Source organism: Papaver somniferum, unplaced genomic scaffold, assembly GCF_003573695.1.
Source record: "Papaver somniferum cultivar HN1 unplaced genomic scaffold, ASM357369v1 unplaced-scaffold_28, whole genome shotgun sequence".
Taxonomy (NCBI): Eukaryota; Viridiplantae; Streptophyta; class Magnoliopsida; order Ranunculales; family Papaveraceae; genus Papaver; species Papaver somniferum.
Window position 1 is genome coordinate 6,947 of NW_020638818.1, and position 61,507 is coordinate 68,453.

The 61,507-nt window shown below is 37.3% G+C and overlaps 1 protein-coding gene across 1 annotated transcript; it reads right to left on the bottom strand.

Moving 5' to 3' along the window:
- Positions 1-53,691: 53,691 nt before the first annotated feature.
- LOC113341265 (N66 matrix protein-like) lies at positions 53,692-55,183 on the bottom strand. Its single transcript, XM_026586208.1, has 2 exons — positions 55,054-55,183; positions 53,692-54,814 (listed from the first exon to the last, which is right to left on the bottom strand). Exons 1-2 carry the CDS (start codon positions 55,135-55,137, stop codon positions 53,948-53,950), a joined length of 951 nt encoding a protein of 316 aa, XP_026441993.1. The 5' UTR covers positions 55,138-55,183; the 3' UTR covers positions 53,692-53,947.
- Positions 55,184-61,507: the final 6,324 nt, after the last annotated feature.

Below are 61,507 nucleotides of genomic sequence, written 5' to 3' on the forward strand. Positions count from 1 at the left end.
GAATTCTTAAAATATCTGAAAGGCATGGCATACACCTGGTATAACAACATCACACCAGGGACCATCAATAATTGGAGAGAAATGGTTAACGCATTCTACAGAAAATACTTCTTCGTGTCAGAAAAAGTCACCCTCTCCGACCTTGGAATAATGTTTCAAAGGGTCAGTGAAAATCCCAATGATTATTTGAAAAGGTTCAGAGTCCAAGCCCTGGATTGTCATGACCCAAACGTCACGATACAATAATTGGTGGACTTGTGCATCAATGGCATGCTCCCGTTCTACATGGCCTTGCTGGAGAATCTTCGATTCCAGACTTTCTCAGAGGTTCACGAAGCTGCGAAGAGGTCAGCAACCACTGCACCCGCTCTTTTGAAAAGAACAAAGTCTACAAAGACTGAGGATTCAAAATACACTCTAGGAAGCAGGCGTTTGATCGACAAGCAGTACAACCTGCAACCTTCAACAAATGCTGTCACAGAAGGGAGTAAGCGAAAAGCAGAACCACGGCACAAGCATACTTCCTCCACCCCTTCAAAGGCACACAAGAAGGAGAATTCGAAAGTCCCTCCTCAGCATACGGAAGATCCAGAAGCACCCGATTTTCCCTGTTCAATGAAAGAAGTTAATGAACTACTCGATTCCTGGATCCAAGATGGTGCAATAAAATTTCCTTATGTCAAGAAGGAACCAACTGAAGAAGCCATGGAAAATCCTCGGTATTGCCGCTTCCATAGATACGTCAGCCATCCCACAAGTGATTGCAAAATTTTGAAGCGCATATTCAAAGAAAAGGTCGAATCAGGAGAGCTCAACCTGGGGACTGAGGGAGTACAAAAAAAACCCCTCCCAGTCCGAACTTTTACCACCTCTGAACCTCCTGTCAAGGAAGCGGTCCAATGTCTGATCGAACATGTCTGCGAGTTGTTGTATCTTTCGAAAGCTCAAAGGAAAGACATGTTTGCTGCACTGAACCACATCGTGTCCGGAAAACGTCTGCTGATCCAAGAGACCACCATCGAACCTTCAGCCACCAACACAGAAATGTATGACTGGGGACTGCTCACCATAGTGCACATTAAAGGAAATGAGTTCAAGAGGGCATTCGTCGATGTCGGTACCGTCGTCAACATCATCCCTTTGAAAACTCTCAGAGCTGCTGGTATTACTCGACGGGAAGCCACCCACGCTCCCACAACAATCAGGTACCACGAAAGAATCTCTAGAGACGCATACGGCTTCATCACTCTCAAAGTTACGGAAAGATTGATCTGCACAGAGGCCAAGTTTTTCATAATCCAGGAAGACCCTGGATATGACATGGTCCTTGGAAGAACTTGGATTCATGCTGGAAGGATAACGATGCCTTCAACACATCCTGTCATCGACAAGGATTCCGAGTCAGAAGACGAAGCAGAGAACGCACCACCGTTTGAGCATCTGGAAGAAGTAAAAACTCTAATGGGACATACGCATGAACTTGGAGATGATCCGCACACCTTTGTCAGAAGGTTTCGAGCTCAGGCAAGTCTTATTCCTCCTCATGCTCCAATATTAACAATATTCAGATATGCTACTATGGTCCAGAGACTTCTCCCCATGAACAATTTAGCAGTCATCAAAAGCTACGAGTGGGTAACTTCACCGCAGAAATATTACACCCAATGGTTGGGTTCAGAACTTCTTCAAATCGGTCACTCCATCGAGAGGTTTATTGTTGAAGACCTGGCTAAGCATGATCAACACTATGCTGGATACTCTCTTCCGCGCGAGTGTCCATATGTGCCACAATCGTGGAATTCCGTCAAACAAGAATTGCGAATCAACGAAAGATATTCAAGGCACGATCGACCAAGCCTAACAAATTTCAGGAAGGAGACCTGGTTCTCAAAGCAGTTCAGCGCGGTCTTCATTATACAAGAAACTCCAATTGGGAAGGACCATTCATGGTCGCTAAGCCCGTGGTCGGAGGATACTACAAATTGATCAACACAAATGACAGAATCCTGCAGTAATTCACGAAAATTGGCTCAAGGCGTTTATCTGAAATTATTGGACATTTGAGGTATTGGGTGTTCAAAGCATTCATGGCGTTTGGATTTAACATTTAGGATTTTCTTTCATTTTTATTTCAGTTCCTCCAAAACGTTTGCAATACTTGCAATTAGTATTTGAATTCAGCAATTTATCAAAATTCAGTTCATATTTCGTAAAACAAAATCTCTATCAAATCTAGAAGAAAATCCTTAACCATCAATCAATCCAAAACCATCTAAATATCAAAACCCAAGTATAAACCTCACATCTCTCAGAAGTTCAGAAGTTCAAGAGATAATCAAAGGAAATCAGCAAGAAAAGGCTTTCGCTCATCAGCATCCTTCAAGATTTGCAAAGCCGCCCTCTCCTTGTTCAACTCCTTGGTAAGCTTGGAAATCTTGTCCTCCTTCTCCTTCACAACATCATTTGGAAAGGGTATGTTCTTCTCACATGAATCCTTGATAACGTTTATTTGCTTGCGAAGCCATTTCACGTTGAGGCCGAGTCTCTCTGAATTCTCCAAGTTAAACTCCCAATCAAATAGTATATATGGAGTCACAGTATTCCTAGGTCTGGCACGCATATCACTCACGAAAATCAAGATAACGCCTACTTGCATGATTAAAGCATAAGCACGCCCAGGATTCCTGTCAACGATCATGTGGCCAAAATTCTTCCATATTGTCTCGTACAAGCGTGCATATCCAATGGGAACGTAGAATCCACCAATCAGTTCATGATATGGGAGTGAAGTGTCAAATGGAGGATCGAAAGCAACTCCTGAAGTTGGATATTCATACACTATTATACGGTTCTCAGTCACTGGAGCAGCTTCTACAACCAAAGCAATAATTCCTTCGGTATTCTCCGTTGCTGTATCGGTTTTTTCTATCACTGAGGCAACAACCATCTGGGTTTCCATAACATCAGTAGCGACTTTATCATGGCCTTGAATTGCAGGGATGGTTGTCTCTTCATCAATAATCCAGAATGGTCAGAGTTATTATCGTGGGCTCCAGTATCCTCAACTTCGGTATTTAGCACCTAATACGAACATTACATGAGGTTAGAGTCACGTATACAAAGGAGATTATGAAACACAGTATACCAGCAAGGAAAAATCATCAAGTTTCATCATAATACATTCAAGGCACGAGCAAATAACATAAAAGTCATGAAAACACGTTTTACGATGAGTCCGTCTGAAGAAACTGAACTCTTCTCTGTACTAAGAGACGAAATGGGAGCAATCTACAAGGAATTTTAGGATGGGTCATATAACATTCTCTTCATATGGATATCCTCTACTACATGTCAAAATTTCATGACAATCCGATGAACGATAAAGTAGATGTGGCCAAAATATCAAGTGATGCGCAATCTGAGAAAGTCCTGGAAGTCTCCTGAAAGTTTACTATTTCGCCTTTTTCAGGCCCTGAACGTTCTCAAAACTTAAAAATCTTCATTCATAAAGCTTGGAATTTTTCCGGGATTGAATTTTCACATGCAGATCATCAAAATCCGATTCCGGACGAAGATTCTACGGCATTTTTACTAAAACGCTGGGTTCCGAATTTTCCGACGACGAAATTTGACTACGTTTTCATATACGCACATGGATTCACATTCATTCATTCAAAAATTAGCACTTTTATGCTTCCATGAAGAAGGTACAGATTATATGCTTACTTTAGGGGTATCCAAAGCATTCAAGGAGTTGGGATTGTCCGTGTCAACGATGGGAGGATCATTACTTCCATTCAGCTCCAAATCCTTAGCACCGCTTGTGTCTCTATTCTCAAGAGATGGTCGAGTGGCAGAACTTTCCATCTCCATAATGACATCCTCCTGGAAATATTCTCAAACAATTATCATTTCATCAATAAAGCATCATAATCGAACATGTGAAGAGATACTTACAACTTCTCCTTCATCGCTCAAGTCAGGAATTGCTTGCTCAAAGGCGGAGAGTCGAAGACCATCAATACTTGATGGATCAAAATTCTGCAACGGAATAACAATATCGGTTTCAAGATCCTAATAATATGGGTGAGAAAGAGGAGGAAAATATTGGAAACTTACCAAAGCACCAATTGGGGACTTTACGGTATTAGGTAACATCTTATAACCTTTATGCCTACCTTCTCCGCCATGAATAACCGCCTCAGTCTCTGAGAAATCTACACCGATTCGAGGTCGTATATTACGACCGTCCTATGGTGAAATCCAGTAATATAATCAGAATACAGTTCTTATAATTTCGTGAAGATTATATGAAGAAACATACCTGAGAGCATCCTGGAGACGACTTTCGTTTATCACCAGAAAGATACTTCAATCTTGGTCGACTGGAAATCATCTCAGCCGTAGGAAGATCCTTGAATGGAGGTCTGGGAAATCTTACAAAGCCACGCAAATGCCCGAGATGCTGATCCCAGAATTCTACATAACCTGGGGTTACATAGGCGAATCTATTAGAACCAGGAAACCAGTAGCTACTCCCTTCCACGTGAGTATGATCCAAATGAGACCTGAGTTGCTCAACTGATGGCTTCCTTCTCCGTATGGTTAGAACACACTGATCCATACCCATTTGTCGAGTCGCTCTATCAATATTATACTCCTCCACTGAAAGCTCTCCAAATGTGGCTGATAGCAGATGACCAGGGGTGCAACTCAACATGAAAGATCTTTCGCCATCACTCAGATGCGCACTAGACGTCAAACTCGTGCTTTCTCTAGTATTGAAAGTCATCGGCTGAGAAACATAATCAGGGACTGACACCCACGGTCGAAAATTGAACTCAGATTCTTCATCTAACACATCAATGAAGCGTATTTTAGAACGAGGTTGCTTTGTGGACCAACGCATGATCCTAGCGTTATCTTTCTCAGGGAAACATCGTGTTGGCATAACACTCAATCTTCATGGAGCCGTTCGACACACTGGAGTCTATAATCAAGGAGTCCAGGTTGTAATATAAGGAGCCTAAGAATAAACTACCTATCGTAAGTTGCTCACCTTGAGCCATCTTAATAGCAAAGGAATCACAAAAGACTTCAACAAGTTTCCACTATCTTCAAAAACGTCTCCGGACAACCATAAACACAAGAAAGCAGCAATGGGTAACATATTGTCGATGGGTTTATCGGAAACCTCGTCTTTGGGCCACCAGTGTGTCAACCAGGAAGCATAGCATCTTTTACTACCATCCTTATTCGCTTTTTCCATTGCAGCTGTCAAGACATGAGAAACGGCGGTCTCCTCATCTGAAAGATCCCAAGGAAGATTTCCCATGACCGGGAGATGCATCAGAGACGCCACGTCTTCCAAGGTAATGGTAAACTCTCCCCACCTACATATGAAAGCGTGAGTGGGAATGCACCAGCGAGCAAACAGAGCCACAATACCACTTGCGTCATGATAAATGAACAACTCTCCAGAAGCTTGAATAGCTCTCGTCACCTGCGCCTGGTCGAACATAGTCCTCACATGAGGAAAACCCAACATATGCCTCGCCCAGCCGGCAAATTTCTCCAAAGGTCGTCGAGAAAGCTTAAACTCTATGATTGATGAGGTGAATATCCCTCGTTCAACACAAAATCGAATCACTATCTTAGGAGTCACCAATTTCTTCTGAGTAACAGTTCTGGGATTTATCAAAAGACGATACACTGGGGATTTCAAATGATGCTCAGCTCCCGGAATATTTTTTTCAAAGAATGCATCATCTATGTTCGGGACATTCTTAATCCCAGGGATTTCGTCTTCGTCTCACCCAACAGAAGTTTCGTCCATGCATGTCTCATCTATGGAGATACCATCATCAACGCACATCTCTTCCCTCAAGGCGTCGTCATCTTGGGAATTGGTCATCTTTGCTGAGTAGCTGAAAATTCTACTTCAGTATACCGTACAGATATAAATCAAGGAAATACAAGCAAAAATGGTAACTCTTAACTCTTACCTTTTATACTTCCACTAACAAATAGTGATAGTAATGCTAGAGTTAACACCTCAAAATCGTTCGTCTCTTCGAAAACTGCAAAAACTTTATTTTCATAATGTGAGCATTCACACAACTTACCTATGAAGTTTATAGCAATAAAATATTTCATTATAAATATATCATCTATCTTCGAAGGTTCCACAAAACACACGCTTTGATTTTTCGAAAAAAAGCAGCAATTAATGCAACTTGCATACATAAATTCTCAAGGATTTTTATCTAATGAAAAAAAATTCATGCAAATAAAATATACCATCATATTTTGCACAATATATGTCACGGCTGCATATAAGAAAAACTATTTTTCCTTCGTATCGTCGTTATTTGTCACGAAGGATTATTTCAAAAATATTGTGAAATCTCACATCTCATACATATGATAAAGTTTTGTATTTACATGAAAGCTCATAAGCAAAATTTTATCACTGGACACAAGTTCATCATATGAATTTTCCTTCGAGTCGTCGTAATTTGTCTTTAAAACGAAGGATTATTTCGATTTCGTGAAAATTTACTCCTTTTATGATAAAACCGTGGCACACATGAAAGCTCATACACTAAGTTTTATCACTGGACCTAGGTTCATATACTAAAAAAAAATCTCTCCTAAATCAGGGATTATAGTTAGTTTTAAAAACTAACGATCGAGCGAACATACGTTTTCAAAATCGAGGCTTTTTTCATAAAATTCACACTAATATACACACATGTATATAACTTCATCATGATCAAAGCATGAACAACCCATGATACTCATGGACATCAAGAAAAAAAAAAAAAAAACACACACACCTGGGCGAGTCGGCCGGCGACAACGACGACGGCGGCGGCGGTCGTACGGCGGCGAAGCTCTGGCAATTTTTTTTCCTCCACTCACTGCTGACGTGAAGGTTATGGAGAGGTGATGAAGGTGTTGGACGTGTGTGTGTTAAGGAGAAATAAAAAAGAAAAGAAAAGGATTAATTCCTTTTATACCAAATTTTATTTCCAAAACCTAATTTCACAAGGATTTCCTTATTGGGCCCGGCCCGCAAATCTAAACGACCAAGGTTCCGTCGTCCAAACCAGCAGTTCAATACCAATTTATTCTCACCAAACGACACTCCAATCATGACATTGAAGCCTTCATCAAGTCGTGGTCTGCTCATGCTCTCTAAATCCGTTAACGTCTCAACTTACGACTAAGTTCAATTACTGGTATTGTTATTTATAGACGGAAAATCACCATTTAATGCTGATTGAGTAACACCGCTTTCCTCAGTAATCAGGGGACTTAATTTAGATGGTGGATTTTCGACAAGGTCTAAAATCGTGAACTCATAATTATACGAAGCTCTGATCCAGCAATCATACGTGAGTATTGAGATACGGGTCTCTCATCGAATTCTCAACGGAGAGTACTTTCTCTCGGATTACATGTAGATATGTAGTCTCACGACTGGACAACGGCATATCTCATGAACACTGAACACTTTCAGTGATTATTTCTATATAGTATCACGAGATGGACGGCTCCTAGACAGCTTGCTCTGCTAGTATAGAGCGATAACGTCTTCAGGAACAAACAACGAGTTTACCCTGACTATATAAAGGATATGACTTACCGACAAGCTCATATCGGGATAATTAATGCTCCTAGACAGCTTGCTCTTCTAGTATAGACCCACAAAGTTAATTATTCCTAATTAAGATTAATTCTTCCGTGACATTCACTACTGAATTCCTAGAATAATCTATTATTTGCTCATATTCCATGGTCGAATCCACGACTGGTCCCATGGAATGGAAATAACAATTACTCCTATTCCATGGTCGAATCCACGACTGGTCCCATGGAATAGCAATAAACAATTGTTCTGATTCTATGATCGAATCCACAGCTTGATCTCATAGAATAACAATAACTATATTATCTCATTACTCCGATTTCATGATCGAATCCACAACTGATCTCATAAATGGTAATAGATAAAACTTAATTACTCTGATTCTATGGTCGAATATACGATCCCACGGAATGGTAATGCTCACTTTATTATTCTGAATTCGTAGTCGAATCCTCAGCTGATCCTATGAATTAATAATAAATATCTTATTACTCAAATTTGTGAATTATTCTCCACTGAATTCCACAATTAGTAATAAATAATCAACAACCGAGCGTCTGAGCTACCTCTAAGTAAGCCCCGATCCAAATGGTGAAAGTGTGTTCAACGACGATGCACTAACAGTCACCGCACGAACGAGTATTTCAAAATACGACGAAACGATTAACCTATTGCAAAATAGGAAGAAAATAATAAATAATCAAAATATTGACCAAGGCGCCAAGGGATTGGACTCGTTGACTGGCCGACCATGCCATGACCAATCCCACGCCAGTTTTATATTTTATCATATTTTATTATTTTCCTTCATCTGATGAAAATCCTTTCATTTGAAAAAATCTCCTTTGTCTCGAGGAAACTCCTCGACTTCATGGCGTTTTCATAAACCCATGAAAATAATATAAAATTAAGGAAAAATAGTGTGGGGGCGTGACGATTGGCCAACCGGCCATGCCTTGGTCCTAGTCGTCCCCACACCTTATGGTTCCTCATTATTTTATTATTATTATTATTATTTCCCTGATTTCATGAAAATTCCTTCAAATCATGGTATTTTCAAAATACATAAAAAACAATAATATAAAATTAGGAAAACACGTGGGACTGGGCCCCAGCCGGCCGGCCATGCCTCAGCCGGTCCCACATGCCTATGTATTTTATTATTATTATTTTTAGGATTACCTTCATCCCATGAAACTCCTTGATTTCATGGTATTTCTCTCAAATTAGGAAAATCCCTTCAAATCATGGAAAAATACATTAAAAATACATAAAAATTAGGGAAACTCGTGGGACCGGACCCTAGCCGGCCGGCCGCGCCTCCACGGTCCCACACGCCCTTGTTTTTATTATTTTAATATTTTTTGCTTCCCTGAACTCATGAAAACTCCTTCAATTCATGGAAACTCCTTAAATTCATAAAATTTCTCAAAATTCATGAATTTTTCATAAAATCATCAAAATATTATAAAATTAAGGAAAAGGCACCACGGGACCGTGGCCACGACCGTCCGACCATGCCTTGGCCTCGGCGGTCCCACGCCTCCTTATTACTTATTTTATAATTATTTTCCATCATCTCATGGTGTTTTCCTCAGTTTCGTCGAAACCCTAATTTTGGCATATTTTCTCGAATGGATGCTCAATTGCACGCCAGAAAATATCAAAATTCTCAGGACTGAGACGCGGACGCCTTGGGGACACGAGCACGCTATCTTGACCGACCAAGATTGGCTCTTTGGCTTACAGAAGCTGGTCCCATCAAGTTTCACAGTTTTGACCTAATTTGCACAATTGCACGTATTAGGTCCAAGACTCTTCCAAACACTTTGGATTTTCATGAAGTGATCATCAGGCGGTCACGTGACTACCCAGGTCCGGTTTCATGACCCCATGGTCGGTCCCTCACTCCGTCATAATTAATTAGATTTTCTCACCTAAGGCTCAGACGAGCATTTTCGAATAAAAGATTAAACCAGCATTTGATCATTCTTTCACCAACAAATCGTCAACTCTTCAGGAGTTCTTTGTATTTGCTTACGTGAGAATATGGATACTACATGGTTGATCCACGGTCCCATGTAGTCGTTCCCTCCTTCGTCCCATGGTTAAACTTTTGACGAACCATGAATTGATCATCAATTGATCAAATTAGGGTTTCTGAATCCAAGGATCATCATTCCAGATTCCAACCTTAATAATTTTACGACGACCTCATAGTCATTAATTTTATTAATTATGCTCGGTTCAACGACCAGTATTCTAATTAATATTTTTCGTACACTGCCAATAATCCATCAGATGAGCAACACATGCTCAGACGATCAAATATTCAACAATTCATCACATGAGAAACACTTGCTCAGATGATAAATATTTGCTCAAACCAAGGAATATTGGTTCAACAATCAATATTCAACGATCCATCAAATGACCAATACTCGCTCACTTCATCGTAAGAACTATACCTATGTCTCATGACATGTTCAATTCATGAGTTTCCGAACATCATGTTCAACTCAGCAACTACATGGACTCATCATCCCATCAAACCACGAAGTCATCAATTGACTAACATACCACGAGACGTCAATCGTGTCACTTTGGGGGGATATCACTTAGGGTTTTGGTCTGGCGGTCTACGGCACGTGTGTTCAAACACATGATGGAATGTGAGCAAGTCGTGCAATCATTTGAAGGAATTCACGAGGTAGTGGATGGAAAATCGACCAAGTCATCACACAATGAGTAACTGGTCTCAAACACGATTTCCATTTCCCCACTCTTTCATCCCATCAACTGTCACACTTTACGGAATCATGGTGTCTAAAATTCCAGCAATATAAATAAGTCTCTGAATCATGATTGAATCATCAGCATCAATAATATCATCAATCTCACGTCTCATCGACAACACGAGATCATCAACTCATCAATTGAGCAACTACTCTCAATTGAGCAATTTCAATCATTCAGTGCTTATCATATTCAGAATTCATACACCCAAAATCTTTGATTACCATTGACTCCACACATTTCCCAGCTTCCCTCCTACAGATCAACCCATCCTCTCTTGTGACCGAATTTACTCCGGAACGATCATTGTCTTGATTTAGGTCGGAGTACTACAGATTGATCTCTCGAATCTAAAGCACCCCTTTTGCAGCGGTGCATCTGTGTGAGGTTTAACATTTCGCTCGGTTCGAGGAGTCTCCTCCGTACGGTCGTCTCCTCAATTCCTTAAAAACCAGCAAATCGTTTTCCCCATCTACACATGGGATCAAGGAAGCAAATAATATTGAAAAATAATAAAACAAGGGCGTGTGGGACCGGCTGAGGCATGGACGGCTGGCTGGGGCCCGGTCCCGTGCGTTTTCCCTAATTTTATATATTTTTAAGTATTTTTTCCATGATTTGAAGGAATTTTCATAATTTGAGAGAAATACCATGAAATCAAGGAATTTCATGGGATCAAGGAAACCTTAAAATAATAATAATAAAATAAAGGGACGTGTGGGACCGGCTGAGGCATGGCCGGCCGGCTTGGGCCCAGTCCCACGGGTTTCCCTAATTTTATATTATATTTTTCATGGATTTATGAAAATACCATGAGATTAAGAAGTTTTCATGAGTTTAGGGAAATAATAAGGAACCATGAGGTGTGGGGCCGGCCGGGATCAAGGCACGGCCGTTGATCCCGGCCGGTTGGCCAATAATCACGGTCCCACAATGTTTTTCCCAATTTTATATTATTTCCTTGGTGTGAAGGCAACACCACGAAATCGAGGAGTTTCCTCAAAACGAATGATATTTGTTCAAATGAAAGGACTTTCATGGGATCAAGGAAAATAACAAAAATATGACAAAAATATAAAACTGGCATGGGATTGACCACGGCACGGCCGGCCAGTCGGTGGGCCCATGCTCCCAGCGCCTTGGTCAATATTTTAATTATTTATTATTTTTCTTCCTATTTTGTATAGGTTCATCGTTTCGTCGTATTCTGAAATACTCGTTCGTGCGGTGATTGTTAGTGCATCATCGTTGAGTACACTTGCACCTTTTGAGCCGGAGCTTACTCAGAGGTAGCTCAGACGCCCGTGCGTTAAATATTTATTACTAACACATGGAATTCTGCTGGGAAGAACCATAGATTGAAGTAACGAAATATTGCGAAAATATTTGAATATTTTCGGAAATTCAGTGGATGAATCCAAGAATTTAGGAATAATTAACTTATGGCTCTATACTAGCAGAGCAAGCTGTCTAAGAGCATTAATTATTCTGACATGAGCTTGCTGGAGCTTCATATCCTTTATATAGTCAGGGAAAACTGTTGTTTGTATCCTGAAGACGTTATCGCTCTATACTAGCAGAGTAAGCTGTCTAGGAGCCGTCAACCTCGTGATTCTATATAGAAATAATTACTGAAGTGTTCAGTATTCATGAGATATGCCGTTGTCCAGCCGAGAGACTACATATCTGCATGTACTCCGAGAGAAAGTATTCTCAGTTAGAGGATTCGATGAGAGACCCCTGTCTCAATACTCGCGTCTGATTGTTGGATCAGAAGTTCGTATAATTATGGGTTTACAATTTTAGCCTTTGACGAAAATCCAGCATCTAGAAATCTAATTGGAATACAAACAACCAAACTAATCACTGAAGTAATCAATTTAATTATTTTGGCTCAACATAAGAGAACTTATGGAACCCCGAGTAAGTTCATCATAGAATATGACAACATTAACCGTACATGTACTCGACATAAGAAAGAAAACTTATGGAGTACAAACTAAATAACCAAACTGGTTGATTAATTTAGTTCCTAATGCTCGACATATAACATCTTATGGAACAACCAACAAGCAAATAATAATAATTGACTTAGTTGTATCGTGCTCAACATAAGACACACAATGGAGCCTTCACGGTAAAACATAACAAGATGGATCAATAAAGATCAATATCGTGGATAACATACAAGGATTTATTCTATTTTCTATCATAACGATATAATAGACTTTATCCTTGTCAAGCAAAAGATATCATCCTATTTTCCATCAAATACATGACTGCATAGGCATAACTTTTGTAATTGTCAAAAGTCCATTCGTCCTTTTATCAATACGAATACTAATTCATGAATGACTTTACTTTTGACCGCAATATGGGACCTTCAAGTTCACGGACGTAAATAATACATATCCCATAAAAAAATTGCAATATCACAAAATCATCATCCTCCAAATCTTTTTAGAATTTAATAACCAATAAACCTAAAAAATAACATAAGAAGATGAAAACAAAAATACCTAAAAAATATTTCCAACTCAGTTTTCACCTTATCAAGACCTTTAAGAGTATCAACAAGCTGTAGTTTTGCTTCCCCAAAGTACTTAAGAAAGTCATGAACGAATTCAGCAGAGATCATATCATCCTTTTCAGCATCTTCATGAGAATATGCAAAGAAGCATGAGGCATTGGGATGATCTTCATCTACAAGAGTTCTCTTCTTCTTGGAATCAACTTCAACACCTTTGTCAAGAAATCCTTTTCCAAATCCACCATAGCAAGATGAGGAGGACGACATTCTCCAAAATCCAAAACTACCCGGAGTACATGTACGTGACTTGTAACCGTAAGAGGTTGAATATTTATCCTCGGGGACAACAATTTAGGGTTTCAAAAAAAACTGTTGACTCGGGCCAAAACGAAATCCGTTCGAGTACAAGGAATACCCAAGAGATAAAGTCCTTCAAACCATTTGAAAATAGGACCTAAAAACGAGTTTTAAGACAGTATGCAACATCTTCTTTTGACTTAACCAATACTTGATCTTAGCGGATCTGTCAAAACAAGTTCAGCTATGGACGATAAGAAAACAACTTAACTTAACAAATGCAAGTAACAAGAATATATGTTTTTAACACAACTTGCTCAGCAGGATTTTATATGAGTAAGCTCTCGATCCTTGTGATTAATTAGCACAAAAACGAGTCACGGGCTCATTACGAGGTTTATGTCTTTGGTTAAGTTTTTCTTTCCTCTTAGTCTTAGAGAGGGATCCTGTTTGACATGAGAAATTATCATAAAATTTACTGTCATAAAAATAAGAGACATAGTTGGAGTTCTTACCAGAAGTGTCTTGACATGAGGAAGAAGATAATCTGTTGACAAGCTCTTTGTACCTTAAAATTATCTCTGTAGGATCAGAATCTCGCAGCAATAATATTTCAGCGAAATTATCAACAACACAACACAACAGCGTCGCAGAACAATTTCAGAAATAATATAATAAACGACGTCAGCTAAAATCATGAGAAAGATGTGATGATCCTGCGAAAATTAGAGAGTTTGCGAGATTAACATTTGTAAGATTTCGAGAATGTCGCAAGCCATATCCGAAAATAAAGGACAGATTAGCTGTCATCCACTATGTATTTCCCTATAAATAGTCGTTCAACTGGGAAGAAAAGGGAGAGATCTTTTTTGAGAAAGAAACAAGTAAATAGGAGAGAGAAAGTCTAGAGCAGAGGTCATTCTTGATTCCTTTATCTTTTCTTGTAAGAATATTCAAAGATTCATCAATAAAATTAAGATTATACATCTAAAAATGAGTTGAGTATTAATGAAATCATATGAGGGGTGTAGTGTAGTATTTCCTGCAACTACATAATGGCGCTAGAAACAGGGAACACATCGAAGATTATTCTAGAAAAAATTGAAGATTAATATTGAGATTTGTGAAAATTTGGAGTGATTGATTAAAAATTTTACATAATTTCTTGCAATTTGTTAACATTGAAGAAATGGCTAGGAGAAGAAATACATCAGAACAACCAACTACTGTTAGAAGAAGCAAGAGAATTGCTGGAAGAGAAAGAAGTGAGATGGGAGAATCTGCTAGAATCAGAAATAATAGAGAAAATCAAATTCAACCACCAGTTCAACAAACACTAGTACAAGGAAGGAATATAGATTATGATAGGGTGAGTATACACACTTGGCAGTCAAATTCCGCAGAAGAAGTAGAAGAAGAGCAGCAAATTAGAAACCATAGATAGGTAGAGAGAAATCAAGAAGCAGATGAAAGAATAATTCATGGAGATGAGGAAATTGGAGCGTTAGAAACGTTGAGACGAAGAATACATGAAGAAAGAAGATCTGAGGCAGAAGAACGTGCAAATCTAACAAGGAAAAATCACGAATTGAGGATGGAAAATATGAGACTACAGAGTAGAAGATCGCGAAGTACTACAAAATCATATTCAAGATCGACTAGAAGAGAAATGAGGCGAAACTCATCCACAATTAATGATGGAAACAATATTCAAGAAGAAATATCAAATCCTAATGAAGAATATCGCGAAAATAGAGAAAGAACTGATGATCGTTATGTTCCACAAAATGAAACTTTTGATGATGGGAAAAATGGTAGATTTCAAGAGAACGGACAACGTTAGGGACGAAATGACCAAGATGGCGAAGGAAATCGAGAGTAAGGAAGAAGAATTTTACATGAAAGAGAAACTCAAAGAAATCAACAGACGATTGAAGAAGAAATTGAAAGACATTATGCTGAACAAGCACGTTTAATTTGCGAACGTGAAAGATTGAGAGAGGAAATGGAATAATAAGAGCTTCAGGAGAAAATTCTCCAGAATAATCACGACAATCGAGAAAGAAGGCGTACGCAAAACCGGAATAACGGTAATATCAATGAAGAGTACGATAGAATAAAGAGGATGGATGAAAGACAGCGAATGGAATTAATAAGAAATGAACAAAATCATGAAGGGGAAAATGAGAGACATAATCATTTGCGAATTCAAGATAGAGATGAAGAAGAAACTCGCAGAAGAAGACGAGATGAGGATAATGCAGAAGAAATGCAAAATTTCGTGAGAGAAGAAAGACATGAACGCAGAAGAAGAGAGGCGAAATTAAAAAGACCAACGGATCAAAATTCAGGTGTAAATAAACAAATCTTGAAGAGTTAGAAGAAATGAGAGGAATGCTAAATAATAGAGGAGAAGTAGGCAGAAGACAATTGATGAAGCTATAGAAGAAGCTGCGAAAACTCCATTTACAAGGGAAGTACAATTAGGAGGAATACCACCGAAATGCAATTTACCCGCATTAACCAGCATTTTCGATGGAACAACTTGTGCAATTCAACAAATTAAAGCCTACGTGAGGTGCATGTTGCAATGGGAAAATCATGATGTTGTATTATGCAAGTATTTTGCATCCAGCTTAACAGGGGAGGCGTTAAAATGGTTCGAAGGTCTACCAAAGAATACAATAACATCCTTCAATCATTTGCAGATTACATTCCTAGGGGCATATATAAGTAATAATTCTTCGCGACCTGGTATAGAAGACGTGTTTGGATTAAAACAGAGGATTGGCGAAAGTTTGAAATACCTGACTAAAAGATGGAGAACTATGTGTAGCGAAATGGCTGGCCATGTAGATGAGAGATATCTTATATTATCATTTACCAATGCTATGTTTGCAACAAACCTATTGTATGTCCAAATTTTCAGAGTCAAGAATACGATCACAATGACTGAATTGCGAGAACTTCAAGAAGAATACATTGCTCTAGAGGAAAGGCAAAATGAAATGGAATCATATCCATTTGCGAACACCAGCTCACAAACAGCGAATGCAAGCTTATTACCCAAGCTAATAAACACAGTAGCGAATACTTTGCAAGTACAACAAGAGAAGGTGACGGGTAACAATCAGCAGAAACTGGTGGCTATGGGAAGCCGAGACCAAGAGGAGTATGAAAGAGAAAGAAATTTTTACAATCGTGGTGGAAATAATAAGATTCAAAGACTCGATCAACCACAAGAAACTTATGGAGGTCAAAGACAAAACTATAATAGAGGAAAAGGAGGTCACAAGATAGTATGGGAAGAAATCAAGATGCCACCTCTAAATGCAAGTGTGGAGAAAATATGGGAAGCTATAATTTTGATGGAGAATATACCAACACCATGGAACATGGGAACGGAACCACCTCCAAACCACAGAATCCATGAGTTGTGTTCTTATCATCATTTTCATGGACATACAACAAATGATTGCATAAATGTAAAAAGAATTATTATAATAATGATAGATCAAGGAAAACTAAACCACTTTTTGGTAGGACACCCACAATCTCAACCATTTCCACCACCACCAGAGCATCACAAAGTAAACACGATGAAAAAGAATGAAACATTCTTCATATAAGTTGGTGCAAAAGCAAAAAATCTGTTATGTCACTCAATCGTACATTCATACAAGACAATTGAAGATTTTCATGACAATGTTTTAAGTAGAGTGTTCGCAAGAGATAGTGATGGAAGAGAAGTTATAAATATTGCGAAAATCTCGCCACTAAGGAATGGCAGAAACAGATCATTTCTTTTACCGCAGAAGAAATCCCGAAGGTGAAGAGGTACATGATAATCCATTGGTAGTAAAATTAGAAATTAATCCAAAACGAAAGAAGATGAGGATGATGAAGCTGAAGATTCATGGGCAATTAATAGAATTCTAATCGATACTGGAAGCTCTGTGAACATCTTATTTTATCATACTTACAAAACTATGGGAGGAAGAGATGATGATCTTATACCATCAACATATAAGATATATGGTTTTAATGGTACTGCTAACAAGCCTAAAGGGGAGGTTACTATGCGAATTCCATTGAAGGGAATATCTTCTGAAATCTTATTCTGTGTCGTTGATGTAGAATCACCCTACAATGCATTAATTGGTCGACCTTGGCTACATGGGATTCTAGGTGTAGCTTCAACTTTCCACCATGCATCAAATTCCCTCACCCCAGCGGTGTAGGAATCATAAAGGGAGATTGGGTTGAAGGAAAGAGTGTTACGAAACTGAGATAGAATCTTGCGAAGGAAGAGCAAACAAGAAGGAAAATTGGCGACACAAAATCAAAGAGACACAAAGAAGTGAGAGGTTGATGGTGGATGCAATCGAAAGAAAAGAAGAAGAATGTTGCGAAACTAATGCTAGCTCAGAATAAAAATGATGAACATACCACTACCAAGGAAGCAGTAGCAGAAAATAAAAAAGCAGAGGATGGCAAAGGTAATAAACAAGAAATGTATGAATGATTAAGTTGTTGCGACACTCTCGCAATAAGTAAAATTCTCAAAAACATTTTATTGAATGACAAAATTGAGATTGCGAAATGCAAATACAATATGATGATATGTGAGACTCTCGCAGAGATAATGAATTTTACAGAAGACAATCAGAAAAATGACAAAAGAGAAAGGGGCGAACCTTTATGGCGTACACCCTAGTTCGCGAATACAATTTCGCAAGAGGCAAATGTAAGACCTAAAGTACGTCATATAAGGGGGTACCTGTTGCATGGCTCAGGGAAAGGCTACACCGCCACCGGAACCTGAGTCATGGATATTTGGGGTCAATAAAGCCCATCCGGGAGAGGCACCTTGGATTCTCAGCTTAAGCATATGATTTAGGTTGGGCGACTAAGGTAATAAGAACTCTCCCAAGGAGTGCAGATCAGATCAAGGCGCCGAGGTACACGGTTGAGTCAAGAGTGCCAGGGACGTTTGAAGCGTACTTTGCCATTCTTGACAAGTCTTGGCTTATACTGCACTCGTCCTGAAGAAAACCCCACTTAGAGTGCAGTCATGTAACCATAAGCCCTATAGGTAAAAGGGATAAGAGGCTGCGAAAAAAAGTGGTTGTTGTTAAGACTGGATGAGAGGATCTAACCTTGTATGGTAGAAGTATGCCTCCTTGAAGGGGAAACCAGGGGGGAGACAAGGGCGGCACCCTCCATTAGGGAGCTGATAAGTGTCTTAAGACGCAAATGTCATGAGGCTTTTTATTCGCAAGAGTATTAAGGCTTGTCATATTTTTGCAACAATCCTGAAGAGGCAATAATACAAAAGAAAAAGATAAGACGAGATCAATGGGTTTTCGCATGAAAGTGCGAAGACGTCCTGCGATTTCGTCGCAAGACGGCAATGTCATGGGGCTTTATTTTCGCAAGAATATTTAGGCCTGTCATATTGTCGCAACATTCCTGAAGAGGCCATATACAAAAGAAAAATTTAAGGCAAGATCAATGGGTTTTTGCATGAAAGTGCAAGGACGTCCTGCGATTTTGTCGCAATGACAAGAGGTGGCATAATAAGACCTTTAATTAGGAAGGCAAAATAAGACAACACAATAAAATAAAATATTCATAACAGATTATTTTTTCGGAAGAAAGATAATGAGAGGCAAGTATGGGAATCAATAAACAAGATACATTATCTTTCTCACCAGCAAAATACTAAAAGGGAAAATTGATTCCAAAGTTGGTTGAAGAATGTTATTCTCAAAAAAGCAATAACGATAAGACAAGAAGCTCATGCTTCAATATTAATTCCAGCAGAAGAAGATAATAAACGTTCTTCGCCAATGTTCTCATTATCGCAAGCTTCTCATTCATTTTGATTTTGATCTTCGCCTTGATTAGCACCTTGATTTTCGCCAGCAATTGCTTCTTCAGAAGAGATTTCTTTTTCATTCTCATTTTGATTAACACCAGCAGATGCTTCCTTAGAAGGAATTTCTTCTTCATCTTCCAAGAGATTATCCTCTACACCACTTTCGTAATCATAATCACTATCAACAGGACGAGGAACTTCATCATCATCTACTTCCAAAGGTTCGATTGATGTAGGAGGAAGAGATTTAGACAATAAGATATGATTTACCAGGACTTCAGCCCGAAGATGAACTTGACGAAGAAGTGCTCTCTGATGATTCCTATCTTGAATATCCTTAAAGTAAGCAAGATAATCAAGTCTTCTTTCTACTCGGTCACGAGAACTAGTAAGGACAGAGACAAGTAATGCATTTTCTTTGCGAATTTTGGCATATTTAGCCTCCAAAGCAAAAATGGAGGAATGAAGATTCTTCTCAGACTCTGCGAAAGGCAAAATACAAAATTTCAATAATATGAAAAACTCAAAAAGATATGACAAAGAAAAGATAGTTAAGGCAGCCAAACTATTATGACTACCTTCCTTTTGCGAAATAAGATGTTGAATCAAATTCAGCCAACTATTTTCCCAACGGCCCATCGCATCATCAAATTTATCTCCAACTAAACCTTTAAGTCGAGACTGAAGATTTTTCTCTTTAGAATAAGAAAGGAATTTTTCTTCGCAAGAGAAGAATAAGATTCTTCTAATTTGGAATATTGTTCTTTAAGTTGATTCTCCTTTACACTTAAAGCTGTTCTAACTTGAATGAGTGTATCTCTTTCAGCAATGGATGACTCTGTCACTTCTTTAAGTTCATTTCTCAAAGAGCGAAGAGATTGTTCTTGGTCATCACATACTTTCTGAAGAATGATAAGTTGTTGCAAAGATATCGCTATCTTATTTAAACAAGATCTCTTCTCTTGATATAAGGTTTTATTCTCATATAATAAAGTTTCCATCCCTAAATTAGCTTTAGTTAAAGAATAAGAAAGGCGAGATATTTCATTACTTAATAAATCTTGCTTCTGAACTAATTGGGTATTTTCATTGGTAAGATTATTTATATGATCAAGAAAATATGAATAAAGGTTATTTAGTTGGTTAAATTGATCCATCAAAATCTCTTTATCAACACGGGCTTCTTCAACAACAGATTCAAATTGATATCTCTCCATTATTCGTTTCTGGTTTAAGGCTTAACATGCGAAGGAGGGATTTCAAAGATAATTAAATATGGGAAGGAAAAAACCATTAGAAAGGAAAATTTAAGACACAGATAAGAAAATCATACCTCTCAATTCATCATTCTTCTTGCGAAGGTTGTCACGATCCAGTAAAACATTCTGAAGCTTTTGATTTTCGAGGCGAAGAGTATTACACTCTTTTCCCAAAGCTGTCTGCGAAGCAGCTCTGTCAGAACCGAAATACTTACTCAGAATTTCGCAAATACTAGACTTGACAGGATCAATGGAAGACTTCTTGCCATCATCTAGGATTTCAGACAAAACTTTGAAAGCAATATCTATTCCTTCCACGGTTTCTTTCGAAAAGGGAAGAGATTCAGGTAGAAAACTGGCAATGATACAAGGTTGAGAAATATCATCAATAGGAAGAGAAGAAGTTTCATTTACAGAGGGATCAATAATGGGGTTTCAATCATTGAAAGGTCAGATGAAGAAATGAAGTCTGAGGCAGCTTTTTCGCGAAATGGAGATGATGGTTTATCTTGCGAAGATGTCGCAGGAGACTTAGAAGAGATAAGTAAGTGGAATGGAACAGAAGTTTCAACAGTTTTAAGGTGGCGAGATTTCTTGAGAGGTTTATTGACATCCTTATCACCCTGCGAATTACAATCCAGATAAGAAACAGAGGCAACAATATTGTTATTAGAAAAGAATAATATTTCTTACTACCTTCTGATTCGCAGACTTTATTTTATGCGCAACAATCTTATGCTGCGTTTTGGGAATATTAGGGTTATGAACTGTAAATTTAGTGTTGGAGGCGCTTTTGCTGAAATAACAACAGTATGGGAATCACATAAACAACATCAAATAAGGCCGTAAACAAGATCAATTTCAGCAAAACCCATAAAGAAGAAAAAAGAAAACTAACCTTGATGAATCCATGGAAAACACTAGCAGGAAGATTGTTTCGAAGAAAATTACGAATGATGAAGATCTGCAGAGGAAATAGTATGAAGATGAGGAAGAACTTAAAAATATTGAAGAAAAAATAAGAAAAGTTGCAATAACGGAATTTGCAGAAGAACGATGAAATTGCAGAGAAAATAAAAAGAAAGAAGAAGAGAGTGAGAAAGAGTATATATAGAGGGAATTTTCCTCGAGAAGATAAACACGATTAATACGGAAAAATATAAGCGGTTAAAAAATAGCGGTTACAAAAGACGTGTCAAGAAACAGATGGAAGAAATAATACGTGTGATAAATGCAGAATATGAAGAAATGAACAGCTGCGACATTTCTCACATAATTATCCACTTTGCAGAGAAGATATGAGAAGAGGCAAGATGTAGGATCAGAATCTCGCAGCAATAATATTTCAGCGAAATTATCAACAACACAACAGCGTCGCAGAACAATTTCAGAAATGATATAATAAACGACGTCAACTAAAATCATGAGAAAGATGTGATGATCCTGCGAAAATTAGAGAGTTTGAGAGATTAACATTTGTAAGATTGCGAGAATGTCGCAAGCCATATCCGAAAATAAAGGACAGATTAGCTGTCATCCACTATGTATTTCCCTATAAATAGTCGTTCAACTGGAAAGAAAAGGGAGAGATATTTTTTGAGAAAGAAACAAGTATATAGGAGAGAGAAAGTCTAGAGAAGAGGTCATTCTTGATTCCTTTATCTTTTCTTGTAAGAATATTCAAAGATTCATCAATAAAATTAATATTGTAAATCTAAAAATGAGTTGAGTATTAATGAAATCATATGAGGGGTGTAGTGTAGGATTTCCTGCAACTACAATCTCTTTAATATATTTTCTTATCTTATAAATCTTCCTATCTTCTGGAATGACTTTCTCAACAGGAACAATGTTGCTTTTAGAGACAAGGCATTGAATTTCCTTTGGACGATTTTTATTAAGACATCTATTCTGCCCTTGAACATTGGAAGAACTCACTGTGCTGACTTTCTTGGTTGCATACACAGGATAGGTATGAAAACCAATTGGTTCAATCATACGAATGTCAGTCACACCTTTGAGAATCAAATCTAGGGTGTGTTAAAGTTGAACTAAGGAGTCTTTATTCAACTTGGAGTTTCTCTTTTGTCTAACAGAACACATGGTCTCACAAACAAGACATACCTTTTGATCATAAGAATGATTGGAGGACGTAGTCTTAATGTCATCGTCATAGGAGTTGTCTCTTTTACGGAATGTCCCAAATTCATGATTGGAGGAAACATTAGGAACATCTGTATTGACTTCTGAGTATAAAGCATCAGAAGTTCTTAGTACATTAGACTGCTTTGAATGTCCTTGAATGAAGAGTTTATTTAAGCGACGTTCAATCTCCAAGGCATCCTTTTTGAGGATGGCCTCAAGAGTCAAGCATGAAGACCGATCTTCAGCATTTCCATGGATTTTGAAATCTTTAACAATACCAAGAAGAACATTGACATGGTGTTTCATTCTAACAACTTGAATTCTAACAAGATTTAGAATCAGTTTACTCTCTTCAACTGTATCCCATTCATTAGAGGAGAAGGTCTCTTTCGAAGGGTAATCATGACCACTCATGCCATAGTTTGTCTGTCTCGTCGAACCACAAGGTTTTTCTATATTCGAGATCGAACTATTCTCTTTAATAGTTTTAGACGAGAGAGAATCTTTATTAATGGTGACATGTTTATCAGAGATAGTACTCTTGTCCATAGAGTCAGATCGCTATAAACACAGACTTGTTAGGTCTTGAACGTGTTTTCCTGCTCTGATACCAATTGAAAAAGCGGGGGTCTAACAACACCACCCAATATTTCGCTTAGCAATTTGTATGGACTAACTCCGAAATACTTTGCTAGAGAATCAACTAGACAGTCAGACTCAATCTAGATAAAAGTATCTCAAGGAGTTAATATCTCTCTCTTGATTTGATTTTTACTCAAGCTAAAAACAATAGCGAGTCTTTATCAAATACAAGGAATACTTGGACGGTACCAAAGACCAATGTCCAAGGATCAATCAATATAAATCAACAACCAAAGTTTGGATTTCCAATTGATGATCACGAACGCACAACCTGTATTATTTCAATCATATATAAAATATAATGCGGAAAAGAAATAACACAGACACCAGAAGTTTTGTTAACGAGGAAACTGAAAATGCAGAAAAACCCCGGGACCTAGTCCAGATTGAATACACACTGTATTAAGCCGCTACATACACTAGCCTACTCCAAGCTAACTTCATACTGGACTATAGTTGAACCCCAATCAGTCTCCCACCGATCCAAGGTACAGTTGTACTCCTACGCCTCTGATCCCAGCAGGATACTACACACTTGATTCCCTTAGCTGATCTCACCCACAACGTAGATTGGCATCAATATAATTGTTTGCGATTAAAAGTATTGATTGAAAAATCTTAACAATTACTTCGGTAGTTGAACATAAGATATATCTAAGACCCTGGCGAAGGAGTTTATGTTAAGATAAACAGAAGAGCCTTTGTCCGACTCACATCACTTGGTTGAAAAGAGTTGCTACCAAACAGATTTGTTGTTCCTTTAGTGTTTGGAATACGAACCAAAGGAATTGTTCCAAGTACGTGACTTATTCATAAGTTGGAGGCGTGGGAATACAGACGGAACTAGGTGAACTATAGGTTTAGTTGCTTGGTCTCAACTATACGAAGTTGGTTTAATTTTGTGTAGCGGCTTAATCCTGAGAGTATTCAATTCTGAACAAGGTCCCGAGATTTTTCTGCATTTGTGGTTTCTTCGTTAACAAAATCTTGCTGCGTCATTTACTTTATATTTCCGCATTATAATTGTTTTATTATAATTAAAGTAAATTACACAAACGTTAATTCCTATTTACTTGATAAGCAATCCTATTGAGTTTGGTTATGTCCGAACCTTTTTATCAAGTAAACATACTTCGTTTTTGTATTGTCTCGATGTCGTATCGATAGACGATCACACGAAGTGTGAACCGATTAGTTGCATTGCCTCGACTTAGTCCATAGACAATTTCTTTCGGAGAAAGGACTTATTGGTAGGAAAAGTTTTAGCTTGAGGTATATTTGGGTACCCTCGCCTTTTCAAAAACAAATACTTGTGTCAGACATGTCAGACTCAGATGAAAGTGATGAGATTAAATTTTTCTTGAAGCTTGCTGAAATATATAATCTAAAAGATAATATTTGTTATCCATCTGTCGAGAGAATCATCAGAGAATCTCTGATAAAAACCAGGTTTCATGAAGAAGGTGTCTCTCAAGAAATTCTTGAAGTTCATGAACCTCATGACATGATGGTAATCACATCTAGTCTATATCAAGATTAAAATATTACTCCATTTTCTCTTGAAACTGAATCTGAAGGATTTGACAATGATCAAATCAGAAAAAATCTATTAGTTAAGGAAAGGATATGTAATTTCCGGAATCTCTTAGCTAATAAACGACATCCTGATTATAATAGTCTAATCACTTGCAAGAATCAAGAGAGATGTGTTTCAAGGAATAATCTGATCGCTAATATCTGGTCAAGCACAACATTTGATAAGGATTATCCTACTGACTATGACAACGTTCAGCGGAAATGCACTCAAACAAATGATTTCAAATCATGTTGTTTTGCTGTTGATCAACTGTCAAAATCAGAATCAAGGAAGAAATCTCATCAAAAGGTGATGTCATATTCCAAGAATCTTTTGGGACGATATAAGATTTCTGCTCAAATCGTGACTCAAAAGAATTCTTGTCACACTTATGATCTTTCTATTGCATCAGATCACTCAAGTTGTGACTTAATGAAAGAAGACTATTCACGGAATAGTTTCAAAACGGAAGATTTCCAAAACCATCATGATAGATCATGTTCCAAAAACAAAGATGAGCAATCAAGTGCTCACTTCAACAATTAAGTTTGTTGATCGGAATTTCCCAAGTGCTCGATTTAAATAAAATGGGAAAATCTTAAAAGAGCACTGGAATATGAGAAAAGTATGTTTCTGTACTCTATCTATCTATATCATTAACATCTAAAGTATTTTTTTAGTTTTGGAATACTTTTTCATTTTTAGAGGAATTCTTTCGACCTTAGGAAAGTTCATGACAAAAAAATATTGGGTAAAATATTTTCGGACCTTGTTAATCATATTGTTTTGGAAAACTTTCACTGTTATTTCCGAAAGTGTATATTTTCACGAATTTTATCAAATAAAAATACCTTGATTAGGTATCTCAAAAAACTTGGAAAGCAAGTTCAATTTGATATATAAAACATCTAAAGAACCGATTCTTTCCTACTCGTTTAGTCTGCGGTTAAAGATGGGTGAAGATACTATTGATATCAATTCACAATTACAGAAGCTTGAAATATGTCCTCCCACTAAGATTAAGTGCTACTACTCAAGGGAACATAAGAGGAATCACATATCACTTGATCTCATGTTCTATTTAATGAGAGATTTTGAGATTGCTCGAGAACAACTGGAAGCTTCTGAAAAGAATGAGAAGTGGCTTGAGTCAAATCTTTTGAAGATAATTGTGGAAGTAAATCTTTTGAAACGAAGAATCAATCTTCTGAAGGAAAAGAGAAGACTCAAGAACTCGAATGCTGAAGAAAGTTCAATAAATAATCAGAGCACTTCTTCGGATTAAGCTATATGCTGTAATACTTAATCCAAACAAAATAGACATCAGTTTTTGATTATTTCAATTATTGTGTAAGGTCTATTTCTGAATAAAACCATCTATTATTTATGAAAAAAATTATTATTTTATAATTTTTCTTGTGATAGTTTTTTCGATTACATAGCTTGTGCTTGAATGCTTTATATTATTGCTATGTGTTTATGGGATGTTTGATTTCGGTTTTCTTAACCTTAATATTCCATCTCATATGATGTGTGAACCCTTATGGTTTGTGTGGCCTTTTGATTTATCGGGATTAAGTTCTAGCCCATGTTGGTAGGATTTATCAAAGGATCATAAGGTGTTCCGACTGAAACTCATATGTGAAAAAGTCACAATATGTTGAAACAATTTTTGTTTAACATAAAAGCATATGTGTTTCGGGTTTTCAACTTTTGCTATTGGCACACATCAGTTAAAACCGATTCAACCTTTCTCTGGTAAAGGTTTTTTTTGTTGTTGTTATTTTGTTCTTGCGAGAGGATGACAACACAATGGGGGAGAGTTATAACTTGAACTTGCACTTAATGATATATCTTTCTGGGGAGAAGAGGATGCGTAATCTGAGGTAATGAATTTTTTAGTTAACCGTTTTTATGTTTAAGAAAAGCTTGAGTTTATTACATATATTTTGCTTTTGCTTAACAAAATTCGGTACAATTGATGTTTATTCCATTATGTGGGTATGGATGTATGTGTGTGTCTGTGATTCAATTGTTTCCGGCAAAGAAAAACTGGTTTGATATCTTTCTTTATTGTTTGGTATAAATTATTTTAGACTTAATGAAATTTCAGTGCAATTGCAGTGCTTTAATGTTTATGTTTGTTTCAATTGCTTTCGTTTAAGAGAAATAATTTTGCAAGTCAATTTATTTGGTTTGTATGTATTGTTTACGACTTAACAAAATACGGGATCATTTGTTTAGTCCAATTCGATTCAGGATAAGAGAAACTAAGTTAATTCTGATCTTAGTTAGACTTATCAAAGTAAAGGATTTGGTTATTCAAGTCTTATCGAATGCCTTGACAAGAAATATTAGTTAACTAACCTAATACTTTTCTTGTCTAAAGTGTAAGGTCTAAGTTATTATCTGACTAATTAGAGCCCGATGAGAAAAATAAAGTTAATTCTGATCTTTATTTTGGTCTTATCGAAATAAGCAATTGTATTTGTGCAATCGGTTTAGCAAGGGAACTAAGTTTCTTAGTCAATTTGTTAAACTATTAGGAAAAATTGCTTCGGGCAATTGTTTCCTTGATAACATATTAAAACCAAATTACTTGTAGTTTCAGTTTTGATATTGGTTATCTAAAATGGTATGTGAAACCTTTCTGCTTAACTCTTATAGGTTATACAATTCTTTTAGATTTATAAGATCCTTTCGGTTTTGGTATTTGCTCGGACCTTTTTAATTTTGTGACAAAAGGGGGAGAAATATATGGAGTAAACAAGTGATTTGTAATCACTTAGGAAAGGACAACTGTGCTTAAACGTTATATCTAACGAAAGAGTAAAGCATTGACTAAGGGGGAGAAACATATCATATGATGATTGTAGTTATTTGGACTACAAAAGGGAAATAACAAAGATGTGTGGATTGAAAATCTACCTATCTCACCTTTAGGGGAAGTATTAGCTTTGTTATTTAAATGTCAACAACGACATTTGTGGATTGAATATATGCAGGTTATTGTGCTGTTGAAACTTGGAATCAAGCGTATGTATAATGAATTTTTGTAATCCATATGTATTAAGAGTTTTGTCAGTAAAATTGACAAAGGGGGAGACTGTTAGAGCATAGCACGGTGAAACCCACCAAGCGTTGGTATGTCAAGTTTGGTTGTCATATTTTAGTGAATCAAAACTCAATTAAAGAGTCACTTGATTATATACTAGAGACAACTTCGTGTAGGTTAGGCTAGAAATATTAGGATTATGAGACATACAAGTATTACTCGAAGACTTGAAGAATGTGAAGAAGTAACAAGCTACATCAACGATATCATCCTTCCTCTTGAGGTTAGTTATATTGTGACTTGAAATGTTTCATTTCTAACGTATCTTTCAAGTCGTGCTATATTGAAAACATAAGTGCGAAGCTGTGAAAGATTATACTCTAGTAGACATAGTATTAAGGAATTAGAATACAAAGTATAACGCTTCTCTTTTGAACTTCGTATATAAGACATCGACATAATCGTATGGATGCTATTGTGATTATGTGTATGGGTAAAGGTGAAGATTTCATCCTAGGAAACAATGTTTACATTTGTTTAAAGGAAGTACATTCATGAACTTGTTTTATGAATCGAAAGGGAAGTCGCTAGGCTCATTGGTATTGTTATTCATTGCATATCTTTGGATTACCAATATGTGTGAGTTAGTAGACCCGGTCATAACTTGTTATGTATCTTGGTAAAACTAGTCATCATGCTTGACTTATGTATTGGTATGACTTTTATTAGTGTAACTGATCCTAAGTAATCACCTAAGATGGTATGATCGATATTTGTAATTGGTGTAACCGATCCTGGTAATTGGTATGACCAATTACAAAAGAGTTGTATAATAGATCCTTGTAATTGGCGCAACCGGTCCTGGTAATTGGTGTAACTGATCCTAGTGACTAGTGTAACCAATCACAAGTAATACCATGAGAATATGGTAACCGGTCCTGGTAATTGACGCAACCAATCCTGGTAACTGATGTAACCGGTCCCAGTAACCATATTAAGGTAGAACTGATCCTTGTGTTTGATAGAACCGTAAACCCACGATTAGTGTATTGATATTTGATCAATCACATAGTTGTTCTTGGAATACAGATGAACCAATTCTAAACTTGATTGGAAGTGTGGTATAATTTGTTCCAAGATTGTAAATATGAAAAAGGATTTACAAAGAAAAAAATGTCGACATACTTTGAACATTTTCAGTAACTCTTATCTTTTATTGTTCAAAGATATTCCTTAATAACTCAAGGAGATTCTGAACCGAAATAAATTAAGAATCTTTTAATTAAGGTTATTAGTTTTATATGCTTTTAATTACCAGCAATTAAATGCATATCTCTTGGAAAATAAAAATTGGTAATGTGCATTTACTAATTGGAGATTTTCTAGTGAGATTTCGGTAATATTGGACAGAGCATTTCCAGGAATTATGAAAACCTATTTTGGGCATTTATTGCATATCATAAGAATATTTCGGTTTTGGAAATTCCTTGGTGTCCAAACATCCTTGTTGTGTTGTTACTGGTGGAGCCGTCTATTCGGAGAAGAAAGTACCCTAATTAGGCGAAATCTCTTACGACCACTCGTTTAAAGACTTATGTGGGATCAAGAATCTCTACGAGTACCGCTCGTGGGAAACTAGATAATTGCAGTATTATTAGTTTTCGATTTGATTTGATTGAATAACGGTTGTTGAACTTCGATTGCACCTAGTTTGTTTATTCTTGAGAATCTTCTCTTCTGATATAAGATTCACTCAAACTAGATCGAAGTGTCGAGGGGATCTTTAGAACTGTTTGTAGATATAAAGACGTCTTGTGATAATACATTGTTAACAGACTCCATTCTGTGCGTGATTGATCGCAAGAGATTCAAGTTGTGGTGTATAGGTGTTTATTGAAGATTAAATAAGATTTGAAGACAAAGAAGATTTCTTATTGGGTTCATAATCTTTGGTGTGCACAAAACTTGATCGGCTGGGATCCAACTATAATCGGTTTATCCTTGATATATTTGATTGATTAGTTGCGTAGATCGGCATCACTATATAGTATCTTGGTAGATTCTATATTTGATTGCAAAATCTAAACTCTGCTACTTTGGTAGTTGTTGGATAGATAGATCTAAACCCGACAAAGGAGTTTATTGGATTAAACAGAAGAGCCTTTTTCTAACTCATATCACTGAGATTGAATAGAGTTGTTACCGAACAGATTTGTTATTCCTTTACTGTTTGTAATAAGAACCAAAGGAATTGTTCCAGTGCGTGCACTTATCGAATGTCGGAAGCGCAGGGATACTGAAGAAACTAGGTGAACTATAGGTTTAGTTGCTTGGTCTCAACTATACGAAGTTGGTTTGATTTTGTATAGCGTCTTAATTCTGAGAGTATTCAATTCTGGACTAGGTTTCCGAGGTTTTTCTGCATTTTCGGTTTCCTCGTTAATAAAATCTTGTTGTGTCATTTAATTTTGTTTTCCGCAATTATAATTGTTGTTATTATAATTTAAAGTAAACTACACAAACGTTAACTCTGTATTACTTGATAGTGATCCTATAGAGTTTGGTTAAGTCCGAACCTATTATCAAGTAATCACACTTTGATTGTTGTATTGTCTCGATCTCGTATCCGTAGATAATCACACAAAGTATGAATACCGACTCGTTGGATTGTCTCGACCCAGTCCATAGACAATCACTTTCGGTAAGAAAACTTATAGGTGGAAAATTTTAAGATTGTGGGATATTTGGGTACCCTCGTGTTTCCGGATTAACCACAAGAATACCTTAATGATTAATTTAATCGGAAATAACCAACATAAGAAAACTTACGGAGCCATACAGTGCTTTCACATAGAAGTGGATCAGGGAAAGATCAATATTGCGGAACATTCAAAAATTTCATTCTATCTTTTATCAATATTTGCATAAAGACATTATAGACTTAACTTTTGACATATATAGCTAAACTTCTTATGGATTTAACACATTTAGCAATTTAATTGAAAGATAAAATCATTTAAGGCTAAAATACCATTAAAGTTATTAAAACCATTAAAAGATAACAGTTTTAATAAGTTAGACATAAGAAGTTCAACAGAAATACCATAAGAAGAGTTATAACAAACAAAAAAAAAATTTAACCTAAGCTCTCATAAAATTCCCTAGCAATTGCATCAAAATTCTCAATCAGTTCTGGATAAAATTCCAAAGCATATTCCACTTGCTCCTGCAAACACTCAACTTGTTGTCGAAGATGGATGATCTCAGGATTAGGAGATGCTGGAGTTCTGCACATCTCTTCGATGCTTTTCATGGACAAAACTTTTGGTCCTCCAAGACTGGTTCTAACAGAAATAATGCCATAATGACTACAAATCCTTGAAATGAGAGAAGAAAAGCCAAGAGTCTTCTTTTAAGTATGTTTTACACTTATCATCTGATGAATAACAAGGCCACAGAAATCAATCTTCCTCCCTTCAACAATGTAGTAGACCAACTCAGCAAGAGGTCTGGTCCAAAACTGTTTGTCAATTGTGTTGGGCATCAAGTTTGCCACCATTAGTTTCCCAGCAACCTTGAGGAACAACTCAGCATCATGAACATCAATCTTACTATCCCCACAGGATACATCATTTGCAAGAAGAAAGTTTTAGAGCTCATTTGGAGAAGGTCTCAAATGCTCAGGTTGCGGTAATTGGAAATCACCAACCCGGAAGAAGTTCAAGAGTTCAACAATTTTTTGACGATTTACAAGAAAAACTTTATTTCGAACAATGGTCTTGAAAGTGAAGTTAACTGTGTTAGGTTCATGCAGGTTTGCATATAATTGAGTTGTCATTTCTATATGCGCTGCTCCCATGAGACGAAGAATTATACCCCATTCATGATTCTTAAAGAAACCAGGAAGATGTTCTACACTAAGTTCTGAGGAATCATAAATCCTTTCCATAATAGGCTTTTTTGTATTATATTCCACATAATAACTTTGAGCCTCATTATCAACGAACCTAGTTTGCATGCTTGGATCAAAAAAGGTATCTTCACTATTTTGAGCACCTGAACTCTCACCACGACTTGGTCTCTTCCTAGATGCCATTGAAAATTGAATAAAACTTAAAGAGAAGATGAAGAACTTACTGGGTACTCGAACTGCCGTTAATGGTGAAGCTCCAGAACTGAAGGGAAAAGCGAGACAGAGACAAACCCGTTGAGTAGTTTTTTGTTGTGAATCCAATAGTAACAAGAACACTCAAAACGATTGGGAAATAAGTTTTTGGAGATTACGAGTTTGCGAACTCTTGGGTTTTTCTTTTTCGTTCTCGAACTGTTGAGAAGAAAAGGTCAAAAGAACGAGAAGAGTTCTTTCTATTTTTATGTGTAAGTGGGATGCAATCTGAACTGGCTATGTACGTTCGGGAACACGGTTCTAACACATAATGGTTACAAGTTCAACGTACATGAACCGCATGAATGCAAACAAAGGCTTGTTTTTTTATATTACACTATGTTTTGATAAGCAAAAAAAAATTTTAGCACCAACAAAATATCTTGTGGATATTTGTAGCCTAAAACAAATTTATGCTTATGGAGAATCAAAATATATATGAGAAATTTGGAGCAACATAATCAACAAAAATTTCCCTTGAGCAAATTTTGTTGTATGGTTAAGAAGACACAGTACAAAGTAACCTTGCACACCATGACACCAATAAAGAGTTTTTTTCCCAACTACTTTTGCATTCAACAAAGTTGAGAAAACATCCAAGAATTTTTTTTTAGTATTTTCACAAAAGACTTCAAAGGAACACACATAGATTGGTGTCCCTAATGTCTTATTCTAAAACTTATTAAAAACAGTATCTGCAGATAATGTTTAGTACTGCATAGGGAAACTCTTTTAGTGTAAAGAGACATCCTAACTTTTTCACAAACGAAGGAAATACAATTATATTGACAAGGTGTATAATAATTTTGGAATGAGTCATGCTTTGAGATGATCTTGCCTGATAGATGAGTTTTAGACTCCTCTCGTAATTTAGTCAGTTTGTTACAACCGTTTGGATTACCGAGAAGAGGAATATTATTCATCATAACTTGATTTAGTTTATCAAGAGAATCTTGTTCTTTCTGGAGATATAACTCAACATCAAGAGAGAAACTATCAAGTTTCTTTTCATATCCTGAAAATATTTCAAGGGATTTTGAATGTGGAACAGGTTGAGAGAGAATATCTTCTACAGATTTTGTCAAATAAGTCATGAAAGAAAAATTTGAATCCCCAGGATCTGGTGGTACGTTTATAGAGATAACACTTTTGTCCATATAGTCAGATTTCTACAAACACAGAATTATGAGGTCTTAGCATGTTTTCCTGCTCTGATACCAATTGAAGAAGCGAGCGTATAACAACCACACCCAATATTTATTTTGGCAATCTGTATGGACTCAATCCAATATAATTCCAAAAGAATCAACTAGACAGTCAGACTCAATCAAGGAAAGATATCCAAGAGTTATATCTCTTTCCCAAATCAATCAGCAAATCAACTAGATAAAATCCGTGAACTGATTGGTATGAGAATAACTTGGATGGTACCAAAGACCAATGCCCAAGTGTTAATCAATTTATATCAACAACTAAAGGTTGGATTTACCAATTTATTGAACTATGCACAACCTGTGATATTTCAATTATATAAACAAATATAATGCGGAAAGGAAATAATACAAACACCATAAGTTTTGTTAACGAGGAAACCGCAAATGCGTAAAAACCCCGGGACCTAATCCATATTTGAACACCACACTGTATTAAGACGCTACAGACACTAGCCTACTACAAGTTAACTTCGGACTGGAATGTAGTTGAGCCCTAACCAAGTCTCACACTGGTTAAGGTACAGCCGCGTTCCTTACGCCTCTGAATCCCAGCAGGACTCTACGCACTTGATTCCTTTAGCTGATCTCACCCACAACATGCTACGACCCAAAGTCGAAGACTTATAAACAAATCTGTCTCCCACAGAAAAGTCTACTCTGATAGCTAAATCTGTCTCCCAGAGAAGTACCTATGAAGTTTTGTTCCTTCTTTTGATAAATCAAGCTGAACAAGAACCAATTGATAATCCGATCTTATATTCCCGAAGAACATCCTAGAAATATCAATCACTCACAATAAATTAACTATATGGTAGTAGAAGAAGTTATTGTGGAATCACAAAGAATAAGATGAAGATCTTTATGATTACTTTTTATATATTACCTATCAGAGATAAATATCGAGAAAATCTTAGTGAAGATAGTACTCAATACGATAGAACAAGTGACATCAGAACACGCAACTGCAGATAAAATAATTGGGTCTGGCTTCACGAACCCTAAATGAAGTCTTCAAGTCGTTAACCTATAATGGTTTTAGAAAAACCTAGGTTAAAGGAGAATCGACTCTAGTCGCAACTAGGACACAGGAAAGTATCGGGATTAGGTTTTCCATTTGCTAGAGGTATCCCTTATATAGTCTTTCAAATCAGTGTTTGCTTACAATCAAAGCTAAGATAGCTTAGAAACAAATCATTCAATATTCACCGTTAGATGAAAACCTGATTTAAGATTCAAGCTAAGTTTTCTTAAAACCAAAGCAATATCTCTCCACTGTTAGATGGTCTTAGCTTGTTACACACAAATCAAATATACCTTCATTTAGATATGGGTAACCGTACCTAAACATGTATATTGAGTTGGCTCAACAATAGTTAACCGAAGTTAGCCATATGAACACTTTTGTCTTAACCACATTCATCTAACACTTCTAGATCAAATATGATGATCAATAAATTATTAAAGATAATCAAATGAATCTAATTGTGTTACTCATATAGTTTTTCAATTGTTTATATCTCATAGAAGTATACAAGAAACAATTGAAACAAAATCGGATTGATTCATGAGAATCAATTCATGAACATTAAGCCACGGTTTCCAAAGATTGCATTCCTTAATTCATAAATGTATTTTTTTTCATGAGTATGAAAACATACTTAACCGATTTCAGAACTTTAACCACTAAGTTTGCAAACGGGTATGCAAACTATAGTTCCGGACTTTAGTCTTGTCCAGCAGTTTGCAAACCGGTATGCATACTGCCGTTCCTTAACTCAGGTAGAACCGTTCGCATACTGGTATGCAAACTTGGTTCCCGAACTTTAACAGTTAAAACCATTCGCATACTGGTATGCAAACAAGGTTTCCGGACCTGAATCATACCACAATAGTTTGCATACTTGTATGCATACTGTGTTGTATCCATACAAAGGTTAATTGTTCTAAACTCCCATTTCAATCGTTGAAACATCCTTAGAAGACGACAATGGATGTTTCACACATACCGTTAGCTTATAAGTAATTTTCAAGTGATTGAATGATCAGTATGAAACTTTCCGAGTCAACATCATATGATTGTCTCACACAAATCATGTAAGATGTTTCAAGGTAATTTTCACATGATCATCTTTTAACTTATTATTTAGTTTCCAACAAATAAATCGTTTCAAACTAAACTCGTCAAGAATAATGATGAACATAGCTAAAGAAAAAAGCTTACAACATATATTTCAAGAAATAGATAAGAGAGATAGCCTCGGCTCGAAATATCAAATGTATATAATATAAAAGTATATATAGCTATACGACTTAGTATTATTAGGAGATAGAATAAAATTGACTTTGAGTGATAGATAAGTTTTAGTCTCCACATACCTTTTGTTGATGAAGTTCCTCCAAACTCTCCTCAGTAGATCTTCGTCTTCAATCGATGAACGCCGTGAAGTCTAAAGCCCAAGTACACATTCTATCTTAATCTAAGACATAGCTATAAGTAGACTAGAAATCAAGACTTCTAGTTTTGATCACCTAAACTTGACAAACAAGCTTGAGATAACAACACTTGCGAGTTCGATAGAGCAGTGCTCTAACATTACTCTTCTCTGGTTAGCTCTTATGTGGAAATATTTTGAGTTTCTGTCCATGTCATTGTGAAAATGGTTTCTTGACATCTGCCTGTTAGAGATAGATTGGATGCCATTGAACTTTTCTATCTCTTGTTCAACTTTGATAACTTCAAATGTATTGCTTCCTTGAAAATCAGTAACTTGCAAATGTTTTAAGTTTTGTTGTAGTTCAGTAATTCTTAATTGGGAGTAAATAAGACTGCTTCTCTTCTCCTCCTGATAAGTCACCTCTTTTTTTTTGTAGAAATCCGGTTTATAGTATTCTCAAATCTTAAAAAATAATGAAAAAGTTATATAAAAATAAAAACGAAACAACAAAATCACTAAACATGTGTAGTTGGGGTCTAAAATTTTGGATAATTTAGGGATTTGGTTTCATTTTGAATTCAACTTCTTTGAATTTTCAGTTCGCAACCACCAATGACAATCAATATACGACTCTGAAACTTAAACTTATGAATGAAGCAAACTTACGATAGCTCAAAATATGTTTTGGTATCTAACATTTACAATTTTTTGGATTTGACATACTGACACTTGTAAGATCAATCCGAACGTGCTCTCTCAGATGTATACTTAGGGTCTAAATACCGGATAATTTAGGGATTTGGGTTCATCCTGAATTCAACTTCCTTTAATATTCAGTTTTCTACGTTTGCAACCTTTAATGACAATCAATATAACTCTATAACTTAAACTTATGGATAAAGCAGACTTATAGGGATTTGGTAATTTCTTTCTGAATTCAACTTCCATGATTTTTCAGTTTGCGATCACCGATGACAATCAATATAAGACTCTGAAACTTAAACTTACAAATGAAGCAAACTTACAATAGCTCGATATATGTTTTGGTATCTACCATTTACAATTTTCGACCTACTAAAACTTGTAGGTTTCAATCGAGACCTTCTCTCGCAAATGTATTAAGTAAGCGTGTACTGTTATATCACATTAGTATATATGAGCCTTGAAAAAGTAGTGAAAATATTTTCACGACCGTTTTGTAAAACTTGCTCCAAAACATAATCGATGTGTACATATACTTTGCAGTATAAATCTCAGATTTTGACTCGTATTAAAGTATAAACTACTGTAAAATAGTAAATGATTAGTTAGTATATTTCTTGAAGAGTTTTCAGTTTTGAGATGGGTGAAACACATTTATAGAAACCGGTGAACTAACAACATGTTTGATTGAAAAATTTAGAGTCCAATCCGATTCCTTGGATTTTTTTTCTTAATTACAAATTAAGGTGTCTAGTGGGCAGAATTAATCGAATGTTTACGATTTTTTTTAATAGAACATAAATTGCATTAGAAACTAAAGATCGTATGACATGATGTTCTCACCGTTATCAATTTCTTCCAGAACCTTACATTAAACAACGTTATATCTAGAATTAGGTTCTACAAAAAATAGTTTTTTCCATCTATTTCATTTCGCCAGTTTATCTTCCTTGTTGTTCAGGTCTTTATCCACAGACTCCTTCCGCCCCAAATTAGATGACCTAGTTGTAGTTTTCACAATTCTTAAGGCATGGAGTAAAATGGAGAATTTTTAAGTATTTTTTACAGTTATACTCTTATGGATAATTACTAGTAAAATTTAGAAATTATTTATCTCTCAAATTATCCAGCGAATATACGTAAGTTTTATACCATCGGAAAGCATTTTAAAACACTTACGTGACGAATATAAACATGGCTTTCAAATTATACATATTTATTATAATAATAATAATAATAATAAAGCTTGCAACATAACTCAGCTGGTTTTGGTCCAGTGCAGCAACGTTTGGCCACCTTACCTATCAAGTTCGGTGGTTTTGGGGTTTACACCATGACAGATACAGGCAAGTACTGTTACTTAGCCTCGTATGCACAAAGTCATCTCTTACAGCACAGCATTTTAAAGCTTGCTTCCTCTTCAAATCCAAGCCCTTGTTTTTGAGTATGCTTTGGTGACATTTACATAGGTCTGTGGTACTACAGTTTCCAACTTCGATATCAGAGATGTTGCCCCCATTTTATGAAGACCCTGGCAGCAAAATACTCTGACTTCGTTAAGGAAACCCTACCCTCAAGCTTTACCTTGAATGAAAGAGAAGCTCTCTTATGACAACACAACCGGGAGAAGCATGTTATCGACTTTCTTAAAGTTATTCCTATCGCCGGGTTAAATCAAGCGGTTGGGCCAAGACAATTTAGCGATGTGCTTCAATACCGCTTAGGCATACCCTTCTTTGAAGCTGGGAGCTCGTGTTCTATATGTGCACGACCTATGGACCAATACGGTGATCATGCAATACATTGTGCGAGTGAAGTGGGTATCAAGTTCAGGCATGATATAGTTAGGGATGGCTTTGCTGACATGTGCTACAAAGCTGAAGTGGCTGCAAGGAAAGAAGTTTCTTTGGGATTTCTCGCCAACAGTGCCAAATCTTTGAATCCCTTGGATGTCCTTGTCTACAACTGGATAGATGGTAAAGATGTTTTCTTTGACGCCACAGGGTCTCCCCGTTTACAAGTGCTAGAACTCCCTCCTTCACTCCAGGCCATGCCATTTCAGCCGCCGTGTCTCGTAAGGTGCATGAATATCAATAAATATGTGCAAGACACGGCTATGGCTTTCAGGTTTTAGCCTTCACTACCTTAGGTGAATTAAGTGACGATGTTGTCACTTTTCTTAAGTGTTTGAAGAACTGCCTTATTAGATATGACGCCAATCATAAAATTGGTAGTTCTCTTTTTCATAGATTAGGTATTATTATCCAAAAGGGAGTTGGCGCCCAGCTTGTGGCTAGAATTCCAATGCACCATGTGTTAGTGATTTCTTCAATCAATAATAATAATAATTTACTAAAAATAATAATAATAAAAATAATAATAAGGAGAGAGAGAGTCCGGCGAAGAAGACAATGATTTCTGGTGATTGAAAACCAGTTCGTCGATCTTTGATTTCTGGTTTTTCAACGGTCATTCTATTACTCCTCTTCCTCTTGTTATTGTTTGCCGCATATGGAGATGCAGTTTTGATACCCTAGAGGTTTTAGCTCAGGCCACGTGCGGCTACTTTTAGGGTTTTGGGGTTTTCCTGTTGTTTCATGAAACTGAGCTCGACCTTTTTCCCTGAGAAGAACGTTCATACGCATCTCAGTTTATTTTCCTGTTGTGTTCATGTCTCGGACTCGAGCTAGGACGTTTAACAGCCTGAAAACTGAGCTTACCAGTCCTTCTTCCTTACAGACATCATCCCAGATTTGATACCCTAGAGGTTTTAGCCCACCTCAGGTGCGGATACTCTTAGGGTTTTGGGGTTTTCCTGTGGTTTCATGAAACGGAGCTCGACCTTTCTCCCTGAGAACTTCGACCTTGCTCCCTGAGAACGTTCAACAGCACAGACGTCAGTCTCAGAGATGTTCATACGTAGCTCAGTTTAGTTTTCCTGTTGTGGTCATGTCTCGGACTCGAGCTAGGACGTCTAACAGTCTGAAAACTGAGCTTACCAGTCCTTCTTCCTCACAGACATCATCCCAGGTATGTGTTCCTCCGGATTTCTTATCGCAATCATCTTCACAGGGGTCAGTTTCTTCCCAGGGACAAGGTTCTCAGAGGGACAAGATTCCTTGTCCGTTTGAGAGTTACGATGGCTGTAAGGGTGGAAGGGGAGGTAAAGGCTATGCCCGGAGTGCCATATACCATCACCTTATGGATCATCACTTCCCAACTGAACATGCGAAATCAGTTTGCCAAAACCGGATAACATCGACTGAGAGCTGTTTCGCATCATGGGAAAACGTACTAAGGGATATGCAGAGCTGGTTATGCTTGGAATGTATGCACATTCACGCCTGGAAGATGTCTTGCAGGTCACAAACTCATCCTGCGAAGGTAGTCCAATGTCCTTTTAACAACGTAGGAGTAGATTTTTTGATCTACGGTGATGAGAAGCCAGTTGGTGCGGTTCAGAAATGTCCTGCTGATGCTGTTGTTGCAGTTCAGAGACCACATATATATCCTGCTGATGCTGTTGATGCAGTCCAGAAGCCACAACCTGATGCAGTCCAGAAGCCATTGCCCGTTGATGCTCTCCTTTCTGCTGTTAGCACAGATTATGCTGTGAAGCCAATGCAGGTATACGCTGTTGATGCAGCTGTTGTTGGTCCGGATTCAGCTGGGTCAACTGAACAGTCAGCTGAACCGGCGCTGGCTGACGCAGTTCTTTCTTCCACTGTCCAAGCTGATTTATGTGAATATGGAAGCCTCAATGTAGAATTATTAAACCAGGTGTTGTTGAGACAGATTGCCACCACGGTAAGTATTCTGGCACCCTGCAGGCTAACTTTTTCTCGCATCCTAAAATCATCTCTGGACTCCGTGATTGCGAATCCAGTGAGCATTGCGGCCTGGGTTCGTTTGTTGTTGCTGCCCACCTGTACTTTAAATTTATTTGTGCCTAACAGTTCCATAGAGGAACGATCCGGGTGTCGAAAAAAGATGCAAATCGCGTCTATAAAAAATGCCTTGACGATTTGGAGAGAGCCTGCGGGATGTACCACTTTGGTTCGACAACTACTAGGTCTGACCAAGACTCCCCCGAAACAGAAACAACCGAGTAAGAAGAGCAGTAAAAAGCTGATTGCTTGTAGGCAGAAAATGATTTATGGACATTACACAGCGGATATTCGCATTCTTTCGTCCAGTGGTGTGGCTCCTCCAACTCCGGACAAATTATTCGAACTTCAGCAAAAACATCCTCCTGCTGGACTGCCTCTGATACCACCGGAAGACATCTCGACACCAGCCTTACGTGTTATTCCCAAAGATGTCCTCCTTGCCCTCAAAAGCTTCCCTAAAGGTACCTCGTGTGGGCGAGATGGCCTCAGGGCTCAACATTTGTTGGATGCTATAAGTGGAGCCGGTGCTGCCGTTGCTGAGGAGTTATTGTCGTCTATTACCGGTGTTGTTAACCTATGGCTCTCTGGTAAGTTCCCTTCCATTATGGGTGAGTTCGTAGCTAGTGCGCCCCTAACTCCATTATTTAATCCTGGCGGCGGTCTGAGACCAATTGCAGTCGGTACCATCTGGCGTAGACTTTGCTCGAAATTGGGTGCCACGTCTGTCACAAAGGATATGACCGAATACCTAGCTTATCAGTATGGTGTTGGTATTCCTTGTGGTGGGGAAGGTATTTTGCACTCTGCGAATAGGTTATTGGAGATAATGGGTGCCGACCACACCCGGTGTATGTTGTTGATAGACTTCTCAAATGCTTTCAATCTTTTCGACCGTTCCACTATAATTAAGGAGGTGAGAACCCATTGTCCAAGCATCTCTTATTGGGTCGAGTTTTTCTATGCGAAACCAGCTAGGTTGTATTATCAAGATCATGTTCTCTCTTCTGCCATGGGTGTTCAACAGGGTGATCCCCTTGGTCCTCTTTTATTTGCTTTGGTTCTTCATCCTCTTGCCGAGAAGATTGCTACTAACTGTACTTTAGACTTCCATGATTTGTACTTAGATGACGGCACTATTGCGGGTGATACTATGGAAGTGTCTAAAGTTCTTAAAATTCTCCAGGAAGATGTACCTAGCTCTGGTTTACACTTGAACATCGCGAAGACGGAACTGTTTTGGCTATCTTATGATCCGAGACGAGATTTGGACAATGTCTTTCCTACCAATATTGGTAGACCAGCGGGTGGTGTTACACTTCTTGGTGGACCGGTCAGCTTGGATATGGAGTTTTGCAGCAACATTGTTCGGGGTCGGGTGGATAAAACCTTGCAGCTTATGAATAATATTCAAGAACTACAAGACCCCCAAAGTGAGTTGTTGTTGTTGCGTAGTTGCGTTGGTGTCTCAAGGTTATATTTCGCTCTTCGCACCACCTGCCCCGAGGCACTCCAAGTTGCAGGGTCTCGCTTTGATGACCACCTTATGCAGTATCTGCGCCGGCTTGTGGTTGGAGATGGGGTTGGTTTTGGTTTGATTCAAAAACGATTACCCACCCTTCCAATCAAAGATGGTGGTTTTGGCGTACTCACTATGCAGGATACTATGAAGTACTGTTACTTAGCATCTCAGGCTCAGACTCAACACTTGCAGAATTCAATTCTGAAGCTGCCAGCAACAACTGAACTGTCTCAAGGTTTTCAACACGCGATACAAGGCTTCACCCAAGCTTGTGGTCTATCCTTATCCGATTTCAACATCAATGACGCTGCCCCCCATTTCATGAAGTCTCTGGAAGTTATCTACTTCGGTGTTGTCAAGGAAAAGGTACCTTCTTGCTTCTCGTTATCTACGCGTGAATCCACCATTTTTCAATATAATAGGGAAGAGCATGCAATGGATTTTCTTAAGGTTATCCCTATTCCAGGGCTTAACCAAGTTGTTGGGCCTAGACAGTTCAGTTCTGTCCTACAGTATCGTTTAGGGATACCTCTCTTTGAGAAGGATAACAAATGTGCATGTTGTGGTAAACATATGGATATTTTTGGAGATCATGTTATTCATTGTGCTAGTGAGGTAGGGCTTAAATTTAGACATGACATGGCCAAAGATGTCTTAGCGGATATATGTTACAAAGCAGGGATTGTGGCTAGGAAAGAGGTGTCTCTAGGGATTATTTCAGCAGACAACAAGGAACTTCGGCTGGCGGATATCATGGTCTATAACTGGGAAAACGGCAGAGATGTGTGTATGGATGTCACCGGGGTTTCTCCTTTTACTAGTGCTAGGACTCGCAACTTTATACCAGGGTCTTCTATTTCTGCAGCCATCACTCGCAAGAACAATAAGTACCTGGACAAGTGCGCTTCACTCGGCTATGGTTTTGGGGTTCTAGCCTTTACCACTTTCGGGGAGCTTAATCCTGATTTAACATCCTTTTTAAAGAGATTGAGAAATTGTATGGCTAGACATGATGCTAATTTTAAGATAGGTAATTCTCTTTTTCACAGACTAGGAATAGTTATTCAAAAAGGTGTTGGTGCCCAGCTTGTTGCTAGGTTACCCGCCTTCCCCTGTAATACTGATTTTGATTCATAATAAAAGCCTCAGTGGCCCCTTTTATAATAATAATAATAATAAAAATAATAATAATATGGTGACCACACCCTACACTGTGCAAGTGATGTTGGTCTCAAATTTAGGCATGACTTTCTCAGAGATGGCATTTCGGATATGTGCTACAAGGCAGGTGTTGTCGCAAGAAAAGAAGTCACATTGGGCTTTCTCTCAGACACTCCAAATGCAAAGGATTTAAAAGCGCCGATGTTCTTATCTACAATTGGGAAGATGGGAAGGACGTTTGCTTTGATGTCACAGTTGTATCCCCTTCTACGTGTGCCAGAACACGCAACTTCACACCGGGTCATGTTATCTCTTCCGCGATTTCACGTAAGCGAACTAAATACTTTGACAAGTGCTTGTCACATAGCTATGAGTTCAATGTTTTGGATTTTACTACCTTTGATGAGCTTGGCGAAGACGTTATCATATTCATGAAGAGATTGAGAAACTGCTTTATTCGTCATGATGCTAATCATAGAGTTGGTGGCTCTCTGTTTCATAGATTAGGCATTATTATTCAAAAAGGTGTAGGTGCCCAGCTTTTCGCTCGGCTACCTACTACCGACTTTTTTTGTGATGTGTAATGAATGTAATACGCTTTCTATTAAAAAACTAAAAATAGGGTAGTTTTAGAAATATTCCATGATGATATATGTTATCTATTTTGGGATAAAATTTAAAACTTACTAGGTCATCTAATTTGGGACGGAGGGAGTATCTAATATATAAATCCCTATTCACAGCAGAAAAAAGAACGAGAATGTTATTTGACCCGCTTAATAACATCCAGTTGATACCTAAATCTGACGTGGCATCACATGTGGAGGAAAGAGTTGTTTCATATTTTGTACACATCATATATCATCTTTGTATCTATTTTTCCCCTTCTTCTGTTGTCATCTTGTTTCTATGGATTTAGGTTGGTAATTGTTTTAAACAAAGCAATCAAGAATAGTTTTAACAAAGTACCAAAAAGCATTACAAAAAAAAGATTAGTTATACTCATGCTAAAAGTATCGAAACCCCCTTTTCCCTATAAATTCGGCCATTCAATTGGTGTGAAATTCTTAAATATTGATCGATCAGAGTTGTATCAAAACTCTGAAACTATATTTAAAATAATTTTAAGTATCAAACCAATATATATATATATATACTATATTTGGGCTAATTTTAACCCCGTTTTCCAATCTTCCCATTTTCTCCTCTTGTTCTTTCCGAAAATTTTCTCTCTAGCTCTAGTCTTTCCTCGCATCATCAAGCGCTTGATTAGTTTCTTATTAGTTCTTGAGATGATTTTTTTGGTGGATTTTTGAAATTCGACTTAATATGATTTTACTTTCTTTATTAAGTGATGACAATCAAACTTGATCTAATTTTAGTGGTTATTGAGAAATCTTACCAGAGTTTTGATGTGTTTGATATCACCTATCCAAAAAATTTTTTTCTTCTTTTCTTCCTTTTTATTTTTTTGAGCTCGATGACATGGATAATGAAAATTTTTCTCTTTCACATACGTGTCATGTCCACATCGGAATAGCTGTCAACTAACTGTTATTCAGCTGGTCATGTAGCAGAATTGAAAAAAAGAAAGAGTATCCTTAAGAATTATCATTGTTCTCCATTCACAACTAGCTGAATTTATGTTCAAAAAAAGGACAACATCTCTTCGATCTAATCAGATCTTGATATTCTGCTAATTCTTTTCAACAACCCATTCTAAAGATTTCTGAATAGCTAAGGGTTCTGCTACTGTTGGTTCTGTTGTTCTACCTGAAAAACATCTAATATAAGTTATCTTATTGTTTTTCCAATAAATCCACAAGCCTCTTCAAACGAGCAACAACATAAAAGACACTGTCCATAATATTTTCTACATCGTCTGAATTCAAATCTTTTCTAGTTTACGGAAAATATCCATCAGACATTATCCTACTGTTTATGAAATAAATATATTGAGATAAGATACTTTTAGTACCCCAAATATTCATCGAGTACGTAATTTTTATTTCCATAAAATGATAATAATGTGTCTTTTAACAGAAATAACTTATGATTTCGGGGAATCAATTTCCACTGCATTGCTCGTCTATTGCATTTATAAACATATATTGATAGAAATTAGATTCTTAGAGATTCGATTTAGTATTCTTCATGTATTGGGAAGATTAGTTGGATTATCTCCAATGATAGTGGTAAAATAATTATAATGGAAGGTCTTAATAAGACTTCTTCTTTGAGGATTATATTTACATGTTAAATATTTACCAGTATTACTTTTTTGAACTAAAAATCATATCTAATACACCGCGGTTCCCAACTATAGTTATTAGACCCGTATGTGTCATCTCATATAACCGCTCAAAAATTTGCACCGTGGTTCCATCCCAACCATAGTTCTTAAACTCTTACAAGTCATATCATCTAATCCCATATTGATTCGAAACGTATTTCTGAATCTATAAAGTTATAAATTCTGACTTTTCTGGAGTCATCGACTAAGTCAACCACTTATTTTCTACTGAAAATTTGAAAATTTTATGTTAAAGGAAAATCATAATTAAAATAATACTTTACTGGAGCATTAGGTAATAAAACCTAGTTACGGAAGGAGGAGGAACCGACCAAGAGGTGTATAAATCGAATCTTGGTGGTAGTGGGACCATTTGATGGTCCATGGATCATCTTCTAAGTTGTTGGAGAAAGTTTGAACCGAATATGAACTCCCGGAGATTAATTAGGTCATTAATCAATGATGGAGGTGAGACCGGCTTTTGCAAGCCAATAGACCGACCATGGTGATATGCCCGTGTCCCTATGCTTTTCGCGGACCATTCTTGAGAATTTTGGTATTTTCGGATGGTCCATCGAGCATTATTTGGTCCTTTTATGAAGAATCTAAGTTTGATTGAAACAGAAACTCTTAATTTTTCTTGAAAGACCAGTTGTTAAAAATATTAAAATAACATTATTTTAATATTTCTTATGGTGAAAAGTCGTATTGGTTGCAGGACTACTTGCTTTGCAAACCATTGGTCCATGGAGCAAGATTTGCCAAGATATGAAAATCATAAGTTTTGATTAAAAGAGGAAGTCCTTGAAAGAAGAATCCCTACGCAGCTTTACACCGAGGCATGCAATCTCTACTGATGTGAGCCGCAAACGCAACAAATATTTGGAGACGAGCATGTCCCACGGCTATTCTTTTGGCGTCCTGGCCTTCACAACTCTAGGTGAACTTGGATATGATATGATTGTTTTCTTGAAGAGGATAAAAAACTACTTAGTTAATTATGACGCTAACAATAAAATTGGTGGTTATCTATTTCATAGGGTAGGTTTGGCTATCTAGAAAGGAGTTGGAGCACAGATTGTTGCCCGCCTCCTACCCATTCATGTACAAGTATCCTTTGATTTTTAATAATAGCTCCTGGACACATCCTTTCATAATAATAATTTAAAAAAACAAACAACAATATTAAAATAAATGACTCTATATTTATTTTCTAATAAAGGCCCTCAGAGGTGACTTTTCAAAATAAAATAAAAAATAATAATAATAATAATAATAAAATGGGTAGCTAGCTCATCTGGTCATCCCCGTTCCTCAAAGGTTTAATGCGCTCAAGCTCCAAGAGTTAGCTTGCCCCCCCTGCGACATATACAACCCCCTATCTGCTTCGGCTCCCTTGGCTGGTTCCTCATGAGGCTCGCTGGTAGGATAGCACGACAACCTGTTCAATTAATGTAGTAGTATGTTGTTGGATCTCAGCTTGTTGGGGTTCCAATTAGTTTCTTGTAATAGTCTTTAAAAATAAAATAAAAAATATAATATTAATAGGTCTCAGAGCACAACACCTTCTTGATGCATTTAGCGGTGCTGCTGCTGCAGTCTCGGACGAGCTACTACAATCCATCACATGGGTGGTTAATTTGTGGCTTGGTGGTAGTTTCCCTTCATCTCTTGGGGAATATATCGCAAGTGCTCCCCTAACACCATTACTCAAGCCAGGAGGACGTGTGAGACCTATTGCAGTTAGAACTATTTGGAGGCGACTATGTTCTAAACTTGGTACTACTTCATCCTGCAAGCAGTTATCTTCGTATTTAGGCACGTATCAGTTTGGAGTGGGTACACCTTGTGGTGGTGAAGGTGTCTTTCATGCTGCCAATAGATTGATGGAGTTAAAGGGAGATTTCACAACTCAGACTATGATTTTAATAGACTTTACCAACGCCTTTAACCTTCTCGACAGGTCTGCCATGATTAAGGAAGTCAGGTTACATTGCCTAAGATATCAAGGTGGGTTGAGTTTTGCTACTCAAACCAGGCCAAACTCTACTACAATGAGTTTGCACTTTCCTCAGCTAAGGGTGTACAACAGGGAGACCCACTTGGTCCCCTTCTTTTTGCCCTGACTCTTCACCCCCTTGCCATGAAGATTGCAACTCATTGTTCCCTGGATTTTGATGTCTGGTATCTCGACGACGGTATAATTTCAGGAGACACATTGGAAGTAGCCAAGACTTTGAAGATCATTCAAGAGGAAGGACCCAAAAGAGGTTTGTTCTTAAACATCATTAAAACAGAGATTTTTTGGCCTTGAACTGATCCGACAAGCTACCTAGAAGATGTTTTTCCTACTAACATTGGCAGGCCTGAGCTTGGTGTGAAGCTATTAGGTGGACCGGTCAGTTTAGATCAACAGTATTGCAGCAACATGGTAGTCAGCAGGGTTGATAAGACAATCAACTTGATGACCAAGTTACGACAGCTTCATGACCCACAGTGTGAGCTTTTATTGTTACGCAATGGCACAGGTGTCTCAAAACTTTATTTTACGCTGCACCACCAGTCCATTAGCTATACATGTTACATCTGCACGTTACGGCCAACATTTACATCAATATCTGCGTCAGCTCGTTGTTGGTGCTGGTGCTGGATTTGGAACGGTGCAGCAAAGACTGGCCACCTTACCCATCAAGTATGGTGGTTTTGGTGTGTACTCCATGGATAATACGGGGAAATATTGCTACCTGGCTTCGTATGCACAGACTCAACATTTACAGCACAACATCCTAAAGCTTGCACCCCCATCGGATTCGAGTCCCATTTTTGACCATGCTCTACAGATCTTTACACAAGCATGTGACACTACAAGTTATGCTTTCAATATCAACGACCCTGCCCCTCATTTCATGAAGTCTTTGGAAGAAATTTACTTTGATGTTGTTAAGGATACTTTGCCCTCATGTTTTTCCTTGACTGAACATGAATTTATTCTGTGGCAGTACAACAGGGAGAAATATGCTATGTATTTCCTAAAGGCCATTCCTATCGCCGGATTAAACCAAACAGTTGGGTCGCGCCAGTTTAGTGTTGTACTTCAATATCGATTAGGTATACCTTTCTTCGTGGCTGAGAGTGTATGTTCCATTTGTGCAAGGCCTATGGATATCTATGGTAACCACGCACTACATTGTGCCAGTGAAGTGGGTCCTAAACTTAGACATGACATGATTAAAGATGTCTTTGCTGACATGTGCTACAAGGACAGAGTTGCCGCAAGGAAAGAAGTCTCACTGGGTTTTCTCTCCAACAACGCGACCACATTAAAGCCAGCAGTTATTCTTGTCTACAATTGGGAATTTGGTAAAGATGTTTGCTTTGATGTCACAGGGGTCTCTCCGTTTACAAGTGCTAGAACTCGATCTTTCACACCCGGCCATGCAATCTCGGCTGCTGTAACGCACAAATTGCACAAATACCTTGACCAATGCAGAACACATGGTTATGGCTTCCAAGTTTTAGCCTTCACCACCTTAGGTGAATTGAGTGAAGACACTATTTCTTTCCTTAAGCGTTTGAGAAACTGCCTTGTTAGATATGATGTTAATCATAGAATTGGCGGTTCTCTTTTCCATAGATTGGGTATTATTATTCAAAAAGGTGTCGGAGCGCAAGAAAAATGTTGCCCGGCTTCCAGCCATTGCTGTGTAGACTGAGTTTTTCGAGGGCTCTGAAAACTGCTCTCGACAAAGTTCTTGCCAAATCCAATGAGTTATCTCCATGGTTACAACTTTTACTGTTACCCATCTGTACTTTAAACCTTTACATGCCAAACAATGCCAATGAAGAGAGATCTGGTACTCGGAAGAAAATCCGAATCGCAGTTATCAATCTATGTTTGATTGAATGGGGCCAGCCTAATGGGTGTGTTACCACTGTCCAACTCTTATTGGAGATTGTCAGACAGAACCAACAACGGCAGCAACAACGTAAACAACCTCTAAGGAAGAAACAACATAATACTAATGTTGAAGCGTGCCAAAATAAACTCAACTATGGTCATTATACTGCAGCAATACGTATTCTGTCCTCCAATGGTGGTGCCCCTTCAAATGCAGATACACTCCACGAATTAAAGCTGAAACACCCTCAAGCACGTCCTCCTACAATACCGCCCGATAATCCCATTGCTGCTGCTGTATCCGTTGATTCCCTTGCTGTCGTAAAAGCCTTGAAGATATTTCCAAAGGGTACGTCTTGCGGTCGTGATGGCCTTCGTGCCCAACATTTGTTAGACACAACCAGTGGAGCTGCTGATGCTATCGCGGAAAACCTGCTCTTGCCTGTTACAACCGTTGCCAATTTGCTGCTTGCAGGCCGTTGTCCACCTGCTCTAGGAGAATACATCGCTATTGCACCATTAACCCATTTACTAAAGCCTGGTGGTGGTCTTCATCCAATCGATGTGAGAACTATCTGGCGACGGTTATGTTCCAAACTGGAAGCATCTGCCGTGCTTAAAGATATGACAACATACTTGGGTGACCATCAATTCGGAGTTGGAATTCCTTGTGGAGGTGAAGGCATATTACACTCGGCCAACAGGTTGCTGGAATTGAAAGTTACCGATGATACCATGACTATGTTACTAATTGATTTCACCAACGCCTTCAACTTAGTTTACAGGACTGTCTTAATCAACGAAGTACGAGCTAAATTTCCTAGTATTTCGAGATGGGTGAAATTTTTCTATGCACGACCTGCCAAGTTATACTACAATGAATTCACCTTGTCGTCTGCACAAGGGGTTCAACAAGGGGACCCTCTCGGACCTCTACTCTTTTCCTTGGCTCTACATCCGCTCGTGTGTAAGATTGCGGCGCATTGTACACTTGACCTCCACGCCTGGTATTTAGACGATGGCACATTGATTGGAGATACCGCAGAAGTGGAAAAGGCTTTGAAAATTCTACAGGAAGATGGTCCTGCGAGAGGCCTGTGTTTGAACATCCAGAAAACTGAAGTTTTCTGACCAAAAACTGACCGACGGTGCATTGTTGCTGATACCTTCCCGCCTGAGGTTGGTCGACCATCTACTGGTGTCCGTCTACTTGGAGGACCAGTTAGTTTAGACGATCAGTTTTAAAGCGAAACTATCCTGTCTAGAGTTGCCAAAACCACTCACCTGATTGACTGTATTAAAAAGATTTGAGACCCACAAGCTGAGCTTTTACTTCTTCGTAAATGTGCGGGTGTTTCCAAGTTGTACTTCACCATGCGCACTACCAGACCACAGGTCATGCAGTCTTCCCAAATTCAGTTTGACCAACACCTTCTTCAGTTTCTACGCTACTTGACTACAAGTGATGGTTCAGCCTTTGGCAAACTACAACAACGTATTGCCACTCTTCCTATTAAGGACAGAGGCTTATGCGTGTATACTATGGAAGATACCATTCATTACTGCTATTTAGCATCTTGTTATCAAACCAAGTATCTTCAAAATACCATTTTGCAAGGCAGTACAGACCTCAGTCCTCACTTCCAGACTGCGCTGGACAAGTACATACGAGTGTGTGGTTTATTTCTTTCTTCTTTCAACATCAATAACATCGCCCCACAACCCATGCACCATCTGGCGACCCGTTACTTTGATGCTGTCACGAAGGCTATGCCATCCACTTTTGTTATGTCTGAACGCGACTCCATTTTTTTGCAGTGCAACAAGAAACCGCATGCACATGATTACCTTAAAGCAATCCCAATTCGTGGACTTAACCAGGCAATAGGTCCACGACAATTTCACTCTGTGCTACAATACCGCATAGGTATACCTCTATTTGCTGAAGATAGCACTTGTTCTTGCTGTAAACGTGTTATGGACAGGTTTGGTGACCATGCCATCCACTGTGCAAGTGAAGTGGGGAAGAAATACTATCATCACATGGCACGCGACCTATTTGCTGAGTTATGCTATAAAGCAGGAGTGGCGGCACGAAAAGAGGTTCCACTTGGTCTCACGTCAGACCAGAATACATCTCTTAAACCGGCTGCTATCATGGTGTATAATTGGGAGAACAGACGCGACCTATGCTTCGATGTTACCGGCGTTTCACCCTTTTCCAAAGGTGGAAACCGTGCGTTCACACCCGGGCATGCTATTGCAGCTGCTATTACCCGTAAACGAACCAAGTATGCTGATATATGTTCGTCCCATGGATATGATTTCGGTGTTTTTGCGTTCTCAACCCTAGGTGAACTAAGTGATGACTTTATTATCCTTTTGAAAAGATTGAAGAACTGCATGGCGAGCCATGATATTAATAATAACTTAGGCAGTTCTCCTTTTCATAGGTTAGGTATTATGTTCAGAAAGGCATTGGGGCGCAGCTTGTTGCCGACTCCCAGCCAAATTTTTGTAAATCATCTTTTGGGTTTCTTAATAAAAACCTGTGCGACATCCTTTCATAATAATAATAATAATATTTTCATAATAAAATAAAAGGGAAAAGAGGAGGGACCGACCAAAACCGGCGCATGGCTGGCCTCACCCTCACGGTTTCCTTTATTGTTATTGTTTTATTATTGTTTTATCTTTTTTTTTTGTTTTTCTGTTTTGATACAACTTCCATATCCTTGTTCTTCCATGTTTTTGGATGCTCCTTTTAGCATTGTTACTAAATATACTCGTGCCTTTTACTCGGAGCTTACTATGAGATGCCCCTTATGCCTGAATAGTGAATATTCATTATTATTCCATAGAATTCAGCTGGGAAACGCCACGGATCGGAATAAGTAAATATTGGCGTTTAATTAATTAATTTCTTTTAGGAATTCTTCCGGAGAATTTGGCGCTAGAAGAAATTAATTAAATGCTTTGTGCTAGCAGACAACCTGCCTAGCATCATTTAGTATATTCAGATGATCGAGATATGAGAGGTAATGACAACGTCATATTCGTTCAGAATATTTCTAGGAATTCCACCAGATGAATTAGCACTAGATTTACGCTTTTTACTAGCAGACAACCTGTCTAGCAACATCTTAATTAATCGCCTTTACTAGCAGACAACCTAACAAGAAGCGATAAATCTTTTAGACATGAGAAGTGTTCATCATGGTAGTTCTGAATATTATTCAGGCCATGGTTGTGGAACCAAACATCTTTCAGACGCATTGCACATATTGAAAGGGATACTGAGTTGCTCAGCATGAGATACATAGAATATTGAGAGCTCTTAAGCAAGAGGCTCTGATATTGTCGTCATGAATCATTGTCTTGACAAGGTTATGAAACTGCATTTTTTTTCTCTTGCGGAAAGAGAAGACATAAGACCTCTTATGCATTCTGACATGGTCATAGATACGCACTTCTCGATGTGATTTTATGAATCTAGCCTTCGTCAAAAATCCACTATCAACAAAAGGACGTCAGCTAAGGGAATAAATTGCGTTGAGCCTTGTGAGGTTCAAGAGACGTAGAGAGCGCGACTGTAACTAAATTTTTTGGAGGTGAATTAGGTCTCAACTACATTCCAGTTCGAAGTTTGATAGTAGGTTGGTGTATGTAGCGTCTTAATATAATTTAGTGTTCAAACCTGGACGAGGTCCCGAGATTTTTTGCTGATGTTGTGTCTTCCTCGTTAACAAAACGTCTGGTGTCTTGTGTTTTTCCTTTCCGTATTATATTTTTTCTCTTTATAATAAGATTTACACAAGTAGTACGTATTCAATTCTAGTAGATACGTTCATATTAACTTTGATCGATTACGAGACTCGTTCTTGTAGAATTCGCATCTTGAAAGATAGATAACAAGTTTCATACTTGGCAGAATTCCGATTAGTTATTTGGATATTGATTTTTGAGATCGTCCAAGTATTCTTCTTAACAATCAGGTTCACAGACTCTATAGTCTAGACTTTCTGATTGAGAAGAGATAGAGATACAAAAAAACTATATATAGACATACTGTGAAGGATCATTAAGTTGGTTTATTTGCAATTGTGTTAGGTTTTTTTCATACAGGCTGCCGAACGAAAAATTTGGTGGTATACTTGGTATCATCTCCTTTTCAAAAATATATACGAGCTCTCATCACTTATCTAACTCCTAGACAAAATAACCACACTATTATATGTATATATTATCCTTATCTATTTTGGATATGTGATTGATCGTAATTTGAATCAATTAAGTTTCCACTAAACATAAAAAGTTAAAAATTAGAAATTAAATTAAATTTCACATATTTTTTTTTCTTCAGATGTCCGAACATCCAAATTTTAATATATTTCCAAAAATATAATTTGTTTAATTTTTATTTCTTCTAGCTTTTAGAAAAAGGGATGAATACATCAAAATTTCAATAAATGATTACAATTAGAAAGACATCAATTAAGTAACACGTCTATTTCCATTGTCCCAAAAATGTAAGAACTCCATATAAAAGAACAAAATTTATAACATAAATATATCAAGATGTCGCGAAACAAATAACAACTATTTTTGGGAGAAAAAAACAAACAAACAAATTCGAGCCCTAAAAAAAACAATTGCACGACCCTTCAAGGCACAAACTTGATTGCCATCTAACACAACCACTTAAAAGAAATGAAATGAAAATTGTGGTCTTCCAGAAAACTTGTAACCTTTAGTCATTTTGTTTCCCTATACTCTTACCATCTTCCTTTTACTCCAAAATAAAAGTTGGGGAGGTAAATGTACTAGTTTGGGCACTAATAGTGATTTCCGTATTTATTTCCATCATCGTAGTTATTATCCGCATACGTATCTGTATCACTTTTGTTTTTGTCTGTGACGACATTTGAACCACTTCCGTTTTTGTTTGTGGGTACATTCACACCACCTTTGTTCCCGTTGTCGAGTACATTCACACCATCTTTGTTTTTGTCGGCGAGCACATTCACATCCCCATCGTTCCCGTTGGCGAGTACATTCACACCATCTTTGTTCTTGTCGGCGATCACATTCACACCTCCATCGTTCCCGTTGGCGAGTACATTGACACCATCTTTGTTCTTGTCGACAAGCACATTCACACCTCTATCGTTTCCGTTGGCGAGTACATTCACACCATCTTTGTTCCTGTTTGAAAGCACATTCACACCTCCGTTGTTCCCGTTGGCGAGTACATTCACACCATCTTTGTTCTTATTTGAAAGCACATTCACACCTCCGTCGTTCCCGTTGGCGAGTACATTCACACCATCTTTGTTCCTGTTTGAAAGCACATTCACACCTTCGTTGTTCCCGTTGGAGAGTACATTCACGCCATCTTTGTTCTTATTTGAAAGCACATTCACACCTCCGTCGTTCCCGTTGGCGAGTACATTCACACCATCTTTGTTCTTGTTTGAAAGAACATTCACACCTCCGTCGTTCCCATTGGCGAGTACATTCACACCATCTTTGTTCTTATTTGAAAGCACATTTACTCCATGTTGGTTTTCATCTGCGATTATATTTATACCATCTTTGTTTCCGTTGGCGAGTATATTTACACCATCTTTATTATTGTTGGCAAGCACATTTATTCCATTTTGGTTGTTTTTCGAGAGCACATCTATACCACCCAATCGCCTCTGTATAATTATTTTCAAAATAAAAAATGTCTATCAAAATAAAAATTAGAAAACAAAAGGACATCTTTCATACGGGAATAAAAAAATATGGAAACTGGTGACAGATTGTCAGCAATCCCGGATAACAAAAGGGTGAGCGATGCACGGTATTAATAGAATATATAAATAGTAATAAACCTAACCAACAGAACATATGTTTATGTTCACAAATAACTATTATAGGTAGATAGAATACGTACCGCATCGACAATTGAGGAAGACATCATACTGATTAGACCAAGAAAAAAGATCGTAGAGAAAATAATGCCGGTACGGTTTGCCATTTCCAATCCCACTTAATCAACTAACTTGAAATGTGTTAATTCTCTGTCGCTCCCAAAGTTTGTCGACCTCCTAAATAAGATCGACTTGCTTTTTAAAGAGAAAGAGAACTTAACTTGATAGATAATGGAAAGTTGATGAGATTTAAATACGCAACAGAGCTCTATTTATAGCAATGCCTCTTAGATTTCATTGGATAGTGTCTGGTTAGTTCTGTTTCAAGAAAATAAATAATGTTTGGATTAATTAATGTTTTTTTTGGATATGAAATCTTCAATTATTCTGTTTTTATTTGAAATTGGCCATCGGGAGATATTTTATCAAATGACCAACAGTAGTGGTGCATTATAAGTTTTTATCAGGACAACACAAATGAAAGTGAATGATTAACTCTGAACCCGGGTATATGGACGGATGTTCAGTACACATCCGTTGTAACAATAATTGATTATTAGACATTTTTGTTTTCAGAAACCCATAGATAGATTTAGTTAATTTTGATAATCCTCTCGTAAGATCAAAGCTTCTAATTTACAAATGGAGCTTGAGAATATCCTAGCAATATTGCCCGTAGTTTTTTTTTTTTTTTTTTTGAAGCAATATTGCCGGTAGTTGTCAGGCAAGGTTACTACGGGTTTGCACGACTGAATATGACCAAAAAGAGAAGAAATTACTGGATTTTTAATTCCGTGTCTGCTTTTGTTTTTGCCGTTTCATGAACACTACACAACAGTGTCTTGGCGTTACGTGGCGCCATTATTAGTGATCCTTTAAAATATTGGCATAGACTAAAACATTGATGCGATATCCACCCACGTCCATTAACTATGTTGCTAATTGGCTGGATGATTGATTATTTCCGTTGACAGCAGGTAATACTGGATGAACAGATATGAACTGATTATAATGCTAATCAGTTCTAATTACTTGGTGATCATATATTATTAGCATGTGCACGTCCTATTAACGGCTTGCCCACCAACACTAACGAAGATTTACTCGCAAGTCTTTACTACAAATAGTATTAGCGTGCACGTCTAATGTCTTGGCCACCTGAATGATTGTTCTTAACAATTGTTTTCGCATGCAACTTGAGCATATAAATAGCATGCAACTTGAGCATATAAAATCAGAGAGGATTAAATAGCTAGTGCTACTCATGCAAGGCTATTAGAGTAATTTAATTATTTGTTTTTTTCTTTTCTACAGAAAAAGAAAAGAAAAAAAAGTCCAATCACCGATAACATCTAGCTAGAAATTGATATGATTTTTTTTTTCTTTTTTTCACACATAAGTGTTTAACCCCATCTTTTTTTTGTGATTTTTTTTTTATAAAAAAATTAATTATATTAACTAAACAATATAATACAAAAGGTCTACAATTTTATTTTTTTTGTGATCTTGTTGCTTGAATACCAAGACTTGATCGTAAACCACGTGGATGGTTGTTGGCAACGACAACCACTAAGGTGATGGGGAATTGGTTTGATTAACTCCGTTAGCAGAAGCTAATTCTTTCAATTTGAGGCTATCACCGACATTCTAGAAATGACAATTCGACTTTTTATTTTATTTTTTTGAAACTGGAGATTAAATTTATTATGAAGTGGTGTTTACATAGCTTTTATCCTCATGCAGTTGATTGACAATGCAACTGGGAGGTGTTAATTAACACACACCACTGATTCTATCTATCTTGCATATTTTGATAGAATGTCTGTAATCTTATTCTTCTCTCTAGGCACGTACGAATGTTGCCAAGAGCTAAAACTACAAATTAAAATTTTATGATCTAAAACCATATTCTTGATTCTCCAATCTATGTTGAGAGAGTCTTTAGTCAAGGCATCAACCACCTGACTTGAGTCTAATTCGAATTCTTCCTTCTCCAAATTTAGCTCTTTAGACCACTTAGTTGCCTCCCATAATCTCCTGCACTCCGCATGCTCTGGACCCAAAGGTGCTGCTAAGTAGATACATTTTGAGCCACGGTGGGTACCTACAAAATCATGTATGGTTAGTCCTATACCTCCAGATTTATTAGCCAAAAGGAAAGAACCATCTGAATTAATTTTATAAGATCCTCTCATAGGATGACACCAATGAAAATTGACTCTAGACTGTAAAGAAGGAGGAACATGAGTACAAGAAGGCTTAGTTTCAAATTCGGATAAATCCTTCCGGCACTGGTGAGTGATTTTCTCCAGTGTTGAATTTATGCCTTTGAAAACTTTGTCTCATCTTTCCGTCCATATGCACTATGCAGTTATAGTTATGTTGGACACATCTCCTTCTTTAATTTGATTTGATTGGCCAGTAATTTGTCCATCCAACTACAAAACCATTCTTGCAAGTTATCACCTTGATGTGTGTGAATACCTAAGTTATCAAACCAAACTTTCTTAGTTAACTGATATTCCAAAATTATGTGAGCTGCAGTCTCAGGTACTTGAGAACTAAAATGACAGTTCATATCTCCATTCTGGATAGCATAATAGAGTTTATCTCTGGTGGGAAGTATATATTTGACACATTTCCACAAAAACTAATTGATTCTAGGAAGTAATGGCAGCTTCCAGAGTTTTTTGAATATTCCTTGCATTCTAGTTCCCACAGAATGATTTAGATTCTTCTCCTCAAACATTTTCCTATAAGCTGATTTTACTGAGAAATGTCCATTTCTTCCAAGGGTTCAGACCAAAGTGTCTTCATGATGATGCTGAATTGAGATATTCAGTATTAATCTTGTTGTAGTAGATTCAAACAAGGAGAAAATAAGCTGATAATCCCAACTTCATGTGTCTTGAGAAAAAAAGTTGATGCACATACTTGTAGTTGGGGTGAAATGAAACTCCATTTTTAGGAATTGGTGGCCCTTCTAGATCCTGAATCCATATGTGCTTTCAGATCAAGATTTTTTATTCATTACCAACCCTCCAACAACTGTACCTTTTTATGAAATTCAATTACTACTAATTCCTCTCCAAGACCATGTTGAGTTACTGTTTTCATTGGCATTAAAAACCTCCCCATCTGGATAATGTTTAGCTTATAATGATTTTGCACAAATGGAAGTACTATCAGTGCACATCTTCCATGTGGATTTAGCTAAAGAGACCTATTAAATAAATGAAGATCTCTAAAGCCCAATCCCCCTTCTTCTTTGGGTTTATTACCACTCCTCCATGTGATGATCTCTCTACCCTTGTTTGACTTCTTATTCCTCCAAATTTTTTGCAAGATTGAATTCATCTTTGAAATAGTTGTGTCAGGTACCCTGAAACTGCTCATATGGTGTACGAGATAATCATTGGTAACATTCCTTATCATTACCGATCTTCAAGCTTCAAACATATTTACATCTCTCCATATTGATAATCTAGTTTCCATCTTCTCAGTGAGAGTAGAAAAATAATTTTTTTTATTCCTTCCTATAAAGAAAGGAAGACCCAAATATTTATCTTTTTTAATATCAAGTTCTTTGACTTGCAGAATACCACTGATAATTTGACAGAGTGAAGGAGACATATTCTTGCTAAAGAAGACTGCAGATTTATGAAAATTAGTAAGATGATTTGAGCATGCACTGAATTCCTTAATCACTTGAAGGGGCTTGTTGACTTGAAATAGATTTGCCTTACATAATAATAGGAAATCATCTGCAAAAATAGATTTGCCTTACATAATAATAGGAAATCATCTGATTTATCTTGGGAGCAGATCTTGAAATCTTCATACCTGTGAGATGATTAGTAAGTTCATGGTGGTTCAGTTGTCTTGAGAAAGGTTCCATTGTTAACATGAATAGGTAAGGGGAAAGAGGATCCCTTTGCCTAATTCCTCTTGCAGGTTTGAATGATTTAGAAGGACAACCATTCACCCTAATTTTCACTTGAGTAGTGCTTATACTTTGATAAATGAGCTGACATAACTTCTCACTGAAACCAAATTTCCTCAGAACTTCAAGAAGGAAGTCTCATTCTAATCTGTCAAATGCTTTTGACATATCCGTTTTCAGAGCAAGATGGCATGTTCTTCCTCTTTTTCTTTTCATAGCTTTAACCAACTCTTATGCTAAACAGATATTCTCAGAAATCAATCTTCCAGGAACATAGGATGACTGCATGGGAGAATGATATCAGGCATATGCTTTTTAATCTGAGAACAATTAACTTGGAGATTTAGTTTGTAAACGGTGTTACACACGACAATAGGCCTATAATCTTCTGGTTTGTGAGATGATGGACACTTAGGAATCAATGTGACTCTAGTTTTATTAATTTTCTTGAGAAGGTATCCAGAAGTGAAGAAATCTTTTACCATCTTGCAAATATCATCTTTCACAACCTTCCATTAAGTTTGATAGAAGCCAGGGGGAAACCATCTGGACCTGGAGAAGTTCAAGGTTCCATGGTCATCAGAGCATCATAAGTGTTTTTATCATTTGGAGTGGCAATTAAAGCATTATTATTTTTATCTGAAATACAAGTAAGAATATGTTGAAGGAAATGATAACTGTCATCTAGGCTTGAGGTTGAACTTATCTTCTGAAAATGAGTAACAAGAAGTTCTTCAATACAGTCCATATCTTGACACCATGAACCAACATGTGCTAGTAAAGAATCAATTCTATTTCTTACTTGAAAAAGCGGGAGTATAACAACCACACACAATATTTCGTTCGGCAATCTGTATGGACTAACTCCAAGTATCAATCAATTTATATCAACAACCAAAGGTTGGATTTACCAGTTGATTGAACTACACACAACCTGTGATATTTCAATTATATAAACAAATATAATACGAAAAATAAATAACACAGACACCAGAAGTTTTGTTAACGAGGAAACCGCAAATGCAGAAAAACCTAGGACCTAGTCCAGATTTGAACACCACATTGTATTAAGCTGCTACAGACACTAGCCTACTACAAGTTAACTTCGGACTGGAATGTAGTTGGGCTCTAACCAAGTCTCACACCGATTAAGGTACAGTCGCGTTCCTCACGCCTCTGAATCCTAGCAGGACTCTACGCACTTGATTCCCTTAGCTGTTCTCACCCAAAACTAAGAGTTGTTACGACCCAAAATCGAAGACTTATAACAAATCTGTCTCCCACGGAAAAGTATATTCTGATAGATAAATCTGTCTCCCATAGAAGTACCTATGAAGTTTTTTTCCATCTTTTGATAAACAAGGTGAACATGAACCAATTGATAATCCGATCTTATATTTCCGAAGAACATCCTAGAAATGTCAATCACCTCATAATAACATAATTATATGGTAGTAAAAGAAGTTATTGTGGAATCATAAAGAAGGAGACGAAGAGATTTGTGATTACTTTTTATATCTTAAGTATCGGAGATAAATCTCGAGCAAATCTTAGAGAAGATAGTACTCAATACGATAGAACAAGTAAGATCAGAACACACAACTACAGAGAAAATAGTTAGGTCTGGCTTCACGAATCCCAAACGAAGTCTTCAAGTCGTTAAGCTATAATGGTTTTGGAAAAACCTAGGCTAAAGGAGAATCGACTCTAGTCGCAACTAGGACACAATAAAGTATCGGGATTGGGTTTTCTAGTTACTAGAGTTATCCCTTATATAGTCTTTCAAATCATGGTTTGCTTACAATCAAAGTTAAGATATCTTAGAAATAAAGTATTCAATATGCACCGTTAGATGAAACCTGATTTAAGATTCAAGCTAAGTTTACTTAAAACCAAAGAAATATCTCTCCACCGTTATATGGTTTTAGTTTGTTACACATAAAAATATATCTTCATTTAGATATGGTTAACCGTACCTAAACGTGTATATTGAGTTGGCTCAACAATAGTTAACTGAAGTTAGCTATATGAACACTTTTGTCTTAACCACATTCATCTAACACTTCTATATCAAATATGATGATCAATAAATTATGAAAGATAATCAAATGAATCTAATTGTGTTACTCATAGAGTTGTTCAATTTTTTATATCACATAGAAGTATACAAGAAACAATTGAAACAAAATCAGATTGATTCATGAGAATCAATTCATGAACATTAAGCCACGGTTTGCAAAGATTGCATTCCTTAATTCATAAATGTATTTTTTCATGAGTTCTTTAATATTCCTTGAATTCTTCGTTACTTCAAGTACTCTAGCGATTCTAAACATGTTCAACTCAACATCATTGTTGTTGAAGATTTTTAGCCATAAAAATAATCGACAAGTTGTTTTCTTATTGTTATTCAATGTCATAGTATTATTACATATCATCAAAGTTCAATTGTATCACAACTTTGACAATAATACTATGGTGATGTGTATCACTACCCCTTAGTCAATACTTCCATCTCACAATGAAACCCCCCC

Coding starts and splice junctions, on each gene's coding strand:
- LOC113341265 (XM_026586208.1), bottom strand. CDS start 55,137: ATGGCAAACCGTACCGGCATTATTTTCTCTACGATCTTTTTTCTTGGT. Junction 54,815..55,053: donor CTTCCTCAATTGTCGATGCG/GTACGTATTCTA, acceptor ATAATTATACAG/AGGCGATTGGGTGGTATAGA.